Raw genomic sequence first — 60948 nt, 5'->3', positions numbered from 1 at the left:
TCCTAGAGGAAGTGCGGTTTGGTACATCTTGGTCTTGTTAGGAAATTCATTATTTTAATGGACCGAAATCTCTGCCTTAGATATAATGTTGGAGCTTCGGGGGCTACAGGTAACTCCGGATGCGTGTGTGCTCTCTTCTACCTGACAGCTCCGTATGAAGAGAGCTATTATGACTCGTTTGTTCATTCATTCAATAAATATTGAGCACCTACAATGTGCAGGCACATCTTTTCTTCAGGATTTATGTTTAGACTGTTCTTTGAACTGTTTCTCATGTCACGGGGATTCTGGACCAGTACTGGTGTGCCTTCCTTAGAAGGACTCCACTGTGTCAAAGCATCACCTTTAAAATATGGCATCTGGAGCAAAGCATGATAACATCCATTCATATGTGTTAAACATGCCTTAAGTGTCCCATGTGCCAGGTGTAAGGGTAACAAGGATGGGTGAGAAAGTTTTGTGCTTAGAGGACTCACTGCCCAGAAGGAAGAGGCTGCCCTGTAAATAAGACAGTCCAGCATAGACAGCTACAGTGAAACCCAAATTGTAATAGGGAAGAACAAATTACTTTAACCTTCGTATTCTATTGCTTTTGCTACAAGTTAATCACTAAAGGGATGTTGCCTATAGCTTCAGGTATACATAATGGCTCATCTCTGAGAACCCTGCCTCCCATATGATGAGCGTTAAGCTAAAATACCTTTGTTTAGCCCACAGGAAACCTCCTGACCAGGTCCACCTGTAAATGGCTACAGGAAAAAAGAAGTTAACACATCCTGGAACCAGGACTTTACCCCCTCTCCTTTTAGTATTAAGGAAGCCTGAATTTAACTCAGGGAAGATGGTTCTTTGGGACACTAGTCCACCATCTTCTCAGCCTGCTGGCTTTTCAGATAAAGTCTCTACTCCTTGCCCCAGCAAACTGTCTCTCAATTTATTGACCTGTCATGTGGGGAGCAGTACGAGCTTGGACTTGGTAAGAAAATGAGGGAGCTGCCAGTTCTCCTTGGAGAGGGGAATCCTTGGAAATGCTTCCCACCAAGGGGAGGTAATTCAGAGTATGAGTGTGGACTTCTGACAGGCAGATGGAGCAAGGGGAGGGGGAGGGTATTTCTGGGAGAGTCAGCAGCCTGAGCAAAGGTAGGGAGGAATGAAACAGCCTAGTGAGTCCGTGGAACTGCAAAGGCTTTGATAGGTCAGGAGTGTGGGATATGAGATTGGGGTACAAAAGAGGTAGGTCAGAAAAGTAGGCAGGGTAGAGCCTTGAATGTCATACTGAGGAGCTTAGACTATTTTCCTACAAGGTGACAGGGAATCTCTAAAGTTTTTAAAGAAGAGGGACAACATGATGGGTTTACATATTAGAAAGACACTTTGAAGGTGTCAGACCCAGGGGTTGGACGTCTAGGAAACTGAGGCAGGAAGAACAGTTGGGAGATCAGATCATCTGGATAAGAGATGCAAAAGGATTCCATTAAGGCAATAGCTGTAAGGATGGAAAGAAGGGGATGGATTAAAGGCAGTGGGGACACGGGGACAAGCTGTGCTGTAAGACTTGGCTACTCAAAGTGATTCAGAAGACCCGTAACATCAGCATCACTTGGAAGAAAAGCAGGTTCTCGGGCCCCACCCCACACCTACTGGATCAGAATCCGCAGCTTAACAAGATCCCCCAGGTCATTCATTCATTCATAGGCACATTAAAGCTTGAGAAATACTGGTCTGGGTACCTGAGATTCAGTGGTGAAGACACAAGACAGCTGCACCTTCATGGAGTTCACACTTTTGCATGGGAGGCAGATCTGAAACAAGAATTCCATGGTCAACATTGGAGGATGATGGTGATAAGTGCTAGAAAGGGGACATATCAGGAACTTGGACATGCCCAGGGCTGGGGGGTTCAGGGGAGGTTTCCCTGTATAGGTTACAGTGAAAAGCCAGGGTGAACCAGGAGAAGCAAGTGGAACACATGTGTATACGTATGAGGGGGTGGGGTGGAGTCTCCCATCAGAGACCAGGCTGGAAGGGACACTGGGGCCTTGGAGGAATGAAAAGCGCTGGAGCAGCGTGTGAGGATAGAGGAGGTCCTGTGAGGTGGGGCTGGAGGTCAGGTGGGAGATGGGGTCAACTTGTCAATCATGCAGAGGATTCTGATTTTTATTGCAAGAAGAAACTAGGAGGAGAAAGCCCAGAGCAGTATCAGGAAGGTGGTACATAGGAGGAGAGCTGATAGTCTTCCCTGATGGTTCTGACCAAAGCCCATTCGTTCTTGGAGACTACTACTTTGGGCTCTTTAGTTCTGACTCCATTTAAGAAAGTTTTACAGAGCTCACACTCTGTATTAGGTCCTATGCAAGGCAAGGGAGGGGTATTTAATATTTAAGATGTGATTCCTGTCCTCAAGGATACCATAGTTTAGTAATGACGTTTTGCTTTGTTAAAGAAGCTTGCAGTCAGACCAAGAAGGACTTCCAGTTAATCATTCCCTAAGTCTTCCCATATAGGCTGCTTCTGAGCCAGTTTTCACTCTTTATGTTCTTATGTATATTTTTATACAAAATTTCACATTTTTTCTTGGTTTCAGGCCATCCTCCCAACCTGCGATATCTTTTTGAATCTTGCTTTGGTCATCAATTTTCTAACTCTCTCTCCCAACTTTATGCCACGTGCCAATCTGATGAATACGTCCTCTTTTTAAGAAAACTTAAGACCCTACATTAAAAATTGGTGACAGGTGTCAGAGGGACCTTAAGCCTCTTAGCACGGTAGTAACAGAGTTTCCCTTCTGGGTGATTATTGACTGATTAATCAGTACATCTTGGGCACCTTATAGTATTTTTTCCTGGGAAGAATCTCTCTATCTTGTAGCTAAAGTGCACTATTTATGGGAACCCACAGCACCTGTGAATACCTGTGTCACAGTATTTGTAACATTGCATTTTAATTTTGTTACCTCTCTGACCATCATCACGGGGCTGCTGTTTTACTCATCACCATATTCCCAACAGCGAGCACAGTGTATTGCATATGGTGGGCACTCAATACACACTTTATTCAGTGACTTAGCCTGCATAATTTTTTATGAATTTTCAGAAACAGCCAGGCTATTTGATACATTTCAAGGATTGAAATATAGAGTTTAGCCCTCCAGACCTTTCCCAGGTCTGTGGCCAGTTTAGCTCTACACGGGTCAGTAACAAGGCCTCACATTCATTCCCCAGAGTCGGCGCCACAGTATCATACCCTTTGCTTTCTGGAACATTTCCTGATATTTCATAAAAGTTTTTAGTGTCTTCAGTTTATCCTAGAGATTCTGCAAGTGATGCAGTGAAATCTGGAGAAAAGAGATGTGTAACCCCTTCTGCACATAACTAATCCCCCAATTTCATGGGCAGGGTATGTCAGCCCCATACTGAGAGTCAGATAGGTAACAAAATTAAAATGCGATGCCACACATACTGTGATGTGGGTATTCACAAGTGCTTATCTCTAGCTACAAGATAGGAAGACTCTAGGAAAAAAATACTGTATGGTGCCCAACATATTGGCTGGATTTTGCCAACAGAACTTTGGTTAACAGGTATACCAAATATAATGACAACCATGGTTTAATTTGGCAAAGGTCATTAATAACAACAATCAGGGACTTCCCTGGCGGTCCAGTGGCTAAGACTCTGCGCTTCCAAGGCAGGGGGCACGGGTTCGATCCCTGGTTGGGGAACTAGGATCCCACATGCTGTGAGGCCAAAAAAAAAATAAAAATAAAAAATAAAAAAATCCTTCTTTTTGATGTTAATCATCTAGACAAATTTATAGTTTTTCATATTATCCCTGCATGTTTCATATTTTCTTTTATTTATTTTTTGGCCTCATTGCACGGCTTGTGGGATCTTAGTTCCCCAACCAGGGATCGAACCCAGGGCCTGGCAATGAGAGTGCCAAGTCCTAACCACTGGACCACCAGCGAATTCCCGCACTTGTGTTTTTTAACCATGGGATACTACAGATAACTCATTTTTGAAATCTGCTTTCATTAATACCTTGCTACCTTGATTTTTTCTAATTGTACCTGAAATTCTGTCAGTTTGGCAAAAGTACTTGGTAACCTGTTGGTGGGAATGTAAATTGGTAAAGCCACTGTGGGTAACAGTATGGAGGTTTCTCAAAAAAACTACAAATAGAACTACCATATGACCTAGCATTTCATCTCCTGGGTATATATCCCCTACAAAAAACGAAAACACTAATTCGAAAAGTTACACGCACCCCAGTGTTCCTAGCAGCAGTATTTACAATTGCCAAGATATGAAAGCAACCTAGTCTCTATCAACAGATGAATGGAAAAAGAAGATGTGGTATACACACACACACACACACACACACACACACACACACACACACACACGAATATTACTCAACCATGAAAAAGAATGAAATTTTGCCATTTGCAGCAACATGGATAGACTTAGAGGGCATAATGCTAAGTGAAATAAATCAGAGAAAGACAAATACTGTATGATATCACTTATACATGGAATCTAAAAAATACAACAAACTAGTGAATATAACAAAAAAGAAGCAGACTCACAGATACAGAGAACAAACCAGTGGTTAGTGGTCGGGAGAGGGAGGTATTGAATACAAACTACTGGGTGTAAGATAGGCTACAAGGATGTATTGTACAACAGGGGAATATAGCCAATATTTTGTAATAACTCTAAATGGAATGTAACCTTTAAAAATGGTATAAGAAATTAAAAAAAATACTTGGTAACATTTATTGGGACTTTTCTACACCCCACATCCCAGTTCTGTAATATGGATTTCACAGGCATTATCTTATTTAATCCTCATTTATAAGAGGTATGTATATGAATATTCTTGACTTATTAAAAAAATGACATAAATGGGGAAGATTAAATTGCCTACACATTTATATTGCTTTCTGTCTTTCCTCCCAGGCTCCTGGTGTGTTGCAGACCTGAGGTTTGAATGAGGCCTGATTCCAGCACCCAGACTCTTAAGCCAGCACACACAATTCTGCAAAGGGCCCAGAGACTTAGAATGCTGTGCTAGAAGTGCCCTTTGAGACTGTCTAGCTTAGAACATGATGTACACTTATGGACCTGATTCTCTCTATCACTTTCTAGACAAAATGACCCTCCCAATGGAGAGTGACAGGCTGAGCAGGGGGATGGGTGGAATGGGAGAAGGAGGGTGACTCTAGCTCCTGGGATGCCAGGAGAGGACTTTGATGTCCAAAGCTCTGGAATTGGATGGATATCATACAAAATTCTAAGCCTACATTAATGTATTACTTCAGCAAGAAAATACTTGTTGAATAATTAAGTGAGGTTGGAATCTCATTTTAGCTTTGACTGCCATCAACTAGCTATGTGGCCAAGGATTTTTTTCCCAAACATTTACTGTCTTAACTGTGCATTTTTAAAGACATACATTTCAGGCAAAAGGATAGCAGGAGCGAAGGTGTGCTGTGTTCACAGAACAGAGAGGGGACATCTGGATGTCAGAACTGTCTAGGTTCACTCTGGAGTGTCCATGAGACCGATTCTATTTTTCAATATGAAAAATTATTTGTTACCTTAAAATAACCCAGAAAGATAAAAATCAATAAGTTTGTACTTTCACAGGCAGTGAAAACATGAACATCTGAGCAGTGTGAAACGAAGCCAGTTTCAGAGAGAGCATTTTGCTGAAATCGAGAGTGACGTGTGTGCATCAGTCACACACAGCAAGCGAGAGACAGGAGGATGGAGGGGGACACATGGTCCCACAATGTCCCCAGAGGGAAAAAGGCAACTCTTGGGAAAATGATAGAAGCATGTAAAGTCCATGAAATCAGCTATGTCAGTTGTGAAACGTAAGTCCTAGTGCTATGTGTTTGGGGGCTGCAGCCACAAAGATTGAGAGAGAAAATAAAAACTTACACTTTGGTGTCTGAGTCATCTGTGCCCCTCACTCCCACGTTCCCTCCTCCAACATTTTTGTCTCTTCAGCCTTTGTTGAAGGATTCTGTCTCACTGAAAAATAAGGATGGGGGAGGGAGAATTGTTTTCACCTGAGCAAACCAGGGGCTCCATGTTTTTTTTTTTTGCTCTGCTTATGTAAAAGGAACTTGGGGAAGCTGAACTATTTCAAATGGGTATGAAAAGTTCAAGAGAGAAAGGCTTTGGAGCAATGAATGTGATGAAAGAGAAATCTGTGCCAGGCAAGATGAAAGCCAAGCAAAGAGCAGTTAATCATCCCAGCTGGAGATCGACAAGAGAAATCTAGTGTCTCCTCAGAGATGAGGAGGAGCCCCACTTGCCAGGGCAAAAATGTCTCTGACATCTAAGCACCTGAGCTGGGTACTAAGCCTGCTATTTCTGCTCTGTCAAAGTCATTCTATTAAAAGTTAAAATAAGCCTGCAACTAGAGACTCTTACCCCTTATAGAAGCATTATGTAACGTATGCAAATGTGCATCTAAATTATTAGGCTTCTATTTTTTCCCCCTCAAAGCTGCACTTAATAAGTAAAAAGCTTGTGAAAGCCTAGAAATTTCTAAAATAAATGTGTACCTAAGAACACCTCTAAAGAAAACCTCTTGAGATCTAGCAAGAGGTTTAGAAGCAAAGGCTCTGTAGGGAGAGGGGGGATTGGTGGGTGCTGGCACTGGTTTAGCTCCTTACTCCTCACTGGCTCTTGCAAACCACTTAATTTCCCAGGACCAGAAGATGCTATGTCCAAGTGGGAAGGACTCAGAAATTAAGGTCAGAAAACCTGAGTTTGAGTCCCCCACCTTGTCATTTTTGAGCTATGTAGCTGGTAAAGAATTTAATATTTGGAGGCTTGTTTCCTTATCTACAAAATCGGGGAGGTAATAGTACCTCACTCATGGGATTGCTGTGAGGGACAAATAGATGATGCACATAAAAAGGGCTTTGCAATCTGTAAAAGGCAATAGACAAGTGAGCCCTCACTTCTCCTGGTTTTCTGTGCCTCACAGAATACTGGGAGAATAAATGAAAGCTAGAAAGGGTTTATTATAGAAAGTCCAAAGCACTACTTAACAATCATTATGGCAAGTAAGGACATACTTCAAATCTGTTGATAAAGGGAAACGTAAACTAGTCAGAAAGCCAGCCTCAACTGGGAGATATTTAAAACACCTTCCATCTACACTCAAAGGAAAATGGTGCTCTAGAGCGTGCTGGGGGTTGGGTGGCCTGGAGGAGACACTGCCACACAAAACGGGTTGCTAGATTATGGGGGAGGGGGAAGCACGCTATCATTTAAGAGGCGTAAGGTAACTGAAACGATCACACAAAAAGAAGACCTTCTAATTCCATTTGAGCTGTAATCTGATTTCACTGCTGGGTACACCGTCCCCTTCAGGACAATCTGAATGAAGTCAGTGTCGAGGACGGTGCGGCAGAAGTTTTCCACCCAGCAACAGGATGACGTCAGCGGCCAGGAGAACCGCCAATCAGCAGGCAGAATGAATCAGAGCGCGCTGGGATTCTGCTCAACGGTCTCCTAGCAAAGCAAGCTCAGCTCTGAAGTGCAGAGGCTCTTTGCACTTCCTCTGCACTTGAAGCTGAGACTCAATGGCTCCTCAGCTGAAAGGGTACCAATGGGCGTGCAAGCAGTTAAGATTATTCGCGTTCAAACAGCCAGTCCCATGGGTAATAAGAGTCATAGCTATGCTCTCCGGCGAATACTTTTTGGCAATTAAAAATGCAGCATTAATAAATATTTTAAAGGCTTGATTTATATGTCGTGCCTTATAACTGTTTGAAACCTGTTTCGTTTCATGCATTATGTGCTGCCGGGCAGCTCTGGGGCCCATGAGCTACATATGAAGTTCAATACTGTACCTTATAGAGTTTGAACTTGCTTCTGATTTTTCAAGTCTCCTCTCTAATGACGGGCAGACTGGAAGTCAACAGCTGTTTCATTTCTGGGTCAAAAGCTCCAGTTCTCTAATTGCACTAAAATGTGTTTTGTGTATGCTTTAAAAATAAGTGGGAAGGTTATGAGGTGACTTGCAGAAGTCGGCTCACGCTGGTGAGGGTAGAGCTTTGTGGTACTGCTGAGAACATGCAGTTATCTTCTGGCATTTTGTTAGTTTTTCTGACCTTAGTATACAGTGACAGCAGACCCGGAAAAGGGCGCAAAAGGTTAAACCTACTCACGCAGCATCCCATCTCTTTCTTACCCTTCCCAGGTGGGCTCCTCACCTACCCAGCCTGCACTGCGGGAGGACAATGGGCAATAAGGCCAGAGGCATCTCTCCTGCGAGTGGTGGAAACATCTTTCCAAAAGCAAAACATATGTAACAAAGAGGGAGTGCTTTTCCACCTGGTCTCCTTCAGTGTCATAGGTCTCAGGAAGCACCGCGGACTAGGATTTTATAAGCCCAGACTTGCCGTAACCTCTCTCTCCTTCGACAGCTTGGTTCTTGGACGAATGCCTCTTTTTTTCCTCATTACTGAAATGACGACAGAGTTGAGAAAAGCTAGCTGATTAGGGCTAATTAGGGCCAAGCCATTTTGAAATATTGAGAAGACTGACTTTGGGAATTTATTTCAGAGAAAAGCAGACCTAACATGTTCAAAGGGTGGTTCTGCTGGAGGAAAGCATACGGGTTCTGGAGATCAGATTCACCCAAGTTTGAATCCCGGTTCCACTACTTACTAGCTCTGCCCCTTGCGGTCAAATCTCCATTCCACGGGTGCAGACTGGGGCAATGCTTAGCTTCAAGGATGGCTGTGAAGATACAGAGGAACAATCTCTCACTGAGCACAGGCAGGCGCGTTGTAGCTACTCAATAATTCATAGACCCACCGCCCCCTTTACACTGGAAATAAACAACTTGTTGGCAAATAGAAATCCCAGAGGGACCCGCTTTCACAAATACCGAAGGGTTTGTAATTAGCATGAAAAAGGATTGCTTCCAAGCCTTGAAAGCGGGTCGTCCTTTACAGGCTCTTAGGCGTACTTGGGAAGCCTTGTTTACACTCTAGCATTAATTTGCTCAGCAAATCCTTACTGCTAGGACGAAATTAAATTTCAGCTCAGGCTCTGTTTGAATGACCCCAAACTCCAAATGAAGGTGGCTTTATTGTGATCTAAGTTTCACTTTTCTGGAAGCCTTGAGATGAATGCGGTGGGCTTTCTCTAAAGCCCTGGCACTCTTGACAAGAAAGATGGAACTATCAAGTATCTGAACCCATCCTGTTCATCCCCTTCTTCATCAAAACATCCCTGAAGAGGACATGCTTCTTGTGCTCAGAATTTAGAAAAGCGTTCTGCGACTGGGACAGACTGGGAGTCTGAGGGGATGTGAAAGCCCCAGGGCAGATTAGAGGTCAGAGCAGCTGTGGTGCCCGGAGGAGAAGACAGGAGGAAGTCGGGGTGGGGGGGTGTACTTCCTGGGCGAGACCAAATTAGCTATTTTAGACTCCTTGGTTCCTCTTTAGTCAGCAGTCAAGAAGATTACAGAAATGGTAACGTTCTATTATTTCAACAGGGCCTTTCTCTTGAAATATGCATTTGCTGTCTAAGATATAATGTCTTAGATTCTCTGTTCACTCAAGACTTATTGCAGAAGGTATTGAGAAGATACCTTCTTCCCACTTTACAGAGAGATAAACTGAGAGCTTGTGAGCAAAGCTCAGGGATTTGTGAAAGATCAGCCCGTATTAGGACAGCAGAATGGAGATACTGAGTAGGGATACAATGAAACAGAAATCTGAGATCTCCTGACCTGCCTCCCTTATTACAATCATTTCAAATCCAAGCAGAGAAGTTAGAAATGGGTAAAATTGCAACAGCACTTTAACCAAGAGCCCAGACCTGCTTGTTTTTGATTGATTGGACCTCTGTATATAGGCCCTAGCAGATCCTTTCCTGTATTTAGGCAAGGTGAAGCCAATTTATTCCAAGAGAGTGCCATTTTGTGTCAGGACAATTTGATATGGTGTTATAGGTTGAATTGTGTCCCTCCTCCAAAATATGTTGATGTCCTAACCCCCAGTACCTCAGAATGCAACCTTATTTGGGCATAGGTTCATTACAGATGTAATTAGTTAAATTAAGTGAAGTCATACTGGAGTAGAGCTTGTCCCTTATCAAATATAACTGGTGTCCTTCCAAGATAATGATGGTGTGAAGATAGACATGTACAGGGAGAATGCAGTTTGAAGACAGAGGATTGGATGCTTCATCCACAAGCCAAGAAACACTAAAGATTGCCAGGAAACCACATTCTCCTACAGGTTTCAGAGGAAGCACGGCCAGCCCTGCTGACACCTTGATTTCAGTCAGACTTTAGCCTCCAGAAAAGCGAGGTGATAAATTTGTTGTTTTAAGGCACCTGGTTTGAGGTACAGCAGCCCGAAGAAACTAATACATATGGCATTAACCAAAATTACTGATGTCACTTCAGACTGGATAAAGCTGGCAGCTGTATGCTTGGGCAAATTATTGACCTTCCTGGAAGAATGTTTTCTGATCCGTGAAACAGAGATGGAGTAGGTGATTCAAAAGGACTCTAACATCCTTTGAGAATAGGCAGTTATTTCCCAATATGTGATAGTTTTTCTTCCTCTGATCTAGTTCTTGAATCCCTCCCCATCTCTCTCTCTCTGCACTTGCCCATGTCTTAGGTCAGGGCCCAGTCATTTCTTGCTTGGAAAATTGGAAAACGGTTCTCCCCAGCCTATACATAACACAAGTGCCTGAGGGGTGTTTGTAGACACGGATCCAGTAACATCATTCCTCTGCACACACCTTCTACAGCCTGACATTGCCTACAGAATACTGTGGAAACTTCCTTAGCTTGGCATGAGGCTCTTCATATCGAGACCAAACCTCTCCCTTCAGGCTGCCTCCCACCGACTCCCGCCAGGTTCCCCTCACCCTGCGTTTCATATATTCTAGCCAACCTACCATACTGTCTCCCAAACAAGCCATGGACTTCCCTTTCCTAAAGTCCTGCACCCATCTACTCCCAGGAGACTTCCCACCTACCGATTGATTCCCCGCAGCACCATGAGCAATTTGAAGGCAGGAACTGTACCTTATTCACTGTTTTTCTCCATTACCTTGCACTTCCCTGAGCATAGAGCATACAGTAAGAGCTTGATAAGTATGAGTTGAAGGAAGGAATCTCTTATTCCTCCAAACCCATTTCAATGGTTTTTTTCCCTTATAACTATCTGAATTAGGTGTTCCCTCCAAGCTCCTGCGGCACTCTGTCATGATTTTATTATATCCTTTCTCCCATCTGTGAATCCACTTGGTACATGGTACTAAATGAATGTTTGTGAAGTAGGTGGACAAAGACCTAATGGACACATTATTACTATAAATGTGTGTAGGTATTGTTGTTGTTTAGTGTGAAACTCTGAACCATTTGCTGTAAGTGGAAAATTTTAACCCCAATTTGATTGACTTCTCTTGTTTCATCAGATCGTGGCCCTGGCGCTTAGTTCAGATGGTCTACACATGTGCCAAGGGTTGGTTTCCTATAGAGCCCTGCCCTCCTTTGGGGTCAGGCGCAGCTAGCTCCCAAACCCCAGGTGGCACTGGGAAACTGCAGAGCAGGGACTCCCCCTCCATTACTAGGGTCCCAGGGTGAAAGAGTGTGGAGGGGTTGGCACAAGCTCATGGTGAGGGTCAGCAGCTTGACCTGAGGGCAGTGGCCAAGAGCTGGGGAGTAACTAGAAACGAGCTCCACACAATGTGGATCTCTCCTTTGGGATGCCCGCCCTCAACTTCTCCTTCTCTATGGCTAAGTTTGGCCAAACAAGACCCTGGGTGGGTGCGAGGAAGTGACACACACCCTCCTCTTCAGGCAGCTGTTCACAGCAAAGGAGCCCAGTGCAAAGCATCAGTTGCTGGGCTGAGTTTACCCACAGGTCAGGAGAATCATCTTTTGAATTGTAATAATTGTAGTGATAATGACCATGTACTGGACACTTACTGTGTACCAAGTTCTCTCTCTCTCTGTCTTTATATATATATATATATACACACACACACATACTACATATAAAATAAATATAAAAATATAAAATATATATACTATATAAAATATATACTGTGTATAGTATAAAATATAGGTAGTATTAAAATATATATGTGTATATATACAAAATAAAATAAATACAATAGAATACATATATACAATATGATATAAAGTGAATATATATGATATTGCATGTCTCTATATATGATTAAAGTGAATTCCAATAACTCTGCAAGGTACATATTGTTATCCCCATTTTCCAGATGTGGACATTGAGGCAATGTGCCCAAGGTTACACAGCTAGTGAGTGGCAAAGACAGGAATTTAAGTCAGGTCTGTTTGACTTAACAGACTTTGCCTTTGACCACTAAAATACTGCTTTCCCAGTCCATTGTAGTCTATCAGATTAATAAATAAATTAATTACATAACTAAACAATGTTTATTTAAGACCTACTATGTGCCAGTTACAGTTGAGGTTCTGGGAGTAATGTGGCAAACAAGGCAAAGCCCCTGCCCTTCTGGAGCTTACGGTTTAGAGAAGGGAGATACACAATAAAAACATAAGCAAATAATTTTAGCTAATGATAAGTGCTATGAAGAAAATAAAACCATAAAGCGTAGAGAGTGTGAGTGGCAGCCTCGGAGACAGTCCTCAACAATCTCCACCTTCTGATTTTCATGCCCTTGTGTGACCACTTGAGTGTGAGCTAGACCTAATTACTTCTAACTGATGGAATATGGCAAAGGTAAATGGACATCATTTCTGACAATAGATTGTGAAAATCTTTTTAAAGTACTTTGAAATACTTTATGCATCTAAGATTCAGTGAAATGCACATGTTCCATTAAGTGACGTGACTATGCTAATTTATGCTATTATATTAAGTAACAATTAACCTTAGAGACAAAACTAGGATTTAAAAACTATTTTGTAGAAAGAAGAACTCCAACTATTAATACAGTTAACTTCCTTCAGCCAGGAGACCAACAGATTTTATACCTCTGCCCAAATTTGTTTACTATCCCTGCCCAGGTAATTCTAAGCCCTCAGTTCATACAGTAGGCCCATTTTTGATATTCTCCAGTAACCCGGATTTCTGAGAGCTGGATGCATCAAAAGCCTGACCTTGACTTTTATGGGTACTAAAAGGCAACATTAAGGCTTTCAGGCAGTATTTTTGCATTTTCTCAAGCTATAAAGAAATATGAAATGGGAAATTTCTTCAATTAGACTAGGCCTGAACAATAATTTAAAAATCAAACATTTATGAATAATAAATACACCAAAAAGTATAACCTCACTCAAAATCAAAGAAATACAAAGGCAACAATGAAACATAATTGTCATCTTTCAAACTGGAAAATATGTTTCTTAATCCATATAGGATTCAGTGAAATGCAAACTCTTAAACAGCTCACAAAGCATAAATAACTAGAACAACCTTTCAAATGAAGCACTGAGCCACATGTCAAGATTCTTAACCATATTCCTCCCCTTTGACCCAGTAACACCATAGTATCCTCAGGCCCTGCAGCTGGCACATTGTAGATACTTAGTATTTGTGGAACTAATTAGTTAAGCAAATCTGATATAATCTTAACAAAGCCTAAGAAAGTAATATCAGTTATAAAAATGTACAAAGATGCTTATTGAAGCATTTATTTAATTAGGAAAATGGAAACAGTCTGAATGCTTAAAACAGAGGTTTGATTAAATAAGCCATAGAATATCCAATTGGTGGAATATTTTTCTGCCCTCAAAATGAGAGGGCATTCTTCTTCAGAAGAATTTTTAGTAACAAGGTACAAAATGGACAAAGATCAAGAAACTAAACTGGGTATACCATGATCCTCAATAGGCATATCTAGAAGGCAAAGCTAAAGCTCTACATAGGAAAAAATAATTGACCACAAAATACTCCAAAGTGTAAACAGGGGTTACTTCATAAGTGACTTGTTTTCTTTTTTGTCTCTTCTGTATTTAAACATTTTTCTACAATGACCTTGATTTACATTTATAGTTAGGAAAATAGCAATACAAACATTTTAACAATAATTTTTCAAATCTAAACCTACAAAATTGAGACCACTAAACTATGACTATGCATTGAACCAAAAGTTGACAGTAAAACAAAAAGATGAGCAAACAACAAAACACTTTTGGCTTTCCCCAAATATTAAAATAGTGCTAGTTTTTCTTCCTTTATTACTTTTAAACCAGGTAAATCAATCTGGGTAAGCATAGAAGGAAGCCATGTGGAATAGTGGTGATGAGCATATTCTCCAGACCTGGGCTTTTTCAGTTTATTCCTGGGCTCTGACACTTACTAGCTGGATGACATTTGGCAAATTAATTAACCTCTTGGAGTTTCATCTGCAAAATGGGAATATTAATAGTATCTGCCTCATAGGGTAACTGTGTATATTAAATGAGAATAATATATGTAAAGCACTTAGAACCACATCTGGCAAATACTGAGTGTCCTTGTGTTTGCTGTTGCCATAGCATGACTTCTACCCAAGCAGAGCTCTGTTTAGTGTCAAAGGTTTGAAATCCAAACACTGTACCCTCCCAATCCAAGAGGAGAAGCTTGATGGTAAGGTTTCTGTATTATTTGGATGTCCATGTGTCCATGATTTATGGAATAAATGACAAAGATGATGAATTGAAGAATTTAGGTGAACTGAACCTTAAATGTCATGGCCTTTTAAAGCAAGCATTTTGAAGTGTACTTTATTATGGGCACTCGGAGTTCTCTTGCTTTTAAATTGTCCAAAATACCATCAAGCTCTCAATTCACAGAGGGGTTCTCTCAACTTTAATGGAGAAGCAGAAAAAGCTCAGGAGTTTCAGTCCCTGGGAAGTAGAAGAGTTTCTTGCTCTGGACACTGAGTAGACATTTGAGGTCTAGAGCAGATTCTTTCTCCACCAGGAAGTCTCATTTTGCCTGCTCAGCAAGACAAATTCCTTTCTCTTCTAAAGTCCCTGGGCCCTTTTTCCAGAACCCCTTGGGGACTGTCTCTACTTCTGTCTTGTGTTATTATGTGTGTCCACATAGATCTTAAATTTCATGTTTTACTCTTCCCAATATCACCCAACTCTACCTAGCATAGTAGAACCTCAAATATTTTTGAATGATTTAAATAATAAATGGCTAGATATTTAGAGCTGGGAAAAGATTAAGATGCCATTTTAGAGCTGAAGATCTGGAGGTATGGAGATAAGAGCCATAATCTGCAGTCAAAAGGACCTCGGGTTCTAATCAGGCTTTAATACTCACAAGCTGTGTGATCTTGGGGAACTTTCTAACCTTTCTAATAGCCGTTGTCCTTATCTGTCACCAGGAGGATAATAATATCTATCTCAAAGAACCAATAAGAGGGTAGAAAGAGACAATTAACTTGCAAGTGGTTGTCACTCAGTTACACAGGCGAAAAACATGCTCAAAGCCACTAGCTTGGTAGCTGCTAAAGCCACTGCCCTGCACTCTCTTATTCCTCTTTCTCTGATCAACTTTTAGCTTTTGCCCAAATACCGTGGCTGTGATATGAGGATCCCTTATAGGGGAAGAGTGAGGAGAGGCAGTAACATTTCTTGAGAGTCTGCTCTGTACCCGGGACCTGCGCCCTGAGCTTTACCTACAGTTCTTGAAGCTACTTGATGGCAAAGCCTGTGGAAATGGGTGAAAAAGTCAAATGAGCTGACATTACATTATCGTGTTTCAAGCACTCTTGAGTGTTTTCTTGAGATCTTGCTCACTTCATTCTCCCTTATTTGGACTCTGCGATATCTGGAGATAGATCAGATCACTGGACTGAAAACCTCTGGAAGATGAGAGTAACATTCACTGATGTGGGATAATTGGAACTTCTGGTTACTTGAAACTCCCTCCATTATGAAGTTCAACTAACTTACAGTCTTCCTGTGAATCCTGCAGCTATTTCAAGCAGCACAACAACCTGGCCATTGTGAGATAATGTGCCACTGCTAACTTCCCAGCAAGTAGAGTAACTCAGCACTTGCCTCTGGCCCGTCAATGACTTTAAAATTATAGAACCCCTACCCCATACCCCCTTCTCCAAATAACAAGGAGTTTCAAGAGAAGAGTGTACCCCAGATCTAATCTAACTCTTTCCATTTATGTTTTACAGAAAAGTGCAACCCAGCCAAGTGGATTTTCTTTTTGGAAGAAGAGGAACAACAGTGAGGACCTACCGTGTACCAAGACTCTGTTGGGTGCTCTGTCATGTTATTCCATTTTTTCTTCTCAACAGTGGGACCAAATAATATTATCCTCACTTTATAGCAACTGTAAAGCAGTTCATTTACTTGCATGATGCCACACACAACACAGGTCTTAACTAGCAGAGCCAGGAATTAAACTCTCTTTTTTAGTTTTTTTAAACCGGCAAGCTCAGTGTTCTTTTGGCCACACAATACATCTTACCTTAAATTATTTTCAGAGTGATTCAAAAAATCATTTACTCATTCATTTATTCAACAAACATTTATCGAATGAGGGGTGTGTTCCAGACATAGTCAGTGGAGATAATAAATTTGAAAGACCGTTGTTCTCCACCGGGGGCTGGCTCCGCAACGCCTTATGTTAAGGACTGCATGAATCTGCCTGTAAGGTCAACTGATTCTGTTTGGATCTGCTTCCCACAGGGATGGTATTGGATAGAATCGTAACAAATCCCAATAGGGGCATCTTATGTTGAAATCATGAGAGCTTTAGAAGGTGATTTATAAATTAATCATTGACAATGTGTGGAGAATGGACACGTTGTGAGTAGTTTGCCATGTTGGGTGGATGGGGGTGGCAATCCTGCCAAGGGGTTAAGCTGTTGCTGCCTGTGACACGGTGAACCCCAGGTTAACAATGGCTGCTGTCCCAACACATGATCTTTGGAGAAAGGAACCACTGGACTCATGTTTTTCTAAATGTAGCAATTGAACTTGTTGAAATTTATGGAGAAAATGTTTCCAGTTGATAATGTATATCAGAAAGGGCATGCAAAGTTTTGGCAACGAAGGCTGGTTTCAGGGAAACTTTGCCTAGTAGAAGACCAACAAATGCAAACTGTAGGTCATGTGGTTTATGGCATTGAGACTCTTGTTGCTAAGGTTGAAGGTTGATACAACACAGTGGTTGAGAGATAGTCTGTGTGGAGTCAGGTAGAGTGGGGTTCTAATCTCAGCGTTTTCATTCCCTTACGCTCTTGTGCTTGGGTAGGCTATTTAGCCTTCAGGGGCTATGGTTTCCTCAAATGGATTACTAGTTCTTGTTTCTTAGCATTGTTGTGACGATAAAATGAAATATTTTCTGTGAAGCACTAAGCAGAGTTCCCAGCAAATACTAAACAATAGAAGGTAGTAATTTAAATCAAATATTAGTCGATGGGAAAATCAGGATAGGAATAACAAAGAGAGTAGATATTTGCAATAGTTTCTTGTCTTGTGATAACATCAAGGTTTTTTGGTTGTTGTTGTTTGTTGTTCTTTTTTAACATCTCTTGCCTTTACTTTTTAAACAATTCTGGAATTTATTCATACAAAATGTGAACTCCCAAGAACAGGGGCTTTGCCTATCTAATCACCTCTGTATCCTCTACATCTAGAACAGTGCCTGGTCCATAGTGGGCAGTCAGTAAATATTTGTGGAATGAATGAATTCACTCAATCAATCACTCAAACTTTAGTGTCCACTGTTAAGTTCTATACATGTCATGGGAGACACCAAGACTAGTAATGATGATTTCTCTCCCTAGCGTATTACACTGAATTAGGGGAGAGAAATGTATACATGGAGAAATGATACTCCAAGTAATTCTTTGAAGAAGATGAGGACTTTAAGCTGAGAATTCAGAGGAGGAAGGGGGAGTGGTATTTGAACAGAGCTTAAATCAAATAGGAAGAATATTGACAAGCAGAGATAACAGGGTTAGGGAGGAGAGGAGGGAACAGAGACGGTATTCCAGAAGTGAAACAGCGCAAGCCAAGGTCTGGAGGTAGCAAAGAACCAGGTATGTTTGGGGACAAGGAGAAGTACAATTTTACTCACAAACAGAAGACTGGAAGGGAACTTAAGGACAGGGGCTGTTTCCGGAACACTTTGCACAGAGCCCAGAAACCCATCCTAGGTTCAGTAAACAAGCTATGAGTCACCTCAATGGAGGGCTGTGAAAGAGAGCATCCCCAAGGCCCAGTGAGAAGGTTCCACGCTGTGGAATTAGCTACAGACAGGGATGAAGCATGGGATTGATTAGCCTGTTGTTTCCAAACTCACCCACCAGCAGTTTATGGGAGGATTTCACCAAATTCTAGGAAATTAAGACTTTGGAACCCTGAGTTTATTGGCTTGGAACTAACCTGTCTCTGCATTTGGACTCTACATAAAGAATACTGGTACTTCCATTACATGAATCCACTTGTTTGGAAGGGCACACACAGTCCTGAAGCACATCTGTATAACGCAGAGCTGTGTCTAGCAGGTGGTTCATCCCCACCCACACCGCCTCACCTAGGCAGTTAGAGCTGCTAGAAATCCTGTCTAAATTCTGCACCACCAAAGAAGACACAGAACTGAGCTGCAGTGGACAAACTTCAGATTTTCTTCGTGTCCAAGATTTCTCTATAAGATCAATCCCCAGATGATCCACTCCTGCCTGGATTAGTGGAGGACATAGTGTATGCTTTATTGAGCATGTGCTATGTGCCAATCACTGCATCATCTCATTGAATTTAATCTCCCCAACAACCCATCGACATGACTTTTATTATCTCCACTATGGTATAGCTGAGAAACTAAGGTTCTGTGGGGTTAGATTGCTGAAATAGTAAAACACAGAGCTCGGCCTCAAAGCCAGGTCTGTTTGTTGAGTTAATTGCATTTCATTGCAATCATAGAACATTTTTTTAAATTAAAGAAATTTTTCTTTGATGGGTCCAAAGAGCTGAGGGGAAAATGCAAAACTTCCCAGAACTGGGGTTGATTTAGCAGGGTGGGAGGGTGAGTTTCAGAATGCATAAGAGGCAGAAGTCAAAGGTCAGCAAGTGGAGTGGAGATAATTACAAAACTAACAGCTCCTGCTTTTTCTCGTAAGGCGACAATAGCTTCCATCCTTCACAGTTAACGAAGGTGGTTGCTTTAGACTGGAGTCATGGGCTCCTTGTCAAGGAGCAGGTGTTTTGAATAAAATACACACAGTGCATCAGCCCCATGTCCGTGCCCGCAGGGGCAAGACTGCCAGGCCTCCCTGAGGTACAGCTGTGCTTGAATCTTGGGCACCCACCTTGAGCAGGACTCTGCTGTCATTTGAATGAATTATTCTGCCTGGGGATTTGCAGGCACCAGACATAAACCTTGTGCATGACCTGGGAGCTTAGTTTCCCTTGCCACACCCAGCCTGGTTTACTTCCCCGAGTCAGCTCTGCACCCCAGCCTAGAACCGCAGTCACCACTGGAGTTGAGGGAAGGGAAGGGAGTTGTTCCTGTGAATTCCGAAGCTCCCAGGGCAACAGGCAATCCAGAAGAAAACTGAGACGGCAAAATGGAGTTAGCAGTTCCCAGATTCCCCCTTTGGAATGAAGTCAACATTGTGGACTGGAGTGGAGGCAAACTCCTCCACTCTGACAAAGAGAAATTTCCGTACTGCCTTCCATTGTGATACTGAAATTTAAGCTTGCCTCTAAAACTTCCTGAGTGCTCAGTCCTATCTGCTCTACAAACCCCAGGCTCTTAATAATGTAAATTTCTTCCAAAGACTCCTGTCACTATTTGGCCTGAAAATTGGAAGGGGGAGAAGCAGAAGATTCTCCTAGACAATTAAAATGAATTGTGAGGGTGGAAGGGAAGTGGCTCAAAATGCAGACCCTGCTCGGCAATACTTACAAGAGCAAAGCAAAGCAAAACAGAAACCAGATCTGCGACTAATCTGCCAGCTGAGAGATGCCTCACTAGGATAAACAATTGGATAAGTATTCAGACGCCTAGGTACATCCAGGAATGGCAATCTGTTCATCATTCCCCTATCCAAAATGACTTTCCTTTGTTCTTAGGAGATAGATGGATATTTTTTACATACCTGCAAGACCCCCAGTCTGGGCCTGTCCTCTCCATCACTGGGCTGTGGTCATATTGGCTTCATCTCAGTTCCTGGAACATACCAGCACCATGTGCCACGTCATCACAGCCTTAAGCTTGCACATGCTGTTCTCTCTTCCTGCATGTGTATGGTCCACCCACCCCCCCACCCCATCGCTCAAAAACCAAACCAAATAAAACAAAATCATCTCTCTTTCTCTCCCAGAGAGGATATTATCTCCTTAAGCACAGGGACCCTGTCATTCTTGTTCACACTGAATGCCTATGCTTGCCCTAGTGCTTGGCATGTAGTCGGGGTTCAATAAATATTTGTTGAATGAATGAATGGAGCTAGATTGCTTCAAACACATAGAACTGTTTCACAGTTTCATTGCATAGAATTGTCCTGTTGGACAAACAGCATAAACACAAAGCTGGTTATACAGCACACTCCCACAGCGTATCACAAGCTAGATGCCAATCAATAAACAACTTGCACCTACAGGGTGCCAAGTGCCATGCTCAGTGCTGTCAGCTGGACAGTTCAACACTTCTCTGAGGGCAGAAGCTCCCAAGGGAAGCCTTAGTGGGGGTGGTGGGAGGGAGGAGGATCTAAGGAGGGTGCCTTGTATCTTTTCTGCACAAGAGACAGGAATTAAAACGACCAGTGTGACATTTTCAACTCAGGTAGTGAACTAGCTCACCTAGGTAGAGTAACATTCACTCAGTAACCATTTGTTGAGAATTTACCAGATTCTCTGGTGAAAGAGTAACAAATACAACTGACAAACCTGATGGAACTGAGAACCTGATCAGTAGAACCATCAAGACTGGGGCTACAACAAATGCTTGCTTTCTGGCTTAAATGGGTCCTCAGCACCACTGAGCAGCCTTTTCCTTCTCTCTGTTTAGCATCCTGTTTCATTTTCCTCAGTGACTTTTCTATACCTTCATCATTCTCATTATGCCCTCCACCCTGCTCCATTCTCCCTGGACTCAACTGATGACCTCAACTTTTACTTTAAGAAAAGTGAGGCCATCTCTTTGACATAAACTGTAGCAATACCTTTTTGACTCTGTCTCCTAGAGTAATGGAAATAAAAACATAAATAAACAAATGAGACCTAATTAAACTTAAAAGCTTTTGCACAGCAAAGGAAACCATAAACAAAATGAAAAGACAACCTACAGGATGGGAGAAAATATTTGCAAATGATGTGACCAACAAGGGATTAATTTCCAAAATATACAAACAGCTCATACAACTCAATATATATTAAAAACAAACAAACAAACAAACAAAAAAAAACAGTCAAAAAATGGGCAGAAGATCTAAACAGACATTTCTCCAAAAAAGACATATAGATGGCCAAAAGACACAGGAAAAGATGCTCAACATCACTAATTATTAAAGAAATGTAAATCAAAACTACAATGAGGAACCCTCCTACACTGTTGGTAGGAATATAAATTGGTACAGCCACTAAGGAGAACAGTATGGAGGTTCCCTAAAAAACTAAAAATAGAGCTACCATATGATCCTGCAATCCCACTCCTGGGCATATATCTGGAGAAATCCGTAACTCGAAAAGATACATGCACCCCAGTGTTCATTGCAACACTGTTTACAATAGCCAAGACATGGAAGCTACCTAAGTGTCCATCCACAGATGAATGGATAAAGAAGATGTGGTACATATATACAATGGAATATTACTCAGCCATGAAAAAGAATGAAATAAGCCATTTGCAGCAACATGGATGGACCTAGAGATGATCATACTAAGTGAAGTAAGCCAGACAGAGAAAGACAAATACCATATGATATCACTTATATGTGGAATCTAAAAAAACATTACAAATGAACTTATATACAAAATAGAAATAGACCTATAGACACAGAAAACAAACTTATGGTTACCTAAGGGGAAAGGGGGGAGGGATAAATTTGGAATTTGGGATTAACAGATATGGACTGCTATATATAAAATAGATAAACATCAAGGACCTACTGTATAGCACAGGGAACTATACTCAATATTTTGTAATAACCTATAAGGGAAAAGAATCTGAAAAAAAAAAAGATATATATGTATGTATAACTGAATCACTTTGCTGTACACCTGAACCTAACACAACATTGTAAATCAACTATACTTCAACTACAAAAAAGGAAAGAAAAGTGAGGCCGTGAGGACTGAAATACCTCAACTTACTCTGTATAACTATATATTTATCCTCATCTCTATCCTACTTTATTTTTTTTTCTAACTTTGCAAGGTTTAGAGATTTAGAGATTGAAGAGTCTTTCATTCCAGTGTTCTTTAAAACTGTGGGCCCTGATGTGTCGGGAGGGCATGAAATCAACTATCAGGGTAGGACTAGCACTTTTTAATGGAATAAAGTAGAATGAAAAGAAAATTTCAGGGTACATAATATGTAGTAAGGGTAAATATTGTCTCATAAACTTTGCTTTACATCTATGATTGTGTGTATATCTTTGAGGGTGTACTGTGTGAGATGTATTTCTTATAGTGGACCACAGTAAAAAATATTAAGAACATCGGCCTATCCAAAGCCGTTCTCCCCACTCCTTCACATTTCCACAGCATGCTCACCCCTTCCACTATCTTCTGTCTTCTCTACATAGTCAATCTCTTACTTTCTAGTACTTCTTTCCCTTTAGTTTAGAATGCCCTCTTATTTCTTTAACTTTCCTTCCGCTCACTCCTCTTCTTAGTCAAGAAGCACAATCTAAACTCCTGCTCCCCTTCCTACTCCTCGAACACCACTGGCTTCTTAAGAGATTGTAAATGTTCTTCCTATGGCTAAATGGAATGCATATTGCTTTAGGCTGGTATTAGTTGCATTTTTGTGTTTATTTGTCATTGTTGGCCATCTCCTTGAAACTTTCAACATTCTGGGTTTCTTTCCTGGTTCTTCTACCATTCTGATCATTTCTCTGCTTTCCCTTCATGAATTCTTCCTCTTTTTCCACCCCTTAAGCCTGGGTGCTCCTCAAGATCCCAAGCTCACCTTACGATCTTTTTCCTTAGTGTGTTTCCCTGTCTTCCTCTCCTGCTCCATTTGATGACTTCCAAATCTCCATTCCCAGCCCTAACTCTCCTCTCAGCTTTGTTTTTTTTCTATCAAGATGCCTGCTAGGTTTACTTCATTCTCCTACAACACATCCCAAGCTGAACTGCAAATCATTGTCTCCAAATCTGTCGCTCCTACTTTTTTTTTAAGTTTAATTGGGGTATAGTTGTTTTCTCCTACATTTCTTTTGATCAGGCTGTTTCCTGTGTCTGAGGTGCCTGCTTTAATTCATCTGTGTGAATAACTCTTGTGTATCTTTAAAATTCAGCTCAGGTATCATCTCTTTGAGGAAGCCAAGGTGTGCTGAAAGTTCAGCATCACCTGTGCATCTCCCTAAGCATTTATCACATTGTGTCAGTGTGGTTTGTGTGTCTTTCTTATTAAACTCTAAGCACCTTGAGGGCAGGAAAGTTTAAATCATTTTTGCACTCCTAGTGCCTAACACAAGTATCTGGCCCATTATAAGTGTTCAATAAATATTTCTTAAAACTATTGTCATAGTGGAGAATCAGAAACTATCATGTGGATTCATACCACAAACAGGCCTTCAGGTAATTTTGAATGAAACACTCTAGACAGACCCAGAGTCTGATGTATCTTATTAGTTAACAACTTCCCTAGATTTACTGTATAATTGTTCCACTTTTTAATTGCCTTGTGCTGTGTAGACCTGGAGATAGATGCAAAGAGGAAATTTGATATCAAAAACGAGGACTCAATTAGCTGTTAACTAAAACTAATGACTTAGGGAATAGACATTACACATCTTATCTAAGTTATTGGATATCCCAAAGGGAAAAAAGTCAAGATGTGGTTGAATTTGTTCAGAATCTAATTAGAGAAACTCTTTAAAATTGTACCTAGACATGATTGGATTTAATCACATTTCTAAATTGTTGCCAAGACTAGTTTGTTTTATTTTTCATGGCAGCCCCTTAATAGAGATACAGGGTGTCTTCAAACCTTATGACCAAATTGCTATTGTTATGTGCATGCATTAAACTTAAAGGTCACTCAAAGATTCTTTTTGGTGGGCTCCCTTTCTTTTATCAATACCCTTGTATCTTTGGTGTTCAGCTGTCATGCTTTAATTCCATTGTTAAAATCTAGGGAATTGAGAAATTGGTGTTGGAGTGATTTGGGAGCTAGGTTCAGATATGTTCCTTCTATCAGCCACTTAGAAGTAGGGTTTGTTGGGGGTGGGGAGAATGAAGCTAAGATTAGTCTATGTGATTATTACCAGAAACTGCTTAACAGGGTTTCCCTGGTGGTGCAGTGGTTAAGAATCTGCCTGCTAATGCAGGGGACACGGGTTCGAGCCCTGGGCGGGAAGACCCCACATGCCACGGAGCAGCTAAGCCTGTGTGCCGCAACTACTGAGCCTGAGCTCTAGAGCCCGTGAGCCACAACTACTGAAGCCCGTGTGCCACAACTACTGAAGCCCATGCGCCTAGAGCCCGTGCTCAGCAACAAGAGAAGCCACTGCAATGAGAAGCCCGCGCACCACAATGAAGAGTAGCCCCCGCTCGCCGCAACTTGAGAAAGTCCGCGTGCAACAACGAAGACCCAACGCAGCCAAATAAAAAAATAAATTAAAAAAAGAGAGAGAAAGAAACTGCTTAACAAATGCTTGAATTAGTGAGAGCATGCTCTACTGATTTCATTAGTTCTAATAACTAACAGTGAATAGTGATTTAATTTCTTCCGCATGAGTTGATATGCAGGATCAGAGGGCAGTGATATATTGAAAATGCCACAGTGTCATGATTCGAATTTATAGTGATTTAAACTTCTCATGTCTCCTTCGTAGCTTCATCAGGTTATACGTGGGCTCAAAAATAAGGGAAAGAGAACCCCTGTAGTTCATTCTTTAAAAATAATAATAATTCCACCTATTAGACTACTACTGTGTAGTTGACAATGAGTTTTGTACACATTACTTAATTTAATTCTCAAAACAACCTTCATGATTACTCCTGATTTATAAATGACTAAGTTAAACCTCAGAGAGGTTAGAGTGACTTGTCTAGAGTCACACAATCAGTGTCAGAGCCACAGTCCTGTATGAAGGCAAGGTTTTTCAACAAAGGACTTTTGAAATTCCCTTTTATGTTTTAGTTTTAATTTAAAACTTTTATACAACTTGACAAGGTTACTTTCCACTTACAGTTATTACAAAAAATTAGCTATATTCCCCACATTGTACAATACATCCTTGAGCCTATCTTCCACCCAATAGTTTGTACCTCCCACTCCCTCACCCCTATATTGTCTCTCCCCCGCACTGGTAACCACTAGTTTGTTTTCTATATCTGTGAGTCTGCTTCTTTTATGTTATATTCACCAGTTTGTTGTGTCAATTCCCTTTTAAATCTAGTTCAATCAAATATAGCTTTAGGGTGAAGTATTTTAGGGTAAGTTTTTTGAACATCTAAATCTACCAATAGTTATTACTCAAGAAGTCAGTTCTTTTTTTCTGATTTTTGGTTTTCATAAAATATTTATTGAGGTAGATGTCTTCTAATGCTTCAGTTATTTCCTGACTTTCTCTGAAGTTAGTAATGGTATAGAAATGTCCTCAGTTTTATTGTTGGGGGAGATTGAAATGATTTTGGTTGTGTTCACTTCATCCCAACCCAATGATAAAAAATTCTAACCATCTGACTCTAATCCCCTAATAGAGTCAAAGACTATAAGAAGTAGAAGATGCAAGAGACCATACTCTCCCAGGTAAGGCCAGTCATATCATTCATCTCTCCTTCTTACTCTAGTACATTTCTAGAGCTTGTGTTAATAAGGCTTGTGAAACTGAATTGAGCTCAGTATGAACAAGAGCTATAACTGATTAGCAACGCCAACTATGGGCTTATTGTATTGTTGTGGTCATCCTTGGTTTTTCTTCCTTTTTCCATTTATCTCTAATCTGTCAGAAAGTCCTGTCAATCAAACCTCTGAACTGCATCCCAAATCTACTTAATTTTCACCATTTCTACCGTTAATATCAATATTGTTTAGGATATGCTAAGTTATGCTGTGGTAGCAAATAATCCCCAAACCTCTGTGGTTTAAACAACAAATATCTACTTCTCACTCTGTTACATGTCCACTGCACATCAGCGGGGAGATCTGCTCCACTTCTTCCTCGCTCCAGGCCCCTCATTGAAGTGTCTGCACAATCTGGAAGTTTACTAGCCACAGTTTGAGGGGATAAAAGAACACAAGAAGGTCTCACCCAGAAATCAAATGCTCCAGTCTGGAAACAATACGTACCATTTCTACACCAATCCGTTGGCCAGAACTAGTCATGGAGCACCACCCAACTGCAAGGGGGAAAGGAAGTATAATTCTTCCACGTGCATGGAAGGTGAGGAAAACAGATACAGGTGAATGCTGGAATTCTAAGTCACTACCATCTCTCACTTGGATTCCTAAAAGGCCTCCTAACTGGTTTTTCTGCTTCCATTCTTATGGCCCTGAAAGTATACTCTCCATAGAGCTGCTAGAAGATTTATTGAAAATATAAATCAAAATATCCCTCTCCAACTAGTCAGTTGGTACAGAAGAAGATTTCTCTCTTGGGAAAGGAACTTTTATTGTGTCTACAGAACCTTCTATGGTGCCATGTATTTCTATAACAACTGCTCTCTTAAATTTTTCTATTTGAATGAAGAATGAGTCAGAGCATTTTCACACACAGCCAGATAGAGATGGATAAGAGAGAGAGTCCTTACACCGAGTGGCCTTCTACATTGTTCTCTTGTGTATAACCCAGGGGGTTGCTCTGAAAGAGGTGAAGGTTATGCCAGTTATTGTGAGGAGTCCTCTGTGAGGGTGGGGATTATGGCCCTGCCTTCATTACCCAGATCATGTTCCCTGGTACTAGCTCTACTGGTTCATCTTTGTATGAGAGCAAAAGGGAAGTAGGGAGTAGCTTGTTTTCCTTCCATACAGAGCCAGGACAAAACAAGTGTCTAAGAAAGACATATTGCTTTCTCCTTTCTTATCTCATCTCCTCTCTAGTATCCTTAAATCATCTGAATCTTCTGATGCTTTCTGATGGAAAGCAATCTTCCCAAATCTTTGTCAATATCCTACTTGAACCACTATCTTACTTTATTAGTATTACTTTTCACATTATTCTGACTACAGTGAGCACCCATAGACACAGCTACTTATAAATATAAATAGCATAGAGGGGAAATAAGCTATACCTTAAAATCTGATCTCTCCTTGATGTTTTCTGTTCTTCAATGCTATTACTATCCATTCTCTGATCCCAGACTCTGAACTCTGTCTGCTCTGACCTACCATATTTGCTTCACTCTTGTTACATTGGCTGATTTGTTTGGACTTGACTTCTGACTTATCTAGATTTATGTTGTCTGTCCAAACTTTTTAGTCTGGAGTCACTACCCAGATCTTTGCTCTTGTATAATTTCCTTTCACCTATGTCCATCACATTTTCCTTGTTCATGTATCTGACCTCAACATGCTTTCAATAATAATACCAATATATTTCAAAGGAGCCAGTCTCAACATGACATATGTTTCTGGGGAGAAAGCTATGTTTCATCATTTTACCATAACCTAGAAAGAAATGCTCTGAGAAATATAATTCACTTAATTTGGGAAAATGATTATAGAGGTTTTGAGATCTTTCTCCAAAGGACTTAAACTAATTTCATAAATGCGAATTCACATAAAGATAGAGCTGGAAGAAACCCTAGGGATTGTCTAGTTCAATCTTCTCAATATGCAACTGAGGAAAACGAAACCAAGAAAGAATGAGTAAATGCCCAGTACCACAAAGTTAGTTTGTATAGGGCTGGAATCCAGGTTCCCAGGCCCAGGGCACTGGTCTCTCCACTTGATGACATTATTTTTGTGTTTCACGTTATAATCATTACTTGAGATGTTGATAGCCAAGTGTTCATTATTACAATGAAAATGTATGTTTGCCAATCTTTGTTTGGGGAGATTCAGCTTTAGAGACAGGAGATGTTCAAAAACACGTAAAAATGCATACTCATTAGTAGAATGAAGTTACAAATTTCTTTTTTTTTAATACTGGGGATTACATTGCAGTTCTCCTTTTTTTATACTAGAAGACCTATATGAAATCTCTTTTTTTGGATTTTCTTCTTTGATACAAAGTCTTTTGTTGCCAAGTGCAAATCAAATCTAGATAGGGTCTGAAGATCTAGAGCACTGCTTTCATAGAAACAAAAAATACCCATAATAGAAGAATACAGAACTCCATAATCTAACTTATATCCCTTTTTAATAGTTCCACTGAAAGCATCAAAAACATCCATGAGCCACAGTGTCAATATAATTTCCCATTCTATGGGTATTATGTATGTGTTTTATCATTCTAGCCCACATTTGGCTTGTAATACTTCTACCTATTATTTATCCCTTCTTTCTCAAACAAGCAAAAAAAAATTTTTAAGTGTTTAGAAGTTCAAAATCTCTTTTATAAAAATATAATACGCCTCTGCAAGAGATGGGCTCTGGAAGCAAAGCAGTCCAAGTATCTCCAGTAGAAAAGAAATGTTCGAATTATCTATTTCTCTTAATTTTAAATACTTTGAAGAATTTAATTCTACATATTATCTTTCCCCAATTCCATTTAATCTGGTCTGTGAGGCTGTAAACTCTGCCCTGGAAAGATGATTATTATTCACATATACATATTTTTCCCCCATTCTTGACCAGTAGAATCAGACTAAAGTGAAAACAGGTTTTTATCAGGAACTCTTCTCTCTCAGTAATGGTGAAAGCTGTGGATTTTTGCAAGATAACAATCTGAAAATCTGAGGCATGGGTAAGGAATTTGAAATGCTTGGTTCTGCTGAAGATGTGTTATGAGGACTTGGTGGACATCACTCAATGTCTGAGAGTCTCCATCAATCAACAGAATAGGTCAACAGATATCTACTTTCCCATGGGGCCAAGAATTTACTTAAAGATCTGATGCAGTGAAAAGTACTGAAAGACTCCATAACATATCAACTCCTAAGTCAGACTCTCATCAGAATGTGAAGGGATAGCCAGTCTGGGAAAGGAGAGACTATTTGATTACTTTGAATTTTAAGGATCAGGAAGTTGTGATTAATTGCATATTCTGGTTAACTGGGGATCAGCCACAAAAATCTCATGTAGTTCTCTTTTTGTCATTAAAAATGTTCCCCCCCCCCAAAAAAATGTTCCCAAAACATATGAATAACTTCCTGCACTTATGTTGTATAATGTGAGGCACAGAGATTCTGGAGTTCGGTAGATCAGGCTTCAAATTCTACTTGGACCACATAGAATATATTAAGCAAATGTTTAGCTTATATCAGTAATTTAGAGATGATAACTGTCTTGAAAATTGGTTGTGAAGGTAAGATTAAGTTAAATTAGATTTCAAAATAGATATATTATTTTAAAAATAGTGCCTGGCACATAATAGATAATAAATAATCCCCAAGAATTTACGCAGAGCCTGAGACAAGGATTTTTATGACAACAATTTATTGAGGGAGTGCTCTCCAGTGAGCCTGTAAGGGAGGAAGTGAGAAAAGCAGGATGAGGAAGAGCCAGATAAAGATGTATATTTAGCTGAAGGCTAGCTTTAGCTTGATCTCATGGGGAACTCTAGATGGTGAAAACACCACAGAACTTTCCCACACTAAAGCAAGGGAGGATAATTTTTAGATCCCTTTATCAGTCAGCCATTGGCTACAGGCTACTTCTGGAGTTAGTGTGCAACCTCCCAGGTCTTTCTGGGAGAGATGTTCCCATATACTAAGTGCAGTTCTCAGGGGAAGGGGGCAGCTGCCAGCTGTTTGCAGACACAACATCTGGGGGATGGGGTCACTGGTTGGTAAGGGGGATCTGGGCAAGGTACCCAAAATGTCTTCTACACTAAAGATAACTGGATGGTGATTGAGGGCAGAGGCTACATCTTACCTGCTTTTATATGTCCTATTCATTCATCATTCAATCATCCATTCAGCAATTATTTTTTTAAAATTTTTTGAGATTATTATTATTATTGGCCACACTGAGCTGCATGCAGGATCTTAGTTCCCTGACCAGGGATCGAATCCGTGCCCCCTGCAGTGAAAGCACAGATTCTTAACCACTGGACTGCCAGGGAAGTCTCCATTCAATAATTATTAATTGTGTGCCACCTCTTTGCCAAGCACTCTTATAGGCATATGGGATACATTGGTGAGTGAAATAAAAATCATTCCCTCATGCAGCTCATATTCCAGTGGAAGTGAGATAATAAGCAAATAGTTATAAGAAATAATTATATACACTGTTATATAGTGAATGGATAACAGGATTGTCCTTTTTTTTTTCTTTTTTTTAGTCAAGTAAAATTTAACTCTTTGTTTAGTTCCAATGTTTTTTTTAACAGGATTGTCTTTTAGTCACCAAAAATATACAGCATCTGAAGGCTCAGGTACTAACCTCAGGTCTCCTTGTGGAGTATTGTAGATGGATGAAGTACGGAATCACATAGACATGGATATTTTTTGGTAGTGGAATAAACCTTAGAGATTAAGTTCAAGACCTGATTGAATTTGTACTAATCTCTGAAGTATTGTAATTTATATTTCGACTATATAGTTAATACGATCTAAGTTCTCTACTTGTCTTTTTTTTTCCCTCTAAAATTTGAGTATTGACATTTTTCAGTTAATTATGCTTTCTGGTAATTTGAAATCATTCATTTATTCGCTAATTCTATAAATAGCATTTGAATGTCTACTGTGTGCTAAATAAACACTGATGACGTTTGGAAAGAACAAGACAAAATCTCTGCCCCCAGGAGCTTACACTCTACTAGGAAAAATAAGCTGGGTGTACTGACAGCTCTATTGTAAGTAAGAAAGCGTCAGAGCCAGGAAACCTACATAAAAGGCTCCATGGAGGAGTGAGAAATTACTTGTTACCAGAAAGGTTCCAAGAAGCCATATGGAGGAAGTTTCCAGCTGGGGTTCAAAGGCTGGCTGGGATGTGGACACTTAAACTTGTAGGTGATGGGCATTCCAAGCAGAGAGAACCTATCAAGCAACATACGGAGGCAGCAAAAGGCTAAATGCATTTGACGGATAGTTAAGTAGCTCTGGCTGGGTCTGATTGCTGAGGCGAAATGGTGGATTAAAATGATAAGTTTATGATTCAGAGAAGGATTTGAAGGTATTCTTGTCAAGGATCTTTTGGTAGGAAGAAACAGAAACTCACTCCAGCTAAAACACATAAAAGGATTTATTAAAATAAAACAGAGACATTGCCAGCATTCAAGGGAAGTACAAGTGAGCTCCACTGAAACTTGTAGGAAATTAGGAAGTTTCAACGGCTCTCTTTCCATCTCCCAGGGGCTGTGAAGTCTCGTCTCTACTTCTCATTACTTGTCTGCTTCGCTCTTCTCTTTCCCTTACTGATTTTCTCTATTTTACTTGTTTTTCTCATGGCTCAGCCAAATATAGCCACTCATCTTTCAAATTTGGCGATGAGCAAAGACAATCATTTCCAGGTCTCGTGGTACACGGTTTTTGGGGTTTTTTTTTCAGGAAAGTTTGTTTTTTGTTTGTTTTTTTTAATACAAACCTAGAGGTACTATGACTTTATATTATTATCAGTCATTTCAAAAAGAAAAATTAAGGTCTTTTTGAGAGCAGGGCACAGAGAATAAGGAACTATCTAAAGAGCAGAAAGCAGAAAATACATTCAGAAACGAACTACTAGTGGTGCATTTGATTGTGGTACAAGGTTTTGAGGGAGAGACTCTTACTGGCCATCTTTAGTCAGGGTGTCCACCTAGTCAAGTCACCTAAGGCTAGAAGGGAGGTGTCACAGGGCTGCTGGCTACTCAGCATCCTTGGAAGAGAGTCCTGATGGGGTGGGTGGGCAGGGCTGGGGGGCTGGGGGGAGGTTGGAATAGGGGGGACGCGGTGAGACGGTCTGGCTGAGTCGTTCCATTTTTCAGGAGGCGATGGCGAACTTTTCACTTTGTTTATCAGTTTCATGAACTGCTAAGAACACAGTTACCCTCTAAAATTGTGTTAGCCTTGCAGACTTGGGCAACTGCAAACAATGAGTGTGTGGCACCAGAGTCTCCCAGAGCCTCCACTGAATTAAATGCCCCTCATCTGGGCATGCACTCTATAGTCCCTCACAGTTCTCACTACATTTTACTGAGAGTGTTTATCTAAGAGCCTCCTTATCTGTGTACTGAGGCTTCCTTTGAATGTTAGTATTCCTAGAGCCCAGCATTGTGCCTGACATATAGTAGAAGTTCAATAAATGCTTGTTTCTCATTTTATGAAGCATTTATCTCTCCAAATTTACTTATACGGTATGTTCAATACATGAATCTCTATATGCATTAGAAATGAGATTGCTGGCACTCATGGATAAACTAGAAAATTGTTAAACAACTGTGCTCTTCTGGGGCTCTTTTCCTAAGAAAACAGCAAGAAAAAAATGGAACAGACTCTGAGAAGTTTTAGGACTTTGGAATCAGATGATTTAGGTTGGAATTCCTGTTTGCCATTTGCTTGTTGTGTGACCTGAGACAAGATATTATTATTTACATACATGTAAGTTTGTGTGAGCATTAAGTGAGATACTATAGGTAAGTTTCAATGGTTGGGTCTGATACCTAAAAGTACCAACAATTATAGTTATTATCATTATCATTGTAACCCTCAGGACTTGTTACCATGAAAAAGCAATGATACAATTATCTTCTTTAAAGCAGAATTCTGAGAAAATGAGGCAGTCGTGTGCTATTGATAGGCATTATGACATCATGATTAGGAATAGCTTTTTTGTCAGAAAAATCTGGCTTGGATCTGGGATCATGTCTTGAGTAATTTAGGTCTCAATGTTCTCATCTGTAAAATGGGGATAGTAATAACCTCTGTGTCTGAAAGGTTTGGAGACAATTCAATGAACGAATGCATGTAAAATACTTAGCAGTGTGCCCAGTGCATAGAAAGTTCCCAATAAATGGCAGCTATTATTATTATTAGTTTCTCTCTTTCTCCTTCCGTCCCTCCATCCCTTTCTCTCTCCCTCTTCCTTTCCCCCACCTCCAAATTTGTCAAATATTTTGTCTTTGTTCCAGCTGATCCTTAGTCCATATGGACCAATATAGTTTCACAATCATTAATAAACATTATATGGAAGGGGGTGAGTGTGTGTGTGTGTGTGTGTGTGTGTGTGTGTGTGTGTGGTGTTTGTGTACACCTGTAGGATAGAAACATTTAAGACTATCTCAAGATTTGAAATAACTGTTCCAGCGACTCGGGTATAAGCAGCAAAAAAAAAATCAAAGCAGCTAAATCCCCCTCAATCCCAAGCCAAGTGTTTACCTCCCAGCAAAACAAAGCCGCTGAAAGAGAATCAGCAGGACAAAAGCAGAGACTTGGAAAGTATCTGAGAGAAATTGGAGGGAATTGTAAAGAACCTGTCCCTTCTAATCCCAGAGTTGCTGAAACTACAGAAAAGCTGTGGAAATTAACCGTTTGTGTCACACACAGAACACCATATGCTGCTCTCCTTCCCTGGAGAAAGAAGAGCCAGCAATTGCTTCTCACTCCCCAGTGGGCCGCTGAGCTCAGCCTGCACTCACTTGGAGTCTCAAATGAAAGGCAATTCACCCAGCCAGGCCCCAGCATACTTAACCTTTGGACCACAGATGCCAACGTCTCTCTGGAGAAAGAGTCAGTTGTGCTTGTCTTGGTGACTGTGATGCAACCACTGAAGGGGAAAAAAAAAAAAAAAAGGCTTATTGCCACTATGATTTTGCAATGGCTCCAACAAAAGGCTTAAAGGATTTCAGATGCATTTGGAAATTAAACTCTGCTGGCCCTCCTGAGCCAGCATCTCTTCTGAATACCACAGGGACTGACAATGACAAAACCCAGACCCAACTGCTGATGCAGGCTTGATGGTATTTGGGTTGTCCAGTCATGACAAGGCATAAACAAATCTCTTTGTCACTGTTTGCATGTGAAAAAAAATGGCATCTCATCTGGCTGCTTTTGACCCAGGTCCTTTGGCAAGTTGTCCCAACACCTCCACCCCTGTTCCTCAAGTGAATCTTTGGGAAACTGACCTTAAACACAGAACATGGAATTTTTTAAAGAGATAAATGCTCTCATTCTCTCTATGCTTATATAGATATTTCTGGTCAAAGGCAAACTGACGGTAGGGATTCAGGACAGCTTGACAAGAGGTCAGTTCCTGCTGACATCAGTGAAAAGAGGCAAATCTCAGAGGTGGTGTCTGACTTAGAAGGAAATGAAAAATGATATCTTGCTACAAAGACAGGAAAAAATTTTTTCAAGTCTGGGTCTTAACATAGCAACCTCTTTTGGTATGCATTCTGTAGATTATAAGAAAGGAACTGGATTTCTGTAACCTGGGTCAGAGGGAGTAAGGGGTGGGTGTACGGCTGCAGGGCTGGGGTGGCGTGATGGTGACGTTTTATTGTCACTTGTAAGCATCTGGAGACTTACACATAGAGGACAGGGCTTCACTTTCATTTGTCTTACTCCAGGTTCTGGGGTATGGGTTGTAAAAAACAAAACAGGTTCTCTGCATCACGAAAAATGTCTGGGATTTTACTCCAATGAGTTTAATTAGGCAGAGCAAGGAAGTATTGCTCAGTAAAGAGTTGTTGAATGGTCGTGTTTCCATACTCACATTTTTGTCGCTGTGACTTTATAATGTGAAAGAGAGTCTCATTGCAACACGGCTCAGTAACAGACAAACTCAACCGCTGAGGCAGCCCTGCCCCCAACCCTGGTACAACCCTGCACTGGGCCTCTGAGGGAAGAATCTGCCTCCTTGCCCCACCTGTACAGAGACGCATCCTTCACACCCAGTGGGTAGAGGAACAAACCCGGTCATGGTTGCCTTTCACAAGAACCCAGGTAGGGTGCCCAGGAGACCCCAAATCACCAGACCACCCTGTTAGCAAATCACCCTGCGAAGTGATGGGTTAACTTTATTCTTGCCTTCCTATCTTGAATACAAATTTACTTATTGGTTCTCTCTCTATGTAAATTTGGCTCAGTTAGTTCAAGATTAAAATATACACACTACTACTATATAAAACAGATAATCAATAAGGACCTACTGTATAGCACAGGGAGCTATACTCAGTATCTTGTAATAACCTATAATGGAAGAGAATTCTAAAAAATTTATTTAAAAAAGAATGTATATATTTATATATATGTATAACTGAATCACTTTGCTGTACATCTGAAACTATCACAACATTGTGAATCGACTATCTTTCAATAAAAACTTTTAGAAAAGAATTTTACCTCAGAACATGAAAAGGGACTGTGTGATGTGAGTGAAAAAGAAAGACATGAGGGGAAAAAGGGAACAGAGGGAGGAGGGAGGGGAGGAGAGAAGACAACATAGAAATGAAACAACATACACGTGAAAGAAGAAAGCAAACGGTCCTAAGGCAGTCAGAGCTACAGGGAACCAGCTACTCACACATCAGGAGCCGGATTCTAGCCACATAAAGTGCAAAGGGAATTGTCTGTGTGAGTGTGTGTGTGTCAGGGATGGACACAGTCACATCAAGTAGCCCCAACACATGCCAGTTCCTTCATCCACAGTGGAAACCTCAGCCATTGTAGAATCTTTTCCTTTCCTGGAGCCCACCATGGTGTGAGTTATCAGGTTCTGTGACTACCTGCCGTAGCCTGGGTTCCACCAAGAACAAGACTTAATGTAAGACCTGTGTATGGTGGTGTGTTTGAGGGTGGACCCAGTGAGCCACGAGAGGAAGAGGGGAGGGCGTCTGGAAGGAACAGGAGGACAGTCAAGGTTGTGGTCCTGAGCTGGTCACTGCCACGGGGTCTTGATCCTGCAAGATGTTTTGTGGAGCCTTATGAGATGCATCTCAGAACAGTCTACAAGGGAGACGCCCATGCAGCATCATTTAAGCAGGCCCCCCTGAGCGTTAATACCTTCGTATTTCTGGATTGTTTGTGAAAGGCTGCAGAGTGGGTTCTTGGGGCATTCCATGCAGCAACATCAGAGGAGACTCTGGTTGAGAAGCGTGGCAGACATAGCCTGTGGCTGGGGGAGTGCACCCTCCGTTTGCACCTGCCCAGAGCTAGCTGAAGTTTGTGCAGAAATGGTGACCACAGAGGTGGTCAAAGTAAAGGGTAGGATAGGGGAAATAAAAGTAATGCATAAGATTTAACTTTTTCCCACTGTCACCGCGTTCGTTTAGGGCATCTCTCGCCTGAATAATGACTGTAGCCTCCTAACTCTGCTCCGTGTCTGCGAATCTCTTTCTCTTTAAATTCACTGTTCAGATACTGCCAGCATCATCTTTCCAAAACCCAGATCTGATTCTATCACTCCCTTGCTTAAAAACCTTCTCTTCCTTCACTCCTTTCTTCTTTGGACATTTTATACCTTTGTACGTTTCTTGGCTCGCCTCTGAATTTTTGGTATGGCACAAGAGGTAGTTTTCAAAATCTGCCTCCTTGGCTTCATTTCTCACTTCCTCCCAACAAACACCCTTCATGCTAGCCCTGATGTTTCCAACTTGTGCTCTCCGGGGTCCTATGAAATTATTTCAAAAGATCAGAAGAACCATATGTACATCAAGAAATCTGTAGCCTGAATAAGTAATGTGACTGAAACATATGCTGTAGGTTCACAAAACTTAACTCACACTTCTCCCTGGATTTGCAGAGAAAATGGAAATTTCTTACTTTGTCTAGATCTAATCTAGTTTCTTTCATGATCACTCCCTCTACTCCCTTCACCCTCGCTGGTAACAGGCATAAATATTAGCTCATGTAGGAGGTACCCTTCTTTTGTGGTCATGTTTGAGGGGGTCGGGGGAGGGGGTCGTTCCCAGGAGACCCGCTGAGGGAAAGAGCATAGAATTTCCTGCCACTGCTATGCTCTCAAGTTTGGGGTCTTGGTCTTTCTTTCTGTGAACCTACAAAGTGCCCTCTGGTCAGGGAGCATGCCTGGACTTGAGTACCCCAGGTCAATCCTCCCCAGAACCAAGCCTCAGCAAACTCTGAGGGAGGGGCAAGCATTTCTTTTACTCAAGGATTCAATGAAGCATCCCCAAATAGCACAGAGCCTGATTGCTGGGAGTTGGGGCTTTTCTGGCTAACTTGTTCCCAGGCACCATACGAAGGGGCCTCACTTTCTAGTCCTTCATGGTAGCTGCCTCTTTCCCTGACTTGATCTCCTTATCTTGTCCTTTTTCCAGAAGCTCCCCTCTTCAAATTCTTCACATCTGATGGTCCACCCCGCCCATCCTTGGGAAGATCGCTTCTTGGGGTGGAGTCGGGGGGACAGAAGGTTCTACCTGAATTTATCTAAGAGTGAACATACCTCATCATTGTGAAATATTTAGTTTTTTTTTCTTCTGAAGATAATGTGATCTATTTTCACCTGAGAAACACATTGCTCTGTTAAACGAACATTGAGCCTATTTTTTTTTAGTTCAAATTCTGTTTTTAATTTTTTTTTCTTTTTTTTTTTTGGTTAAATTCACATAAGGTGAAATGCACAAACCTGAAATGTACAATACATGAGTTTTGGAAAATGCATACATCTGTGTAGCCTGCAGTCCTGTCAATATATACAGCATTACCATCATACCAGGAAGTTCCCTTATGCCCTAGTTTCCAGATAATTCCCCACAAGAGGCAACCGTTTTTCTGATGTTTTTCATCATAAATGAGTTTTACCTATTTTAAAACTTTATATAAATGGAATTGACCAGTTAACATTGAGCCTATTCATTGCAAAGTAATAACTTTGACATTATTGTGCTAAGGGAAGAACTCAAGCTCTGTGAGGGCAAGAATATTTGCTGTTTATTAACTGCTTTATCTGAACTGCTTTATTTTTTACTGGAACAGCCCCCGACATACAGCAGACATTCAATTCAAGTTTGTTGCATGATTGAAGGAATAAATAAATAGAATATGCTCTTCCTTCTGGGGTTTCTTTTTGTTACATAACAACGGGCCTCCACATTGACAGAGAATAGATTTGGCAGAGATGGGAATGGTATCTCAATTCTGCCAATAGGTTATAATTTTTCAGGATAACTTTATAAAAAATAATATTAGAATAACTGCGTATCTATGTACTAATTTTTTTTTTCCAAAGAAAACAGGAGTCCACAAAAGAAACTCCTTTATCCCAGAGGCAGCTTCGTCAGCTCAGTTTCATGTCCTAGAGGCAATCACTGCTAACAGGCTATGCTTTTAGTTCTACTGGTAACCATATGACCTTAAGTAATATACTCAAGCCTCTATTTCTTGTTACTCTCAGCTGAAGATAATTATTGACTCTTTGTTAGGAAAGGTCAAGAACACTGCATCACTGCCTACTCATACTCTCTCTTCCCCTTGTCTCCTATCTCTTCTCTCACAGTATGCATATTTTCTTATGTTATTGATATAAATCTTGGGAACTTTCCTTATTTATTTTCTGAGTAGCCAATTTGATTATCTGCTGTATTTAGTGTATGATTAGGCCCACTTATTGAATTTCTTGTCATTTTTAATTTCTAAGAACTATTTTGTTTTTGGCTGATTGTTCCCTTTTATATAGCACCCTGTTCTTGTTTAACTGTTGCAAAATCTTGACTCTGAGGATTCTAATGGATTTTTTGTTGTTGTTGTTGTTAAAAATCTCTTTTCTGTTCCCTGGGTTTTCTGTTTTCTCTGGGGTCAGTGGATTTTCTTCCTATGTCTGTTGATAATTCCCAGGTTATCTCTGAGTGAGAGTTAGGCTGTTGGATATGTGTTTCCTGTAGCTGTAGAGATGACTGGATTAAAGGGCTGCCTGTGGCTCTTTGTAAATAGGATTTCCGCCAGAAGGCAGCTGGGAGACCCCTACCTTTGCGAAGGAGGATGGCCTCACTTTGGTGATGGGGAACTTGGGAAGACAGTATGTCCCTCCGGGGCAGAGTTGCCATTCCTCCTCGGCTTGCCCCTCTCCTCCTCCCACTCATCCCCCTCTGTGCGGGGAGAGGGAACTATCTAAAGCCCTAGTCTTCTTCTCTCTCAAACTCTGATACCATCACCGGGAAGATTTTGTAGGAAGATCACATATTTTTCTTAGATAGCAATCCACCATGCTGGTTTCTTTATTTTTTTAAAAAAATTAACTAACTAATTTATTATTTATTTTTGGCTGCATTGGTTCTTTGTTGCTGTGCGCGGGCTTTCTCTAGTTGCAGCGAGCGGGGGCTACTCTTTGTTGCGGTGCGCAGGCTTCTCATTGTGGTGGCTTCTCTTGTGGAGCATGGGCTCTAGGTGCACGGGCTTCAGTAGTTGTGGCATGTGGGCTCAGTAGTTGTGGCTCGCGGACTCTAGAGCGCAGGCTCAGTAGTTGTGGCGCACGGGCTTAGTTGCTCCGCGGCATGTGGGATCTTCCTGGTCCAGGGCTCGAACCCATGTTCCCTGCATTGGCAGGTGGGTTCTTAACCACTGTGCCACGAGGGAAGCCCTCCATGTTAGTTTCAATGGCACTTTTAGAGGAAGGGAAGGTAGATGTGAGCTTTAAGTCTGACATCATTTGTTACTTTTATTTTTTAATCTATTCTCAAACATTTTATTTAGGATTACTGCATCAAAATTTATAGATGGGGATTATCTTTTTTAAACTTTTTTTTTAATTGAACGAAAGATTCTTTAAATTCTGTAGTGCTTTACAGTTTTTAAGTTTCACACACATTTCATGTAATCCCATAATAATCCCTTTTTTAAATCCCCTGCTCCTATAGTGTCCCTCCCTCCTTCCCTCTCCCCACTGGTAACCACTAGTTGGTTCCCTGAATCTGTGAGTCTGCTTCTTTTGTTGTTTCATTCACCGGTTTGTTGTATTTTTTAGATTCCACATATAAGTGATATCATACAGTATTTGTCTTTCTCTGTCTGACTTATTTCACTTAGCAAAGTACCCTCCAAGTCCATCCATGTTGCTGCAGGTGGCAAAATTTCATTCTTTTCTATGACTGAGTAGTAGTCCCATATATATATATATATACCACATCTTTTTTATCCATTCATCTGTTGATGGACACTTAGGTTGCTTTCATACCTTGGCAATGTGCTAATATTTTTTGACTACATACCTGCTATAGCGATTGATAAAATACACGTTTGTTCAAGAGCTCTACTAAACACATAGTAGATTTTGCTGTGATGTGCTTTCTCAATCAATGGATGCTAAAGCTACAACTATTTTCATTAGGGATGAATGAAACCCTTTGGTGTTAAAACTGTTGAGAACCTATCTGAGCTGCCTTAAATGCTTTCATGCTGTTCTTTATACTTGGACTGCTCATCTCACTTCTACCTGCAAGATTCTGCCATCATGAAGGACTAGTTCAATGATCAATTTCTCTGTGAGGTTTTCCTCTATGCTCTGAGACAGAATTAACTGCTCCATCTTCATTATTCCCTGAACACTCTGTCCATCCCTCCAGCATAGCAATTACCATGTTGTATGATAGTTGTTTACATTCTCTCTCACTCCACTCCAGTCTTAATCATCTTTTAATGTTTTATCTCAAATACCCAACACAGAATGAAGACTTGTTGGCTTATATTGAATTGCAGACTTTGCTTTTATATTTTGTAATGATTGTCATTGACTGTGTGTGGTGAAAAGAACGCCATAAATGGAAAGGATTGTCATTGATCTTAGCAATGTGAAGCCTTCCAGAGTAGACCAGTTATCACAATCATCATTCTTGGTGTTTTCCAAAGTTGTTTAGAAGATTCCTGTTTATGTGTTTCTGCTAAGATTATTCTTTTTCCTTTCAAAGGCTACCTAAGAAAAAAGCAAAGACTCCATCTCAAGAGATCTCTGAGAAGAAGTGAGGGAGACAATGTACTTAATTTTCAATGAAAAGTTGGGGAAGAGAGAGAAGAATGTGAGTATAAGTCTCTTTCGTTGTCTAGAGGTTCCCTTAGGGCCGGGCTTCTGTTCACTACTGCCTTTGTATCATCATTCATTCATCCACTTACTCCATAAATATTTACTGAGTGCCTATGGTGTATCAGGCATTGTGTTAGGACTTGGGAAAATGCTGAACATGGTAAACAAACAATGCCCTGGGCATTTCACCATGCTGCTAAATGACTCTTGTGGAAGACACTCCAAGGGCAGGTCAACAGGCAGTTAATCAATGGTATTTGTTGGTATTTCTTATATATTCACCCTGGTGCTAGGCTTTGTAGGTCATTTAAAAGTAGGATAGATCTTGTCCATAAGGAATTTAGAATTAAAAATTATTAGAGTCCTATATAAAATGGCATAGAGAGCCAGCAAATGATATGGTTTATAATATAAGGATATTAACAGTTCAGCATCTTAGGGATCAGCTTGTTTTGAAGGGCTATAGATGGGGATGTCAGAAGGATCCGGATAATTTGCTGAAGCACTCTTCCTCTTTTCCCTCTATCCCCAGGTGTCTAGTATACAGATTTGCCTGAAGAAAGAGTTAAAAAAAATGTTCGCTGTAGTTGAAAATCTATGCAACTGTATGTGGATCCAGGTCCACAGCCAAGTTTCACAGGAAATGTCAATTAACTTGAGATGTGAAGGCTAAGGACTAAATAGTTCAGTGATGGGGGAGAGGAAGATTCCAGGTAGAGTGAAAACATGTGTGAAAGTCTGGATTAGGCAAGGGGCATGAATTTCAAGGCACAGATTCCACTAGCATGGCTGGAGCATAGAGAACACAGTGAGGGAGTGGTGAGAGTTGAGGCTGGAAAGATCATTAGGAGCTAAATCCTGCAGGATTTCCATCACCTTACTACCATGAGGGTGTTATATAATAAGGAGTGAGCCAAAGGTCCTCTGCCCGAAAGAATACCCAGTTATGTTGTGACTCTCTGACTGTGATACGTTATAAACTCATTTTAGATTTTAGGTTTTGCTAGCATACACATTTACACACCCCCCCACAAGTACACACATGGTTATATAAAAGAGCACTTGACATGATAACTTTCGTGTAGATGATGAAGTCTTCCAATGACAAAAAGTTGACAATGTAGGGATGGGTGGTTATTTTTTAAGTATGCAGGCCACTTACAGCTGCATACTTAAATATACAGACAGCTTTCAATTACTAGAATGGAGAGCAATGAGGATGTTATAAAAAAAAAAAAAAGCCCAACAACAGATAATCCAAAAGTCATCAAATCTTGGCTTTTGAAAGAATTGTATTGTTTTCTTGCAGCAGATTTGCGTTCCTAATTATGGCTCGCTTAAGCTAATATTAAAATGAGTTTGCTTTCCCAGAGAAAGCACACACCAGCTGGGCAAAGAAAGGCAAGGACCCAAGAACTTGCTGAGTGATGGGATAGGGGTGGTCTTAAGGGAAGTGGCCTAGGACTGAATATTTGCTATAATAATCAAGAATAGCCCTCCTGGCTCCTTCCAATTTCCAGAAACAGGCTGTAGGGACACAACATGCATGTGAAAATGTATTATCACTAAATCGAGGAACCAAAGACAAGCAGGTCCAACTCTGCATATGGTGCACAAAATAATTTCCTGTTTAGTATTGTCCTGCATTTTTGTTGTAATATGGGCTGGGAGAGGGAGAAGACCCGTTTAAAAGTTGCTTGATCCCAGTGGAATTTAAACCTTAATTATCACTTAACCTAGGAAAGCTCTGCCAGTATTATAACAGTAAGTCCCTTCAGATCCGTAATTAAATTTCTGCCTGTGGGTTATGTGGGTAAATCCTGTAAGAGGGGCGAATCAATTATGGGAACATTTAAGTGTGCTATAAAACTCAGGAAGACAAGAGGTCCTAAAGTGTTATTGGAGAATTCTAGGATTATGTCAAAAGAACAATTTTACTACCTTACTCCAGAAATAACTAAGATTGATGATTGTGCTGGGGCAGGGAGTGTTCTGAGAAAGTGCATTCATAGTCACAAAATTTATACTAAGAGTCAGAAAATAATAGAGTTCAAAGAGGCTGATAAAACCAACAGCTAAGATTTACTGAGCATTTACTATGGATTCTGCATGGTTTTAAGTGTTTTCCACGTGATAACTCATTGAGCACCTAGTCTAAACACTCTCCCTCTTAGAGGAAACTGAGGCCTGTGATGTTAGGCTGGTCCCGCATGACCAAGCATGATCAGAGACAGAACTAGAACCCAAGACTTCTGACTTCTAATCCAGGGCTTGCTTTCTACACTGGATGCCCTTTCTGTCAGCTGGAAGATTCTATCACTTGATCAAACCTGCACGCTTTAGAAAAGATTTTTAACGATGTGCTGGTGACAGTGGAAAAAGCATGGACCTTAGAGTTGAACCTGCACTTGAACTCTGGCTTGCTACTTACTTCTAAGAGTTTGTCCTTCTGCAGGACTGCCATGTCTGCTTGGCTTGTGTCCCTCTGCGACTTCCTGGAATAAAGTCTGACATCCTTGCTTGGACTGCAAAGCTGGCCCTGGTGGTCTAGACTGTACTAACCTTACCAGCTTCACCTCGTGTCAGTCCCTACCCCTCACTCCCTGCCCCAGCTGCCTGGCGCGTTGTCACTTTTTTGGAAGGCTATGCTTCTTTCCACCATGGGGTCTCCAAGTGCTGGGAACGTTGGCTTGCCCCTCTCCTAAGGAACACCTCAGGTCTCAACTTCAATTTTGCTTCCTTAGGGAAGTCTTCTTGGATGCTCAGCTCCCTCTGTCAGATGTTCTCATAGCAGCCTCACTTGCCGTTGGTAGCTCTCATCCTTACCATAATTATTCAATTACTTGTAGTTGTTTAACCGATGCTCCCCTCCAGGAACAGAAGCTCTACGAGGGCAGGGATAGGTATTCCCAGTGCTGAGGTCAAGAGAATGTGCTCAGTAAATACCATATGAATGAACAAACCCATCTCGAGCCTCAGTTTTTTCTTTTGTAGAGTGGAGATACCTCACACCGGACGATTGTCAGCATTAAATGGTGTATTGATTTAAGGCTTCCAGCTCAGTGCTTGCTAGCAGCATAGAACTCAATAAACGTGAATTTCATTTCCTGCATCTTCTTCCTTCTCTGACAATGTCCCCGAGGCACCATGCCTGCTGAAATATCTAAGAAGGATGGAATTACGTTCTGGATAGTTTTAGTACAAAGCATATTTTTTGCATTCTGCATCTTTGAATACCGATCGCCCGCTGGTGGTATATGTGGCAACCAGCTCTCCAGGAACCAGCGTCTTTGACCAAGCAGGGCACCTCACTCCCAGCTGGACAGGATAACAGAGCGCTTACTGTAGGCATCATTCTCCCGGGGTCAGAACCTTAAACTAATCCTCCTGCTGAATATGAAACAGGTGAAATGGCAGCAGCTGCTCTTCTCAGCTGGTGAGGTGCTGGGGCTGAAGCAGTGTGGCGTTTAGGTGTCTTCCGCCTCAAAGCCCAGACAGAGTGACAACAAGCCAGCTCAGATGTGTGCTTACGTGGAAACCTCCGGCCATGTTTTCCTTTGGAAGGAAAACACGAGTTCTCTCCCTTCCCCCACAGCTGGAATCCAGACTCCCTGAAGACAAAGCACTGTGTTTCCTTCTCAGCAGGCTCTCCTGTGGATTGTCACTCTCTTCACAGTCCTTGACCCTCTGCTGCTTTGAAAACTCTGTGGGGAGTGGGCGAGGAACCTGATATGAGTCTGCGCCCTCCCCCAACCCTCACCTTTTTATAAGCATCACGGGAGGCGAGATGGAGCACGTACAGGGTTGTAGGCAACAGAGAAGGCGTGTCACAAACCCTTTAGAACAAGCTATGGATGGGTCGAGTTTATGTTTAAGTCAAAGGGAAAGGACCTTTTAAATATAATTTAAAGCAATAAAACCGGTTTTAAGACCACGGCTCTAAAATTAGTCCTGGAACCACGACTTGTCATCTGATACTCTCTGCCTTGGGCAATTACTTCAGCTTTCTAAAACTCAGTTTTCTCATCTGTGAAGTGGCCACAGTGACGGTCCCTATCTTATAGGCCAGGAATTGGCAAGCTTTTTCTGTAAAGGATGAGTTAGTAAATATCTCAGGTTTTGCAGCACATATAGTCTTTGTGGCATACCTGTTTTTTGTTTGTTTTTTCCAAACCTTTAAAAATGTCTGAACTGTTCGTAGATTAAGGGCTATACAAAAACAGACCAGGACCAGATTTGGTGACCCCTATTTAGGCTTATTGTGAGGGTGAAATCAGATAGCATATATGAAATGTTTTGCGTTGGACCTAAAACCTAGCAGATTCTCAATGAACGATAGGTATGATGATTCTTACCTGGTGATTGTGTAGAAGGCTAACTGAAAGCAATAGCAGAACTTTCAGACTTAGCTATTCTGGCTCCCCTGCCACACACACACATCCAGTAGAGCAAATATTTACAAAGACAATAGAATGGAGACAAATTAAAACCATTAACGTGATACTCATTATTTGATTTGAAACATTTGAAAATTAAATACGGTCAAGGGTATTGGGACCAATGGACATTTCTGAGGGCCAGCTGTGTGCCAGGACTTTGCCATGTGTTATTTCACAACAGTGCTGCTAGGTGGGTTTTATTGTTCCTGTTACAAGAAGAGAAGCAGAGAGTAGGGAAGGGAATATCCCTGGAAACCAAGTGTGTCTGCCCAGGACCTCCATGTTGTGCAGACATTTTTTTTTCCCAATTATTATTATTTATTTATTTATTTATTTGAAGTATAGTTGATTGACAATGTTGTATTAGCACACTGTACAGCACAGTGATTCAGATATATATATTCTTTTTCAGATCTAGAGACACGTACTGACTGAAAGTGAGGGGATGGAAAAAAAGCTATTCCATGCAAATGGAAATCAAAAGAAAGCTGGAGTAGCAATACTTATATCAGACAAAATAGACTTTAAAATAAAGACTGTTACACGAGACAAAGAAGGACACTATGTAATGATCAAGGGATCAATCCAAGAAGAAGATATAACAATTGTAAATATATATGCACCCAACATAGGAGCACCTCAATATGTAAGGCAAATATTTTAACAGACAGGTTATGCAGACTTGATGGCTGTTCTCATGGTCCTCTGACTCTTGTGCCCATTCTCTTTCTAATATACATGCATTTACATCAACTTTTTGCCTCTTGACCCTGGAATAGGTGGCTGCCTTCTGAATGGAATTTAATGAGTGGTTCAAAGGCTGTTTCTAAGTGTACACCTTCTATGTGCCAAGCCCTGTGCTGGATGCTGGAATTACAAAATGAAAAAAAAAGAAGAGTATGGCACGATCCCTTTTGTTGAAGAACAAAGTCTAGCAGGAAAGACATCACCCAGGTAGCTAATCATGATATATTATGAAAGTATTCTATTAGTAGTGCTTGGTGGAAAATTCCATTCAGGTTTTGTCTTTAGGAAGTCATTGTGACAATGCCTGGATTTGTATTAAAAACACATAACTTCCGTTCTATCACAATCTCCCCATTTCAATATGATATCTTCATTGGCTTCCCATTACCCATAGAATGATGTTCAGACGTCTTGGACCATATTCAAGGCCTTATGCCAAAGCTTCCCAGTGGGTGTGTCAGATCTGCTGAGATGATGCTATAGACTGAATTGTTGAAACCCAATTCCCAATGTGATGGTGTTTGGAAGTTGGGTCTTTAAGAAGTGATTAGCTCATCAGGGTGGAGCCCTCATGAGTGGGATTAGTGGCTTTATAAAAGAGCCACTGGAGACATCCCTGGTTTCTTGGGCCATGTGAGGTTATGGTGAGAAGATGGCTGTTTATGAGGAAGTGGGCCCTCACCAGACACCGAATCTACCAGAGCCATGTTCTCGGACTTCCCAGACTCCAGAACTAGGAGGAATAAATTTCTGTTGTTTTTTAGCCACCAGTCTGTGGTATTTTGCTATTGCAGCCTGAACAGACTGAGACAGATGGTGACAACCTTGCCCATCTACTCTGGTGTATACTAGACATATGATCCTTATTCCACATGTGCCTCAACCTGAAATATTTTGGGAAGCCTTGTCCTTCATAACCTGTCCCTGATTTTCCTTTCCTGCCAAATTTCCCTCAACTGTCCCAACACACACAGGGTCTGTTCCCTGTTTCTTGTCCATTCGCCATGTTTCCCAACCTACACACCTCTGCTCACATGGTTCTTTCTGCCTGGAAGTCCCACCCAACCTTTTCTACCACTTCTGTGTAGTCTGCAAATTCTTGAAAAGAATAACCTATAAGTGACTTCTTTCATGAAGGATTCCCTGCATTCATTGTCCTTTGACCTGCAATAGTGTTTTATCTTTTTTACGGCACTTGCCATCTGTTACATTCTTAGTAGTGAAAGGACCTAGTGCTGTGTCTGGCACATAGTAGGGCTCAGGTGGCCAGCTGACCAGCCTGCCTGCCTTCCCTGCTTTATTTGTAGAATCTTAGGAAAATTACTTAAATCAGTGGTTCTTAAATGTGGCTGCACATTATAATTGCCTGAGGAGGTTTTGTTTTGTTTTGTTTAATATTTCGATGCCCAAGCCATACCTCAAATCAATGAAACCAGAAACTCTAAAGGGTGGTTTCCAGCATCAGAGCTCCCCAGCTGACTCCAACATGCAACCAGGGTCCAGAGCCGCTGTTCTGAACAACCTGAGCCTTGTTTCTAGGGTCGTTCTGAAAACTAAATGCCATGTTTGCGAAAGCTTGGCACAGTGCCTGGTGCGTACTGAGTGTGCAGTAACTATTAATTACTGTATTGTATTTTACCCCAGCTTTTCACTTCTTTGCCGACAGGGTCTTGCACATAGTAGGTATGGAATAAATGCTGGTTGAATAAACAAATGCTCCTTGGGAAAGCTTCAGGGAAACCCCCAGCAGGTTGTTGCAGACAGCTGGCTTTAATGTGAACTAAAGGTTGTGCTTGGAGCAGAGGCATGGGGATGTGGTCTGTCCCGGGTGCAGGCAATGGGGGAGAAGTGGAGGCGTGTGGGTGTTGGCTTTACAAGATTTAAAAACAATAATAAAACCAACTACAAGTCTATCTTCTTTTTATTGTCATCACACGCTGGAAATTCTTAACAGTGCCGGTGATAAAATGCTTCTTGCTGGGATGGACTTCTCCCACCACCCCTGCCCTCTCCGCCTTATCTCGTTTCACCACTGGCTCGGAGCCCGGCAAGAAAAGACAAAAGAGCTCTTACTGTCAGCACTATTAATGAGCTAAATGGCTGGAGAAAGAAACAAGGGAACTGTAAATTATATTTATAAATTATGTCATATGCCAGACTAAGTAATTAAACTGTGGACCCATAATTAAATACTCGTATAACATTTGGGCCCTGAGATTTCTTTCTGCCACCATGGTTAGCAGGCCGTGTGGTGGGCTGATGACTCATACGGAGGTCCTGGGGCAAAGTGATGTCAAGGTCACGGTCTAAACAGAAGAATCCTTGAGGGACACCCTTGGATGTGGTCAAAGGAATGGACAAGTGATTTGCAGGGTAACAGGTGAGGAGGGAAAAGCCCCAGACCCCCTGGAGCATGTGAGAAGCGGCAGTAACATCCTAGATTAGTGAATGAAGGTCAAGCAGCAGTGCTGTCAGGCCCAGAAGAAAGGGAGGGCCTTCCCATTGTTGGCTCCAGCCAACCCTCCCCTTCACATGCCCACCCTTCACATGCCCACCCTTCACATGCCCATGTAGAGCCACAGACATCAATACGACTTCTTTGAACAGTCTCCTTTTCACATCTCTCTACCTTTGCCCATGTTGCTGTCAGCATACCCTTCCCTTCTCCATTCTTTTTTTTTTTTTTAATTTTTATTGAAAAAATATGGAACGCTTCATGAATTTGCATGTCATCCTTGCACAGGGGCAATGCTAATCTCTGTATCGTTCCAACTTTGTATATGTGCTGCCGAAGTAAGCACCCTTCTCCGTTCTTCACCTAGCCATTTTTAGTCCTTCAAGATCTAGCTCCAAGGAGCTCCATGGAGACTTTTCCTGACTCATTTAGGCAGTGGTAAGTCTTCCTCTGGCTCTCACAGTTACATTATGGGGTAATATAGTTCTCTGCTGAGTGTGTCCCCTGTAAGGTCCTGAATAGCAGAGCCCCTGTTCTCAGCTCCTAAAAAATTGCCCAGCAGAATGGAAGGTACTTAACACCCTTCTGTTGAGTAAGTGAGTAAATGACTGAAGGATAGATAGCCCTGCATAGAAGGGGAGGTGATATTATCCCTATTTTTCAGAGCTAGATGGTCAGCTCAGGGGTTCTGTCTTGTTCAGCTTCCTGTTGGCAGCACCCAGCATGGTGCTCAGCGGAGAGAAATTGCTCCATGAATATTTGCTAAGCATATAGGAGGCAATCGAAAGGCGATAGACTTCGCCACAAATTCCCCTCATCCCAAATCTCCACCCCCAGAGAAATAAACCGAGTAAGTGTACTGCTAGGACAAGTGTCAGTGTCCACTGGTGTTTACAAAATAACACTGCGTATCTTAGCAAAACCATGGGGAGGGCAGGCAACGCCCTCACCCAAAGGTGAGATTTGTTGGGGGTGGTGGAGGGAAGGGATGGGAGAGAGGGATGCGGAGCCTGGGAGGCCCAGGTGTGGGAATTCAGGGGAAGGTGGAGGAGACGGTGATGAAAGCTCTAGAGCAGCCTTGAAAGGGAGGTCACAAGAGAAATGGAGAGTCAAGAGGGAGTGGTTTGTGGGGAGGAACTTGATCAGCTGTGAGATAAGCTGCACAAAAGGCAAGGAAATGCTTTCAGGGTGAGAGAAGATGGTAGAAAAGTGGGAGGTGGGGGGATTGGACCAAGAAGGTCTGCAAGGAATCAGGGGGTGAGGCCCAGCTGTTTCCTTGCCCACAAGCACTCCAGGTGGTGCGAAAATGCACCAAGGTTTGAAATCTGCTGCTAACGGTTAAAGAACCGGTACTCTACACTTACTCAGCTGCCTGGGTTGGGGGGAGGGGATAGCCTGCCTCTGCCATTTATTATGTGTGTGGCCTTGGGATAACTCTTAATCTCCATTTCCTTTTATGTCAAATGGAGATGATAAAGGTACCTACCTCTTAGAGGGGTTGTGAGAATTCAATAAGTTGATACCGATGAGCAGTACCTGAGCCTAGTAAATGCTCAATAAATATCAACAGTAGTAATTATCTACAATATATAATTGGACATTTCACTAGATTCCATGTTTTTCTGCATCCCTCCACCCAAGGGAGGGAAATGCTAAAAGGACCTCTGGGCATTCCCTACTCCATAGGTAGCAGAAGGGGGAAGTTGGATGGGAGAGAATTAAACATCTCTTAGGCATTTTTCCCACTGGGGTATTCTGTCATATGCCCAGTCTCTTACAAAGTTGTTTTGTTCCCTAAGGGGGACCACGGTAGTCAGCTGTGTGGCCTTGGGGAAGTAACGTTCCCTCTAGAGCCTCTGTTTATCCATCTGTAAGTTGGAAGGATTGATTCTCTGATCTCTGGTAGCCTTTCCCATTCCATGAGGCTACTAATTCTAAATCCGTCAAGGGCTGAGAGGGGGGTGGGGAGACAGATGGGCAATGGAGGGTGCTGCAAAGACCAGGTTGGTTGATCGAGGACATCTTAGATCTGTGTGAGGTCAAGGATCTGCCAAGGTCATGGTTTTCAGTCTCAGAGTCCCCAAGAGTCCCCAGGACGGCTGTATACCCGGCACTGGGAGAAGGACAGAGAGACGGTTGGCCCAGAGGGCAACTGCTCTGGTTACACAGCGTCCATGAAAGATCTACAGGGGAGCAGGGCAAGGAAAGGAAAACTGCAGGAGGACATCCACTCCTGTGGAGCCATTTGCCTCTCTGTAGCCCTGCATTACAGGATAGCCAGGTATGAATTCAATTAGGTGCTGTAGTGTTTTATCAGACCAGATGTCCCATCGTGTAAATCCCCTCAATATCAACCCTTACAGGCTTAACAAAACTGCAAGAAAACCCCTGCACTCTTCTGCCTGAACTCTCATGTTCATTTCGGTCATCTGTAATTTGAGAAAATATTTTTTTCAGTACCCAAAGGCTGTTTTCTATGCCTCAATCTCTGTCTCTCTTTCTCTCTGTCACTCTCTCTCTCTCTGTCTTTCCCCAAAGACTTGTTTTTCTGTAAATACTGCAGCTCAGCTCTGAATCACAGATCAAAGCACTGCTTCTTCATTCATCTTTTGAGGCCAAATTGTAATTTATAATGTCTGTGGTTTTCACTAATCTGCCTCTGTGTCATCTTACTTTAAATCAGCAGAAAGCAGCCCACAATAACACATGGCAGTGGCCTCACGGAAGAAGCAGAGTGTAATTTGAGCACGGCGTTATTGAGGCTCGGTACCCACAGGTAGAACTATCTGGGGCCTTTATTATATCCGACATTAATCTTGGTAAACAACTTGTTTTGATGAAAGTTGAAAGCCAGATGAAACAAGGGAAATTCACGGTTATCAGAAAACAAAATGTGATCCCTTCCTCCTCCCACTCCTTCCTGAACTTTCCAGAGACGTCTAAGGCTTTGTCTCTTTGGACCAAATAAAGGGAGTGCGGAAGTTGGGCTGTTTTCCTCAGAGAACACGCCGATAGAGAATTCCGGAACTTTGGGGGAATTGGACATTTGCAGAGCCGGGTCAGAGTCTAGGGCCTGGCAGGAATCCTGGAGAGTTATGGGTTTTGGGCTTTCCTCCTCAGAAGAAAACATTTCTGAAGACAGTTATTATGCCTGGTTGTTTAGCCTACTTGCTTGTCTCCTGGGGACAGGGCTGACACTAATTGTGCTCGCCGTCAGCTTTTTGGGTGAAACACTGTACCTTAGAGACTCCAGGGTCTAATGGGGTTATGACAGACCAACACCACCTGTACTAATGCAAACCGCTTGCCTGGATGGACGAAGGTTAAACACATCATTGAATAAAAACTTTATTTTGAAGCACATCAGTTTTCCACAAATGCTGGATTAAAATGATAGTATGAATAATCCTTATTCTTGCTGAATTTCTCTAGGAGACTTAAGGAGCTCAGCTGTCACTTAGGCCAAGCAATGGAAGGTTGATGATTTGGTATCTCCAGTCCTGGGAGTACCTCAGGGTTTAATTTAGGCCCAACTCCCTCCAGGCTATTAGATCTGCCCTACTTTCCCAGAGACAGAAGCTAGTAAAGAGCTCCTTCTTTGATCTTCTCCTGGGGAATATACTAACCCCGGGAAAGCTGGGGGTGGGTGGTGGTGAAAGGTAGCTGGGGGGAGATGAAAGAATCTGGTTAAAATTCCCAGGTTCAGACTTCTCTGACAAGGAGATGCACCATCAAAACACTTTAAGATGTGCTTCAATTTACAAAGCAATTTCAGATTAAAATGTCCTATATAAGGTAAGCCGGATTGGGGACATTATCTTCATTTTATAGATGAAGAAATCAAATCCCTGAGAGATTAAAACAATTATTTGCCCAGGATTACTCAGCTACTACATGGCAAGGGGAAATCTCCAAATCCAGTGTTTTTTCTTATTTAAGTCTGGTCACAGAGACCTATGAGGCTAATCGCTGCGTGAGCACAGAGCTGGGTACTTGCAGGTAACACAGGTCATGCAAACCTCACTGTCACGGAGCAAGGTAGGTGTTAGTATCTCCATTTTGCATCTGGGTAAACTGAGCCTTAGTGAGGTTAAGCCTGTTTCCCAATGTCACACAGCTGGTAAGTGGCAGAACTTGGATTCCAATACTAGTCTTCCAGTCCTAAATCCAGGGCTCTTGCTATGCCACCTCTCTGGGTATTGAAAAATCAACCTGGAAAGAAAGAAAAAGATCCCTTGGCTATCCTGAATTATCTGGATTGAAGGTCTGCAGTAGGAAACTGGCGTAAAGTGAAGAGTTTACTTTGCTAGAGATGTAAGATTGTAATGGCTAGTCTCTTGCCCTAATTATGTGCCGTGTAATTGTGTCCCTTCCTACTGAAGACAATGGTACTTTATGGAAGTGATATGTAAATGAGGGGGATGGTGATTTTATAATGCACTGGAAGTGGGTACTTGACTGTGGGTATTGTCTGACAGTCAGACAATAAATGGGCGGGGGGCAGGGCAGTGGTGGGGAGCATATGGTGGACACAAAAGTCTGATATAAAAAAAGAAGATTTCGAGAGAAGACAGGTTGATTAAAAGCAAGGATTGGAGACACATTGAATGGTAAAAAGCATAGCAGTTGACAGAATCTAGAAGGGGAGTGGTTTTGAGAATCTAATGAAAGCAAGAGACTCTCTCTCTCTCTGAATAGCTTTATATGGGCACACCGCTGTTTTCTTAACCTAAATCCTGGGTTAAGCACCCTTGAACTAGAGCGAAGGCAAAGAGGACTTAAAAAATCATTTATTAAGCTCAGCTGGCCAGCCAGGCATTAGGAATTGAGACCTGTGTATGGGTAGATGTCATGGAAACCAGGAGAACAAGAAACTGTTATGGGGTCTGTAGTTTGGGGCTTGGAAAGGAGATTTGCATTTCTAACCCAGTCAGAAAGGACCTGAAGCCCCAAAAGCCAAGGCTGAGAGAGCCAGCCAGCCTGGGGGAAGCAGACTGGGGCAGAACTAGTTGCTGGGTGGACCCATGCCCGGTGGGAATTGGTGACTGGCCTGGGGACACTGTCAGTAAACATCATGTACTCTGTAATGTCCATTTTGTAGTCAAGTAAATTGTCTCTTAATGGCTTCCTGAGAGCATTCTGCTTCCTGATTCACAGCAGCAGGAGGAACAGGGGGAGGGAGGGCACCGAGCCACCATCCCAACCTGACACCTCCAAAGACAGGAGCAGGTTGTACCAGTCCTCAGCAGGGGATGGAGGCTGAGGGCATGCTCAGAGATCTGGTCCCCAGAGTCCAAAGTGGCCTAGCTGAGGGTGGTCTTGGTCAGAGCTGCCTAGGGGAAATTATTGGGGTGTCAGATTTCAACTCCATATTTGTCAGCTAGAGTTCAAAGCAAATTAGAGGTTATAACTTTGCATCAGTATAAAGGTAAGTGGCTCTTTGCTTGTAAACTGTTGGTGGGAATGTAAATTGGTCCAGCCACTGTATGGAGGTTTCTCAAAAAACTAAAAATAGAACTGTCATACGACCCAGTAATTCCACTCTTGGGTATATATCCGAAAAAAGCAAAAGCACTAATTCAAAAAGATAGATGCACCCCAATATTCATAGCGACATTATTAACAATTACCAAGATATGGGAGCTACCTAAGTGTCCATCAACAGATGACTGGATAAAGATGTGGTATATATATATATATATATATATATATATATATATATATATATATATACACACAGTAATACTATTCAGCCATAAAAAAGAATGAAATTTGGCCATTTGCAACAACATAGACGGACTCGGAGAGCATTATGCTAAGTGAAATATGTCAGACAGAGAAAGACAAATACTGTATTATATCACTTACATGTGGAATCTAAAAAATACAACAAACTAGTAAATATAACAAAAATGAAACAGTCTCACAGATATAAAGAACAAACTAAATACTGTATGCTAACACATATATATGGAATCTAAAAGAAAAATAAAATGGTCAGAAGAACCTAGGGGCAAGGCGGGAATAAAGATGCACACCTACTAGAGAATGGACTTGAGGACATGGGGAGGGGGAAGAGTAAGCTGGGACGAAGTGAGAGAGTGGCATGGACATATATACACTACCAAATGTAAAATAGATGGCTAGTGGGAGGCAGCCGCATAGCACAAGGAGATCAGCTCGGTGCTTTGTGACCACCTAGAGGGGTGGGATAGGGAGGGTGGGAGGGAGGGAGATGCAAGAGGGAAGAGATATGGGGACATATATATATGTATAACTGATTCACTTTGTTATAAAGCAGAAACTAATACACCATTGTAAAGCAATTATATTCCAATAAAGATGTTAAAAATAAAAAAGAACAAACTAGTGGTTACCAGTGGGGGAGGGGAGCAATATAGGGATGGGGGAGAGGGAGGTACAAAATATTGAGTGTAAGATAACCTGAAGGACAACACAGGGAATATAGCCAATATTTTGTAATAACTGGAAATAGAAAGTAACCTTTAAAAATTGTATACAAAATAAAAAATTAAAACAAAAAAAAAAAGTAAGTGGCTCTTCTAGAACACTCCACTGTTTGAAATTTGGGGGGTTTCTCACGAAGGTATCCTGTCCATCTGGTCCTGCAAAGGTCGGGAGCCAAGGAAGTGGGTGTGTTAACTCTGAAGTAGGACTTACCTGAAATAGGAGTGAGATTAACTGGACTGTCCTACATTCTCTTCTTTAAAATAAAAAAAGTGCCCAAGAAATGATTCATTCTTCCCCATGGTATATCCTGGAGGGTATAACTGACAGGTTGATTTAGACACAGGAAAGATATAAACAAAGGCTACTAAGCCAGAACCCTTTTTTGCAAAAGCTAGGATCAGACCATACAGTCAAGATGTGTTCAACGACACTTAACATTCACTAAACACCCATCAAACCCCCCGCTTTGGTCAGATATTGTGCTTAGTACATGGCGCGAGGGACAGACAGTCCCTTCCTTGTGTGGAGACAAAGTTGTTAACCGCTAGCATGAAGTAGGATCAAATAAATGGAAACCAAGGGTTTGGGGAGTGAAAGTAGAGCTACAATGAATTTTGACCCATGGCAATCAGAGACTGTCTTACCTGGCTGTGATTTGATGTCAATTTGGGATCTTTCCTCTTGGTTAGAAGGGAAATTCTGAAAGCCAGTGAATGGGCCCATGGTTCTGGAAAGTCAGAAGAAGACTCATGGGGTCACCGAAGTTGGAATGAAGTTAGAGGGGGGGAGATCTAGGTTCCCGTTTTACACCCTCACAGAGAAGCTACATGGTGTTCAGCTAGGTCTTGAAGCATGATTAGCGTTTGGGATTTCTCAGCCTCGACACTATTGACTTTGGGGGCCAGTTAATTTTTTGTTGTGAGGGGACTGTCCTTTGCATTTTAGCAGCATCCCTGGCCCCCGCACAGTATGTTCCAGTAGCATTCTCTATCCCAGTTGTGACAACCAAAACTGTCTCCAGATGTTGCCAGATGTCCCCTTGGTGGCAAAATTGCCCCTAGCTGAGAACCACAAGCATAGCTGGAGGTGAGGGAAAAGCATGTGTCAGACAATAAGATCCCTTTGAATGAATGGACAGAGGCATGACTCTGCCTGGGTAGGTCAGGAATAGTGGCCACAGGGTATGGTAAGGAGAAGGATGTAGTGATGGAAGAGGCTAGAAGAATAGTTTAGGGCCAAGTTGAAATCCTTGTTAATAGCATCGCTAATGATTTGGACATGGTTTTGCAGGTAATCGGGAGAGCATGAGGTTTGGTAGGAGGAGAGTGAGGGGAAGAGGAATCTGACAGGAGTATAGAGATGGGAATGGACCAGTGGGAGAGTGAGGGCAGAAGAAGATCAGCGGCTGCTCCAGCCCAGGTGGGAGGTAAAAAGCATCTGAACTTAGGGAGAGTGGAGAGGAGAAGCAGGTGTAAGAGACATTACTCAGGGAGATTGGAAACTTGGTGACAACTAGGATGTGGTGGGTAAGAGCCAGAGAGGAATCAGATGGGTGAGAGGGAAATTTAGGGGTAAAGAGCAGAGCATTGGCTTAGACAAGGAGATTTGGAAGAGGAGGAGGAGCAGATCTGACCTGCGAAAATGAATTCTTAAGCCCTACTCTGTCTGTGCCTCCATGTGGACACATTGTAGTCACTCAATAAATTCTTTTTTTTTTTTTAATGGATCTTGAATTACCAGTTATCAGCTCGGGTAGAACAAGTCATCTATCTGTTCAGTAGGGCAAAGACAAAGGTTAGACTACTACTACTACTACAAGTTATAATAATAATAACAACAGTAATAATAACTGCCATTTATTTAGCAATTACTATGTGCCAGGCACTGCGCCAAAGTTTTGCACACTATCTCCTTTGGCATTTGAATAATCCTATGAGGTAGATACTACTTTTTTCCCCACTTTAGAGATGATTTCATTCATCACTATTTATTAAGTGACTACTATGTGTCAGGCACTGTTTTAGGAACCTAGGATAGATCAGTGAATAAAACAGAGCAAAAGAAAAACCCTGCCATTGGGAATTTGCCTTTTGGTGAGGAAACTGGAATGGAGACATTAGAACTTCGTAAGAGGAGGTGCCTGCCTGTTCACATGGCTGGTGAGTGCTGGAGTGAGGCCCACACAAAGCCCTGAGTAGATACTCATGGAAAACTCCCTTGCAAGGCAGGCACAGGAGAAGGAAACATTGCCCGGGGCTAGCATGTGAGAATTCTAAAGCCCAGAACTTGGATATGAGGACAGAGGGTACAGCTTCCTGAGTGACAGGATTATTGAATTATCAAGAATGCATGTAATTTCTGTGAGCTTCCATGACTGGGGATATACTGGCATTGTATTGGCATTGTATTGTATTGTATACTGGCATTGGCATTGTACTTGCAGTTCTGCACAGTTTTGCACAGATCTGGCAGGCATCTCATTCTTGGTTAATTGCCAAGACCTCTAATTTCAGTCAAGAGCCTGTAAGAAATAAGAGGGTCAGTGGAGAGCCATGTCCATCCACCTTCAACCTTACCTAGTTTATATATTTTGCACAATTTATTATCTGCCCTGGGAACAAACCAAAATAATATCAACTAAACTAAGTCCATCATACTTGCCCAATCTCTACCTCAGACCAGACTCTGCTCTGGTCTAGCTCATTGGCTTAAGGTCTTCTGACCACATCCCTCCCCCAACTCAGCTGAGAAGGATAGAGCTGTTTTCACACATTTGGGCAGAAACTTCATCTTTTCTCACGGGAGCAGGGGTAAATGAGCTTTTTATCTCACTCTCCTCTTGGGCAGGAGGAGAGACCACTTTGCACTTTGTACTGGGTGGACCTTGGGAACCGGGCCTACATACGTCTGAGGGTTTCACCTGTGACATAAAAATCCCAATCAGCTTCTTCTAGAGCCATAGTCTCAGTTCACACTGGTTGGTGGTGTCCACTACCCAACTCTGGGGAGAAAAGCCAAATCGATTGGACATAGAATGCACAAGACCTGGCCCTGGGGCCCTGTATATTTAACTTAGTCAGGAAGCTTTTGGCCATAGTACATATAAAACCAAAGTGAAACAATGATAAAATGTTTGCTCACACAGTAAGAAGGCTGGCATGGGCTGCAGTTACAGTATGACCCCAGGCTGCTCATCAAAGACCTAGGATGTTTCCTTCTCTCCATTCTGCCACCTTGGTGTTGGCTTTATCCTCAGACTGGTGATAAAATGGCTGCTGCAGTCCCAGCCATCACTCTTGCGTCAGTAATAACCAGAGGAAGAACGAATTTCCTGTTTTGTTTTGTTTTTCCTTTCTTTTTTTTTAGAACAAGGAAACTTTCCCAGAAGCTTCTTAGCAGATTTCACCCTTACACTTAATTGGTCAGAATTGGGTCACATGCCCATTCCTAAATAAACCTTGCCTGATGGAATAGGTCCACCACGGTTGGCTTATAGACAAACCAGGGTCACCATCTGGAGCTGGGATTGCCATCAGCTTCCCCTGAAAACCACGGCTGTTTGAAAGAGGGTGGATGCCTGAACCCAAACTCATTTCTGTTTGGAAGGAGGAAGAGAAGTGGGCGATAATCTTGCATGGGCAACCAAGAATGTTCATGTCAGCGGCTCACCATCTAGCTCCCACGGGGTCAGCATTATCTGTACCACTAGAGAAGGGAAGTAACTCACCTTTCTATTTCCCCTTACTCAGCCCTACCCTGAGGCCTGCACATCTGATGCATTTGGACCATGCCAGCTGGAGGCCTGCTTCTTTTTTTTTTTTTTTGCTAATTATAATCTAACTTTGTACTTAGGAAAGGCCATTCTTCCAACATGCTCTAGGCACTTTTACAGACTTGATGACCTCTGCCCAGAGGATTATTATCTTCCATTTATGGAGGTGGTGTGAGGGTCATGAGGCAGCCCCAAAGGCCCAGTTGGGAGGCAGAGCACAGTCTCCTCCTGGGTCCTCCGACAGGGGTGACGGGCCTGGAAAGGCTGAGACTCCCTTCAGAGGACTCTGGGTGTGGAGGTGCAGTCCATGAACAAAGGCTTCCTTTGTGATATCTGGAGTTTCTGGAAAATGTTAGCTCCTCAGCAATCTTGGAGAAGTGCTCAGTGATTACACAGAGCAGAGTGGATTAGAAAGGCTGAGATCAGTATTTGTTTATCTTGGCCTCATTCTAGTTTATATCCTTACCTTTGGGTAAAACCATAGGTGGGCTATTGGATTCTTCCAAGAAACATCCAGTCCCCTCGCTATGCTGGCCACCATGCTGGGTGTTGGATATACAGCCATGAACAAGACACCATTCTTGACCTCAAAGAGCTCAGATAGTGGGAGAGAAAAGTCCAAGAACAGGCAATTACAAGACAGTGGGATCAGTGCTTTAGTCCTCCCTCAGCTGGGTGGGTGCTGGACTTCCAGGAAGAGCTGCTGTTTAAGCTGAGACTTTAGGGATCAAGAATCAAATATTGCCTGTTTCCAAGAAAGACCATGTCTTAACTCAAATTTCTTCAAGTTTGAGGAGCATTGATTCCACAGAATGATAATTTTAAATCACTTGGGAAAAGAAGCATAGATAAATTTGGGAAATTATAGATTAAGCAAGCTGCAAGACTCTACAGAACTTTTAACAAATGAACTGATAACCATGAATCTCTGAGATATGGAATATACATTTCCCATTATATTTGACCACGACATTCTTTTCTCCCTATCTCTCCCAGATGAGTGACTTCAATGCTGAAAACTTGGAGCATTGGAACTGAGTTGAGATGGAGAGTCGGGGTGACAGTGGGTCAGAGGGAGCATTGTAGCCGTGCTCTGAAAGGTTCTGGGGCAAGCATTTGATATAATAGCTGTGTTTATTTGATGGCCTTATTTACATTGTATAGTGGACACCATGATCTCTTGAAATAATTAAACTCAGACACGTGTAGTAAAAATATTCTTCCTGCAGTGAATAATTTAGCAATGGACATGTGGCCCCATTTTCTGGCCAATGGGATGAGAGGGGAAGTATGCTAAGGGCTTACAGGGAAAGGTTTCCAGCTCTAAGAAAGAGAATAGAGGAAGAGACAGCTGCTCTTCTTCCTCTAGGCATATTCTCTCTGAATATGACAGCTAGAACTGTAGAGGCATCTTGCCACCAGCCTGAGTAGGAAACTAATACCTAGATGGCGGAGTAGAAATTGAAGCAATCTAGGTCTTTGATGACAATGTTGAGTTTCTGATTAACTACACCTGGAGCCTATCCTATTTATTGACTTAACTTTGACTTCTTATTATGTAATAATACATTTCCTTATCTTTTAACTAGTTTGAGTCAGACTTTTCTGTTATTTGCAGTCAGAAGCATTCTGGCTAATGAACTTTCTTACTTTAATCTTCCTATGAAAATTTTCCACTGGCATAGTTAATCATTTTCCTGGTCAAGGCTCATGATTTGGATTCTCAGAGTGCAGGGAGAGCTGTCCTGGACTCAAGTGTCTGAGGCAGCAGGTGGTATATTAGTGATGCACAAAGCAGGACCAAGACTCATCTGGTTTAGGCAAATGGGGATTTTTGTGGGCTGACATTCTAGTGAGGCCAGTTGTT

At 41.7% G+C, this 60948-nt stretch overlaps 1 long non-coding RNA gene and 1 other non-coding gene across 2 annotated transcripts; both read right to left on the bottom strand.

Annotated features, from left to right (window-relative positions):
* Positions 1-5956: 5956 nt before the first annotated feature.
* LOC132369707 (uncharacterized) lies at positions 5957-20210 on the bottom strand. Its single transcript, XR_009504464.1, has 3 exons — positions 20127-20210; positions 8700-8771; positions 5957-6041 (listed from the first exon to the last, which is right to left on the bottom strand). It is a non-coding gene; the product is annotated as an uncharacterized LOC132369707 (long non-coding RNA).
* A 28871-nt stretch (positions 20211-49081) lies between these two features.
* On the bottom strand, positions 49082-49184 carry LOC132371192 (U6 spliceosomal RNA). Its single transcript, XR_009504813.1, has one exon. It is a non-coding gene; the product is annotated as a U6 spliceosomal RNA (small nuclear RNA).
* Between the last annotated feature and the right edge of the window lie 11764 nt (positions 49185-60948).

This window comes from Balaenoptera ricei, chromosome 8, assembly GCF_028023285.1.
Source record: "Balaenoptera ricei isolate mBalRic1 chromosome 8, mBalRic1.hap2, whole genome shotgun sequence".
Lineage (NCBI taxonomy): Eukaryota > Metazoa > Chordata > Mammalia > Artiodactyla > Balaenopteridae > Balaenoptera > Balaenoptera ricei.
Note: the sequence above shows the minus strand (reverse complement) of the source record. Positions and strands in the feature narration are given on the sequence as shown.